This window comes from Hibiscus syriacus, unplaced genomic scaffold (genome assembly GCF_006381635.1).
Source record: "Hibiscus syriacus cultivar Baekdansim isolate YM2019G1 unplaced genomic scaffold, ASM638163v2 tig00002317_pilon, whole genome shotgun sequence".
NCBI lineage: Eukaryota > Viridiplantae > Streptophyta > Magnoliopsida > Malvales > Malvaceae > Hibiscus > Hibiscus syriacus.
Window position 1 is genome coordinate 1,487,646 of NW_024061925.1, and position 72,089 is coordinate 1,559,734.

At 35.5% G+C, this 72,089-nt stretch overlaps 1 protein-coding gene and 3 pseudogenes across 1 annotated transcript; 3 read left to right on the forward strand and 1 right to left on the reverse strand.

The window, feature by feature from the left end:
• The first annotated feature begins 26,157 nt into the window (after positions 1-26,157).
• On the forward strand, positions 26,158-29,754 carry LOC120144418 (annotated as a pseudogene).
• Positions 29,755-31,168: 1,414 nt separating this feature from the next.
• Positions 31,169-31,920, reverse strand: LOC120144428 (ethylene-responsive transcription factor ERF017-like). The gene has a single exon (XM_039158483.1). It carries the CDS (start codon positions 31,868-31,870, stop codon positions 31,169-31,171), a length of 702 nt encoding a protein of 233 aa, XP_039014414.1. The 5' UTR covers positions 31,871-31,920.
• Positions 31,921-34,225: 2,305 nt separating this feature from the next.
• Positions 34,226-35,758, forward strand: LOC120144788 (annotated as a pseudogene).
• A 6,659-nt stretch (positions 35,759-42,417) lies between these two features.
• On the forward strand, positions 42,418-44,318 carry LOC120144797 (annotated as a pseudogene).
• The last annotated feature ends 27,771 nt before the right edge of the window (positions 44,319-72,089 follow it).

Sequence of the window (72,089 nt, forward strand, 5' to 3'; positions counted from 1 at the left end):
TATTGATAAATATTAATGTAAATTAAATAATATTTTTAAAAAATTAATTATTAAATTTTAAAATACCAGAATAGGACATCCAGTTATATTAAGACTGTCCTTTTCTTCGATATTGAAAAATAAATATTAAAATAATTTATTTAAAAAAAATTAATTATTATTTATTATATATATATTTATGAATACATAAAAATATTTAAAAATATAAACAAGTAAAATTAAAACAATAAAAATACAACTAGAAGGATATATTTAAAAGCAGTAAAATAAATGAAAACATTTAAAATAAATGACTAAATTATAGTAAAAGTAAAATTAAAAACCTAATTCATAATTAATCAAAATTATAGGGATTAAACATGCTATTTCTTTATTTTATTTATTTAGTGACTAAAATAAAATTATCTAAAATTTGGATATTAGAATAAAATAAATTAAAAATAGAAACTAGGGATTAAAATATTATTTATTAAAATTAAGGGATTAAATCTGTTATTTATCCTAAATATATTATTTTAATATAAAGGACTAAAATAAATAAAATTAAAATTAAAGATCTGAATTAAAGGATTATAACTCGATTTAGTGACTAAAATGTAAAGTTTACAAATCTTGATGACTGCGGACGGGATTTAACAATTTAAATTTACGCATATAGTCCTTCCTGAAACGACGTCGTTCAGGAAGGCCTATATAAGGTCCAAAACGGCTGGCCCGAAGGGCCAGCCTTCATTTCATTTTTTTTCTCTCTCAAGCAGAGAGAGAGCCAGAATTCTCTCTGGCCTCTCTCTATATTCCCTCGCCGGAGGGAATCCGGCAGCCGTCTGCCGCCGTAAATTCCCCCGCCGACCACCGCCTCCGGTGGTCGAAAATTCCCCAAATTCACCTAAAATGTAGATCTAAACACCCTAAAACCGAATCCGGCCTTTGTTTCCCCAAAAAGACTCCTAATCGGAGTAAATCTATGAAAATACCTTCGGTATTTTCTGTTCTCCGGCGATGTTTAATGCTTCCAGTGATGGTCAAGGCTTCTTTGGTAAGCTTCTTTCCTCTCTTCTTTTCTTTTTTTTTTCTTTGCTGTGTTGTTGTTGACTGGGATCGTTGGTAGTTTTTGTATCTCTCTATGTCTCTGTTATTTTTCTCGACTCTCCCCGTTCTTCTCTGTTTTTGCTCGCAGATGGGGTGATGGCTTTATAGCCATCACCGGCGTGGCCATCGGACCGGGTAAAAGAATGCCCTTCGGTGAGTCACCGGACTCCCAGTGGTGACTCACCCCATAGCCATGGCGTGGACGGCTGGCGTTGGAGCTTCTGGAGCCTTCGGTTGGGACGTGGCAGCGGTGGAGACGGCGAGAGCAGCTGCGGCGGCCGCGTGGCCCTAGGGTATCATACCCTAGGGTTTGCATCTGGAGGTTCTTGGACCGTTGGATCATGCCAGATCCAACGGTGGATGAATGATGGCGGCTAGGGTTTAGGGTTACATATTTGGGTTAAATGGTTGGGCCATTGTATTTGGGTTAACTGGTTGGGCCAGTTACTGCTGAATTTGGGCTTGTAATAATATTTAATAATAATATTAATAATAAATAATAATATTAGTAATAATAATAATAATAATAATAATAATAATAATAATAATAATAATAATAATATAAATATTTAAATGAAAAAAAAATGAGTATCTTCAGCTGCCCTTCTTTGCTTTTTTCTTGTGTTAACAAGAATAGAGCAAAGATGAAAAGATAATAAATTTTTTCATTTGACTTCACTTGATTAATATGTAAATGTTGAATAAATTCTTCTCTTTCTTCAAATGAGTTCTTCTCATTATGAACTTTCCGCTGGGGATGATAATCCATCAAGTGATAAATTTGAGCAAAAGGTTGAACAAATTCTTCTCATTATGAACTTCTTCATCCTTCTTCAGATGAGTTCTTCTCATTATGAACTTCCTCTGGAAAAGCGGATCTATCAAGTGATGGATTTAAGCAAAAAGTTGAACAAATTCTTCTTCAGATGACGAGTTCTTCTCATTATGAACTCTACCTGGCAATGTTAATCCATCATATGATGAATTTAAAAATAAGGTTGAACAAATTCTTCTCATTATGAACTTATTCTTCCTTCTTCAGATGAGTTCTTCTCATTATGAACTTTCTCTGGAAAAGCTGATCCATCAAATGATGGATTTGAGCAAAAGATTGAACAAATTCTTCTCATTATGAATTTCTTCTTCTTTCTTCAGATGAGTTATTCTCATTATGAACTCGACCTGGCAATGTTAATCCATCATATGATGAATTTAAACAAAAGGTTGAACAAATTCTTCTCATTATGAACTTATTCTTCCTTCTTCAGATGAGTTCTTCTTATTATGAACTTTCCCTGGAAAAGCTGATCTATCAAATGATGGATTTGAGCAAAAGATTGAACAAATTCTTCTTCAGATGACGAGTTCTTCTCATTATGAACTCTACCTGGCAATGTTAATCCATCATATGATGAATTTAAAAATAAGGTTGAACAAATTCTTCTCATTGTGAACTTATTCTTCCTTCTTCAGATGAGTTATTCTTATTTTGAACTCGACCTGGCAATGTTGATCCATCGAATGATGGATTTGAATCTTTGCTAAAATCTTTGAATTTCCTGTCAATATTCAACATGGATGAAAATGAATGAAAATGCACCTATTTTTGCAAACACCTAAATATGATGCATGAATGTTTAGTTTATTTGATTTCAAATTGGTGAATTGAGTATTTCTTCAATTGTAAAAACCCAATAGATCTTTCTTCTTCAAAACAGAGAAACTGTCATCTTTGACAAATGTAGATGTAGATACAAAACTTCTTGAGAATAAAACTCAATAGTATAGGCTCTTGAAAAGCTTGCCTTCATGTGACATGTTGATTCTGATAACAACTCATCTGATTATGAAATGTCTTTTCAAGATGATTTCACAGATATCGATAGTTCTTTTAATACCAAGAAATCTTGAATTCTGATTCTGATGAGGAGAATAAACTGTTATACTTGACAAAAATGGGATTCTCAGAGGCTGAAGCTTCAAATAGCCATGGAAAGATGTGATCCAGATTCATCAATTGCAGAATTGACAAATTTTATATGTACTGCTCAAATGGCTAAGGCTGCCGACACATTTCTTCCGGTAAAAGATGGGAAGCCATTAAGCAAAGGCGAAACTTGTGCTATGATTTGTGGAAAAGGAAAAAGCAGAGGAAGCTTGAAAAGAAGCTTATTAATGAAGATGATCATGCAGTTCATCTTTCAATTCCAAAGATCGGTTCTGGGGTTCCTACTGAATCAGATCAGATAACTCAAAGAACACTTCCAGAAGATGCTATTGGGTCTCCTTATTTATACTATGAGCAAATCCATCTTTTAAATCTAATGATTGGTTTTGGGGTTCATACCAAACCAGATCAGATAACTCAAAGAACACTTCCAGAAGATGCTATTGGGCACATTCATCTTTCCAAATTCAATAACTAGTTTTACCAAACCAGATCAGATAATTCAAAGAACACTTCCAGAAGATGCTATTGGGCACATTCATCTTTCCAAATTCAATAACTAGTTTTACCAAACCAGATCAGATAATTCAAAGAACACTTCCAGAAGATGCTATTGGGCACATTCATCTTTCCAAATTCAATAATTGGTTTTACCAAACCAGATCAGATAACTCAAAGAACACTTCCAGAAGATGCTATGAGCATATTCATCTATTCAAATTCAATAATTGGTTTTACCAAACCAGATCAGATAACTCAAAGAACACTTCCAGAAGATGCTATGAGCACATTCATCTTTCCAGCTAATGTTTGGACTGGGATATCACAGTACTTATTCGATGTAAAGCCAGAATTTGTAGATTCGAAGCATTTTCATGCTACTACACTGAAAAGGGCTATATTCATAATTCTGTCAATTAAGAACAGATTTTCTCTTATTATGTTTCCTCCATGTGCTGATGCTTTTCCATTGACAAAGAAATGATGGCCTTCTTGGAATCCAAAAACAAAGTTGAACTGTTTATAAACATGTACAGGAAGTGAAAAATTGACAGAAAGGATCTGTAAGGCTCTTGAAGCTTATGACAAAGAGCCACTTTCGCGTGTCCAGAAGTATGTTCTTGATGAGTGCTGAAAATGGAATCTAGTATGGATTGGAAGGAATAAAGTTGCTCCACTTGAACCTAATGAGGTGGAAATGCTTCTAGGTTTCATTAAAAACCGTATACTAGGATCTGTATAGAGACATGTTTCCAGTGATATCAATGTATTGTTTCTTTTTACTGGAATCAGTGCTGCAAAGGTCGCCTTCTACTGTCTTAGTATATCTTTGAAAACAGATGTGCAAGAACTGAATGGTGACCGGTTGGAGCAATTGATGAGTAGAGTTGTCGAATTCGACCTTGTTGTTGGTTGTATTCAGCATAACAACCCTATTGTTCATGGCTTTAAGATGGTGATGATTTGCTTTATGTGTATTCCATGTATTTAAAAGTATTAACATAAAGTGATATTCAGAAATCTTTAATTCATTTCAAAATTATGTTAATTCATAGAAGAATAAATTGAATTTCCAAAAATAAATTGAATCTCAAATAAATTGAACTTGAAATATATAGAATTGTATTCAAAGTTATGACAAACATAAGATTGATAAAAATTCAAATGTCTCAACAAATTATTAGCATAAGTATTTCTAAATTAATCAGGTTGACACAATTTAGAGAAATGATGTAAGCTTTTGTCTGGAAGATCTCAACCGTTGTCAAAATGCTTGTAGATGTGAAGTTTCTCCCAAACTGTCAAAATCTTAAAAGGGTTCAATTGCCAGATGCCTAATATCAACCTGCATTTGAGCCGCCTTTTCAGGTTTTCAACTCAAATCCTTCTTTTGGTTACAAGATGCCCTTTGCGAGTTTTCACCTTGACCCCCTCTTTTTCTTTTTCTTTTCTCTCTTTTTTTTTCAAGCATAATATTTCTTGACAGAATCCGAGTTTATTGGATTTCTCATAATTTTTCCATCCATTTCTGCCAAGATTAATGCTCCTCCGGAAAAGGCCTTTTTTACAACGTATGACCCTTCCCAATTAGGCATCCATTTCCCACGGAAATCTTTATGTATAGGCAAGATTTTTTTAGTACTAGATCACCCTCTTGGAACTCTCTTGGATGTACTTTTTTGTCATGAGACTTCATCATCCGTTTCTGATACATCTGTCCATGGCAAATAGCTTTCAATCTTTTCTCCTCAATAAGGTTCAATTGATCAAATCTAGCTTGGATCCATTCAGATTCATCCAATTTTATTTCTCTCAATATTCGAAGCGATGGAATTTCAACTTCAATTGGTAAGACTGCTTCCATCCCGTAGACTAAAGAAAACGGTGTTGCCCCAGTAGATGTTCGAACAGTAGTTCGGTATGCGTATAGAGCAAAAGGTAACTTCTCGTGCCAATCTTTGTAAGTTTCAGTGGTCTTTGTAATGATTCTCTTGATGTTCTTATTTGCTGCTTCAACTGCCCCATTCATCTTTGGACGATACGCCACTGAATTTGCATGTTTGATCTTAAACTGTGCACAAAGTTCGGTCATCATTTTGTTGTTCAGGTTCAGGGCATTATCTGTAATGATCCTTTCTGGTAGGCCATACCGGCAAACTATCTCTTTCTTTATGAATTTACAGACTGTGGACCTCTTAATATTGGCATATGAAGCAGCTTCAACCCATTTGGTAAAATAATCAATTGCCACAAGAATGAAACAATGTCCATTCGATGCTTTTGGTGTGATTGCACCAATGACATCTATTCCCCACATAGAAAATGGCCAGGGTGCTGTCATTACATGTAAAGGAGATGGGGGTACATGAATCTTGTCTGCATATATCTAGCATTTATGACATTTCCTTGCATAATCAATGCAATCTGTGTGCATGGTAGCCCAATAGTATCCATATCTCATTATTTTTCTGGCCATGGAAAGACCATTTGCATGTGTTCCACACATTCCACCGTGTACTTCTTCAATGATGCTTCGAGCTTCGCTGGTATTTAAACATCTCAATAGCATTTGATCATTGCTTCTTCTATACATAATCTCTCCATCAAGAAAATATCCAGCAGCCATTCTTCTTAAGGTTCTTTTATCAATTTCCGATGCATTTGGTGGATAACTTTGATTTTTGATATATTGCAGGATATCATGATACCATGGTTTACCATCTACCTCTTCTTCCACACTATAACAATGTGCAGGAATTTCATATACTTGCATTTTGATTGGCATCATATCAACTTTTTTAGTTGCCTGAAACATAGCAGCTAATGTAGCCAAAGCATCTGCCATTTGATTTTCTTCTCGAGGGAGATAATTGAAGGTAACTCTCTCAAATTCTTTCACTAATTCGAGGGTAAAATTTTGATATTCCAACAATTTGGGATCTTTTGTTTCCCATTCTCCTCGCAATTGATACACCACTAAAGATGAATCTCCATATATCTTGAGACGTTTGATTTTTCTTTCTATAGCTGCTTTCAATCCCATGACACAAGCTTCATATTCCGCCATGTTATTGGTGCAAAAGAACTCCAGTCTACTTGTAAAGGGATAATAAATATTTTCTGGAGAAATTAACATTGCCCCGATTCCTCGTCCCAAAGCATTGGATGCTCCGTCAAAGTAAAGCTTCCAAGTTGTAAATGAATCATTTGTTCTGACTTCTTCATTAACGGATATGCACAACAAATCTTCATCGGGAAAATTGAAACTCAAAGGCTGATAATCATTTGATACACGACTGGCCAGAAAATCAGCTATTTGCTTTCCTTTTATATACATATACAATATCAAACTCAGATAATAACATCTGCCATCTAGCCATTCTGCCTGTCAAAGCTGGTGATTCCATTAAGAATTTCAAAGGATCAAGTTTGGATATCAACCAAGTAGTATGGTATAACATATATTGTCTGAGTCTTCGAGTAGCCCACACCAAGGCACAACATAATTTTTGTATTGGTGGATATCGAATTTCACAATCAGTAAATTTCTTACTCAGATAATAAATAGCTTTTTCTTTTCTTCCAGATTCATCATGCTGTCCCAGTACACATCCCATCGAATTTTCGAAGACTGTCAAGTAGAGAATTAATGGTCTATCAGGCATTGGTGATACTAAAATTGGGGCATTAGATAAATATTTCTTAATAATATCCAAAGTTTCTTGACATTCTTCATTCCAGACTTCAGGATTGTTCTTTCGAAGTAATTTGAACACTGGATCACATTTGTCAGTTAATTGAGAAATGAACCGAGATATATAATTTAATCTTCCCAAAAAGCCTCGAACTTCTTTTTTTGTATTAGGTGGTGGAAGATATTGAATTGCTTTTACTTTATCGGGATCAATCTCGATTCCTTTTTTGCTGACCACAAATCCCAAAAGTTTTCCAGAAGTTACCCCAAAAGTGCATTTTGTGGGGTTGAGCTTTAATTGATATTTCCTCAATCTTTGGAAAAGCTTTCTCAGATTTTGAATATGTTCTTTTTCAGTTCGGGATTTGGCAATCATGTCATCCACGTATACTTCAATCTCTTTGTGCATCATGTCATGAAACAAAGTTACCATGGCTCTTTGATACGTTGCACCGGCATTTTTTAATCCAAATGGCATCACTTTATAACAGAATGTGCCCCACATGGTTACAAATGTTGTTTTTTCCATGTCTTCAGGATTCATTTTTATCTGATTATATCCTGAAAAACCATCCATGAATGAAAACCATGCGTGTCCTACAGTATTGTCTACCAATGTGTCTATGTGGGGTAATGGAAAGCTATCTTTTGGACTAGCTTTGTTGAGATCTCTGTAATCCACACACATTCGAACTTTCCCATTTTTCTTTGGTACGGGAACAATGTTGGCTACCCATTCTGGGTATTTAGATGCCTGTAGGAAACCTGCATTGATCTGTTTCATCACTTCTTCTTTGATTTGCAACAACATTTCTGGCCTCATTCGTCTGAGCTTTTGTTGGACCGGTTTATATTTTGGATTGATTGGAAGCTTGTGTATCACTATATCTGTGCTTAAACCAGGCATATCTTGATAAGACCAAGCAAAGATATCTTTGAACTCTTGAAGGAGATTTATCAATTCTTGTTTTATCTGGATTGTCAGAGTAGTACCAATTTTCACCTCTTTTATTTCTTCATATGTTCCCAAATTCACAGTCTCAATCTCTTCTTTGTGGGGTAGAATTTGTTTGTCTTCTTTTTCTACCAATCTTAATAGTTCAGTAGGAACATCACATTCCGTTTCATACTCACACCCATTGATTTCTTCCAGACATATAGGCTGCTCTAAATTTATCACTTGATTAAATTTAGGAATAAACATGCTATTAACATGGTGACACCTGCAAATTTAAGTCGGACATATTTCCGAAAGAATATAGTAAATTTATGAAATAAATAAATGTAAAAATGTAAGAAAATGTAAAAAATGATTGCCATCTGAAAATTTTAAAGAAAATTTCTTATATTTAACATAATTTCTTTTACAAGATAACAAAAAGTTTTCATATTTTTGAGCTAAACATAAAGATTAGTTCTGAATATTACTCTGCGTTAATATTAAAAACTATAGGAAGATCTTCAGTGGTCCAATTGTTGAGTGTTTCTCCAGGAAAACATGGGCGAATCCTATCCAAGTATTTGCCAGTCTTGTTGTCATTCATGATCATGTTGATAAATAATCCATTCATAGCTTCTTCAACTATGTTTTGATCTTTCGTCAACTTTTCTTCTTTAAAGGCTTCAACAAGCTGCTGTTCTACATTAATCGTTCCCCCTGATCTGAATGTGGTCTTCAACTGTGGGAAAAACATGTGTTCCCAAAGGATTTCTCCCCCTTTTAATTTTGCCTTTCTGTCTTCACATCTTCTTTTCATCTCTTTGTTCTTTTGCTGAAAATTGGGCTTAAATCCAAGCCCAAAACGATCTTTCTTCATCTTTATACTGACAGGAACTGAAATCCCTTGAAGATTCTTTCCTAAACCTTTCCCAGCTTTAGCTCCGATGCCTAAAGTTTGTTGTACCGTCATTTTGGTGCAATCAGATAATCTGGGATATGGAATTTTGCTTCCTTCTGCAATAAAGGTTGCATTTACAAATTCAAGAGCTCGGAAAGAGCATTCAAGAGCATCATCATTGGTGTCGATATATGGAACATCACTTGTTACCGACGCAATGATTTCTTCTTCAGCTCCTACGCATATTAGTTGTCCATCAATAACAAATTTCAATTTCTGATGTAATGAAGAAGGAACGACTCCTGCTGAATGAATCCATGGCCTTCCTAAAAGACAATTATATGTAGGGTGGATGTCCATCACCACAAAGTCAATACTGTACACGACTGGTCCAATTAACAACGGTATTTCCATTTTCCCAAGCACTTCTTTTTGAGTACCATCAAATGCTCGCACTACATTCTGATAACTCTTCATGTGTGATTGATCCACAGGCATTCTTTGAAGTGTGACTAGAGGCATCAAGTTAAGAGCGGATCCATTGTCAATCAATACTCCTGGCAACACATGACCATGACAATGTGTCGTGATATTCAAAGCTTTTACTGACCCCATTCCGCCTTCCGGTATTTCATCATCCGTGAACGTTATGTAATTGTCAGTGGCTATATGTCCCACAATTCTGTCAAGTTTATTGAGGGATATATCTTCAGGGATAAATGTTTGATTGAGAATTTTCATCAAAGTATTTCTATGTGCTTCTGAATTCATCAATAAATCAAGAATAGAAATTCTCGCTTGTTGTTTGTGTAGTTGTTCAACCACACTATACTCACTATGTTTCAAGAATTTCAAAAATTCTTGAGCTTGTTTTTCTATCACAGGCTCATTGAATGCTAGAGGGGATTCATCATCAAATACCTTCTGAGGTATTGACATGGCTTTTCCTTTTGCTTTCACTTGTTCTGAAGCATTGGATGTTTCGGGAGAGTAACATCTCCCACTTCTTATAAAGAAACCGACTTCGCTCACTGCTTCAAACTTCGATGTTGTACCCAAACTCTGTTTTTTCTCTTCTGTTTTTTCTAGAGAAACAGATCCTCTTACCATTGAAACATTGGTAGTATAATTCCAAGGTACCCTGCGGGTATCTTTGTATGGAAATGGTAGAGGAGTGGTGATAACTACTTTCGGCTTTATTGGTGCAGGAATTGCCGTAGATGATTTCACATTAATGATCACAGGATCATTTATTCTTTGATTAGGTTTAGAATCCTCTGATGAGCAAACATCATCTTCTTTTTTCCCTGGTTTTTCTTCAAAGAATTCTATTTCTCTGTTGTTCATCAATTTTTGCACCAAATCCCTAAACTCAGGACATAGTTGAATTTTATGCCCCTTCTCTTGATGATATTCACAATAATTCTTGCCTTCATTCTGTTTTGGCCTGAATTGTTGTGGAATTATACCGGCTAAAGAGAGTTGTGGAATTATACCGGCTAAAGAGAGTTGTTGGAATACCCAAACAAAAGGAGATTTAATTTCAGAAATGTCAGTTTTTGCTTTCTTTCTGTTCTCTTCCTGAATTGCATTCACGTTTTTATCTCCATGATTTGGCAATGGATGATTTGATGCAGATGGTGTATTGAATTCCAACTTTCCAGTGTTGATCAAATTTTGAACCACCCTTTTGAATGCCAAACAGTTTTCAATAGAATGACCCGTAATTCCTTCATGGTAAACACAGTGTGCCTTTGTATTATACCAAGGAGGGAATGGTGGTTGCATGGGAACCAAAGGATAGGGCCGTATGACATCTGCTTTTAACAACGAATCATAGATCTCCGCATATGGTACTGGTAAAGATGTAAAAGACAACCTTTCATTTTCCTTTCGAGATCCTCTGGACTCTGCTCGATTAGTGTTTGTTTCCTCTTTCTTAACCCTTGGCTGGGTTATTATAACACTTTTCGATGAATCCTTGTTGTAAGAATTTGCATTGTTGACTTCATTCTCTTTTTTCCGGTACATAGGTCTTTTGAAACTAGACCCCTCATTTGATTCAATTTTGCCACTTTTCAAGACATTTTCAATGAGTTCTCCAGAAATGACCAAATCTGCAAAATTTCTGGTTGCATTCCCCATTAGATGATTTAAATAAGGAGCTTTCAATGTATGGACAAATATTACTGTGGCTTCTTTTTCTGACAAAGGTGGTTGAACTTGGGCTGCCGTGTCACGCCATCTCTGGGCATACTGTCTGAATGTTTCATTATTCTTTTTCTCCAAGTTTTGGAGAGTCCATCTATCAGGGACCATATCTGTTACGTGGCGGTACTGCTCTAAGAATGCTTTAGCCAGATCTTTCCAAGATCTAATGTTGGCTTTGGTCAATTGAGTATACCATTTTAAAGCCGGTCCTGTCAAACTATCCTGAGTATACCATTTTTCCAATGATAGCCTGTCTTTTAAACATGTCCTCTATTTTCTGCATCATACTGTCTTGTGAATTTGCAATATTGGCTTCAATTTTCTCCAGCTTCATTCTCATTTCTGCTTGTTCTTTATTATGTTGTTCATCAATACGTTGTATTTTATCCTCCATAATTCTCTTAGTAGCTTGTCTAGTACCGTAGTGATGTTGTATTTCTCTTTTGGCCAGAATAACTGCGATTGAAAAATCTTTTAATATTATTTTTTCCAAATTTTAATTAAGGAATTTTATCTTAATAAATAAAAAAATATTCATAAAGAAATTTATGAAATGAATGATGAATGTATGCAAAATGTATGTATGCAAAAAAAATATTGATCCCAAAAAGTTAACTGTCATAGAACAACTTTCATCGGTATACAAAAGTTTCTTTATAATAATTCATAACTACAGATAAGGCATAGCTTTCCTATTAAGCTCTATAATTTCTTTCATTAACCATGACACCTTCTTTCCGCACTTAGAAACTGGATCAACGTGATGCTCAATTATTTTGGCTTCAACAGCTAGTTCCCTAACATATCTAGCAACTTCGTTCATTTGTACCATGGCCTCGAACACCATATTACTTCTTTCTTCACTTCTTTCAACATAGAAATTAGTTGACTTTTTCCATTGTTCATTCGTTCCTTCAAGAGTTTGCTCTAACTCAGTGATTCTGACTTGACAATTGTGCATAATGTTTTCAAGATCTCTAATGCGTCTTCGTAGTGAAGCACTTTCTTCATTACTTTCTTTGAGATCATTAGGTCCTAGACGAACCTTTTCTTGAAACAACGATTCTTCAAGTTGCAAAATGTAAGCATTAAACTCTGAGTTTTTGTTTCTAGACTGATCCAGATCTTCTTCAAGTTTTGTTCGTGCTTCTTGCGTTCTTTGATTAAGCTTCTGGATTTGAACATCCTTGTTTCTGCATCTTTGAATCCAATTGCTAGCCACTTCCTGCTCTACTTCAAGTCTGGTGTTGAAGTTTTTTCTTTCTAGCTCCCATTTTTCTTTTTCAATATTGTATTCTTCCATCTTTTGGCCTCTGACTTCAAGCTCAGCAATCAACTGGTTCATTTCAGATTCAAATCCCTTGAACATGATATTTTTCTCACCTTCAAATTTATCAAAGATGTCATTCTTCATCTCTTCTAAATCTTTGGCTCGATCCCTTTCTCTTTGCATTTCATTCATGATCTCGCGGTGTTCAGCCTTATTTTTTATAATTCGCTCTCTTCTGTCAATCTCAAAATCTTCCATTTTTTGCTTTCCTTTCTCAAGGCTTTTGAGTAAATGGCTATTCTTTCCTTTCAGATCTTTAACTCGTCTTTTCTCGATGTTCAATTCTCTGGTCATCTGTATTGTTGCCTGGCTTAATCCTGATGCTTTCTGGGATTTATATAACTCCTGGTAATTTTTCTGTAATGCTCTGAATTCATCATCAACTTTTTCTTTATCTTTTCTCAACATTGCACATTGTGATGAATGAAAGTCAATGTCAACACCCAACATAGCTTTATCTTGTCTCATTTGCTTTAATTCTTTCGACCAACCTTCTCTTTCTGCTTCAAACTCAGCTCTAAGGATTTCAATCTCTGATGGAACCACCTTAATGCGATCTTCCATAGAAATGTCCTCATTTTGATCTGGTAGAGGAATATTTTCATTTTTTCTGGCTGATCTCCATTCTTCATAATCAGGAGTTAGCATTTCTTTTGCTGCTTTAGCTCGGATACAAAAAGTTGTTTTCCAAGCTGTAACGGCTTCCATGATATTTCTTTTATAATTTTTGCTGTGGAATGCGAACTCAGACGACTGTAATCCAGCAGTGACAGGTACAAATTGACGACCTTCATATTGTCTTATGACCAGAAGCGGTGCATATCCAATTCCTCCCCATAATCCGAGCAGCATTATCCAGTTGTAATCTCCACATTTGTAACAGAATTCTCTTTGGATTTGCCATGGGGCTCGCCAAACAATGTCATTGCTTTGCAGATTTCGAAAGGCATTAATCCACATATCTTTCTTAATTTCTTTCGGCCATTCCTGCTCCAGAAATTCTTTTAATGGTGAATAATCCGTATTAAAGCGTCCGTATGAAACCTTTTCTGTCCTCCAGAAATGACTACGGATCCAAACATATAACAACTGGGTACACCCTGAGAATCGTCCACCTCCTAGCTTTCTACAAGCATTTAACGATCTGAAGGTCTCTGCTAGGATTGCAGAAGCATGATTAATCTTTTTCGGTAGCTGTTCAAACAAATCTACCACTGCAGCTTCAACATATCCCAATACTTTTGGGAAGATGACCATACCATACATACCCAGAGCAAATAAATCAAATCGTACTTTAATATCTGGATGACTCTGAATAAGTTCTTTAATATTGGTCCAAGCAATGCCTTCGCTTTCGCCTTTTTGTTTTGTACGGGATGCCACCCATTCTTCTCGTACCCCGGCAATCTTTGCTAATTTAACTCGAAAGGGTTGAGTTTTAATTGACTTTGAATAGATTCGATTCTCCAAAGCCCCTTCGATATGTAACAAAGTAGTGTACTCTTCAATAGTAGGGACCAAGTCCTCTTTATTGAGGGTGAAACAATTGTACCCTGGATTCCAGAATTGAATTAGGGCTCTGAGTAATTCATCATCAACTTCGACATAGAGCAAATATGGGATGTCTCTGTAAGTCTGATAAAACTGCAATTTTTTGTTTGAATCCCAACTTTCCCAAATACTTCGCAAATCCTGCATATCATTTCTTTTTAGCGAAACTGGAGCATAACTGGCCAAGTCAGATACATAATCATCCTGCAGACTGTCTCCTTCTTGTCTTTGTAAGTCCTCAGCCCACTGTCTTACTTCTGAGTTTAGAATTACTTGATTTGAACACTTTTTATCCATGGATGAAGGCTTTCCAATGAGACAATTAACACAAGGATCAATGCCTTTTATCCTGCATGATGCTATGCAAACAGAAAAATAAAGAACACATAAAAAGAAATGAATTAGTTTACATAATAAAGAAATTTAATAATAACATTTACCTAAATATTTTTATTTAACATGCTTTTTCATAATTTAAATAATTTAAATGTACATGTAATTTAATCAGTAAAGAAAATAAATAAATTAACAGGAAAGTTAGAATTCATTTCTCCTGTGTGTACACCTATTTTGGACAAAATTTCGGCATGACTTTGGATCGGAAGAGTTTCTAGGGTTTATTATATGCAGGGTTTCAGATCTAAGAATAAAGGTACCCGAATTGTCCTTGTTAGTACCCCATTGGGTTGCTAACCCTCAATCCTAGTTCATCACAGACTAAAATGGATCGAGTTCAATTCGAGGGGATACATTTCTCTATGCCTGACACAGAGAATAAATTCTCACGAAGACATAGAGCATATGAACCCCGAAAGTTACTTGCTAGGTCTGACACGGAGAATAAATTCTCACGAAGACGTCGCTTTCACTCCCACTTAAAAAGGACAACTCAATTATAGAGCTTTATGTTATGCAATGCAAGTGTTGTGTGTGAGGAGAAATGTTCAAACCTTTGACAGAAAAATAAATAATGAAATAAAATACTTGCAAATAAAACATATAAATATTATGAAAATAATAAGTAAATATAAAAATTTTGAAAAGAAAGAATTAAAAATTAAATATATGAACTTTTAATTTTTAATTAATAGAAACAATTTATAATTGATTTTAAAGTTTGACCAGTTCCCCAGCGGAGTCGCCAAGCTGTCGTAACCGGTTTTCGTCCGGGCACGAAATTTTAAATTTGGCGGGAAAATTGATGTGAATAAAAGGTTTTGAAAATAATTTGAGAGTCGCCATCGGCCTTTTGGGTCAGGTAGGTCGAATACCTAAAATTTTTTTTTTAAAAGAGTTTTAAGAAAACACTAATAAAAAAAATAAACTGATATGCGTTTATAACCAAAAATTCGTTCTTTTTAATAATAAAGAGGGATTCGTGGTCGGTTACGTTTAGGGAAGGATTAGCACCCCTACAACGCCCAAAATTGGTACTTTTTAATTATAAATTGTCTCTATTATTAAAAATATTAAAAATTCAAAATATATTTAATTTATAATCCTATTATTTCAAAATTATAAAAAATATTTAAAAATATCGGAAAAAGACTTCTAGGTGCCTTAAGACAGCTCTTTTCTTTGATATTGATAAATATTAATGTAAATTAAATAATATTTTTTAAAAATTAATTATTAAATTTTAAAATACCAGAATAGGACATCCAGTTATATTAAGACTGTCCTTTTCTTCGATATTGAAAAATAAATATTAAAATAATTTATTTAAAAAAATTAATTATTATTTATTATTTATTATATATATATTTATGAATACATAAAAATATTTAAAAATATAAACAAGTAAAATTAAAACAATAAAAATACAACTAGAATGATATATTTAAAAGTAGTAAAAAAATGAAAACATTTAAAATAAATGACTAAATTATAGTAAAAGTAAAATTAAAAACCTAATTCATAATTAATCAAAATTATAGGGATTAAACATGCTATTTCTTTATTTTATTTATTTAGTGACTAAAATAAAATTATCTAAAATTCATATATTAGAATAAAATAAATTAAAAATAGAAACTAGGGATTAAAATATTATTTATTAAAATTAAGGGATTAAATCTGTTATTTATCCTAAATATATTATTTTAATATAAAGGACTAAAATAAATAAAATTAAAATTAAAGATCTGAATTAAAAGGATTATAAACTCGATTTAGTGACTAAAATGTAAAGTTTACAAATCTTGATGACTGCGGACGGGATTTAACAATTTAAATTTACGCATATAGTCCTTCCTGAAACGACGTCGTTCAGGAAGGCCTATATAAGGTCCAAAACGGCTGGCCCGAAGGGCCAGCCTTCATTTCATTTTTTTTTCTCTCTCAAGCAGAGAGAGAGCCAGAATTCTCTCTGGCCTCTCTCTATATTCCCTCGCTGGAGGGAATCCGGCAGCCGTTTGCCGCCGTAAATTCCCCCGCCGACCACCGCCTCCGGTGGTCGGAAATTCCCCAAATTCACCTAAAATGTAGATCTAAACACCCTAAAACCGAATCCGGCCTTTGTTTCCCCAAAAAGACTCCTAATCGGAGTAAATCTATGAAAATACCTTCGGTATTTTCTGTTCTCCGGCGATGTTTAATGCTTCCAGTGATGGTCAAGGCTTCTTTGGTAAGCTTCTTTCCTCTCTTCTTTTTTTTTTTTTTTCTTTGCTGTGTTGTTGTTGACTGGGATCGTTGGTAGTTTTTGTATCTCTCTATGTCTCTGTTATTTTTCTCGTTTTGCTCGCAGATGGGGTGATGGCTTTATAGCCATCACCGGTGTGGCCATCGGACCGGGTAAAAGAATGCCCTTCGGTGAGTCACCGAACTCCCAGTGGTGACTCACCCCATAGCCATGGCGTGGACGGCTGGCGTTGGAGCTTCTGGAGCCTTCGGTTGGGACGTGGCAGCGGTGGAGACGGCGAGAGCAGCTGCGGCGGCCGCGTGGCCCTAGGGTATCATACCCTAGGGTTTGCATCTGGAGGTTCTTGGACCGTTGGATCATGCCAGATCCAATGGTGGATGGATGATGGCGGCTAGGGTTTAGGGTTACATATTTGGGTTAAATGGTTGGGCCATTGTATTTAGGTTAACTGGTTGGGCTAGTTACTGTTGAATTTGGGCTTGTAATAATATTTAATAATAATATTAATAATAAATAATAATATTAGTAATTATAATAATAATAATAATAATAATTATAATAATAATAATATAAATATTTAAATGAAAAAAATGAGTATCTTCACTAGTAATATATGAATATGTAGACCCCAGATCAATCAATACAATAACACCTTTGTCAAACAATAGAAAGGTACATGTTATAATATCTGGGTCATCACAATCCTCATTGGTCTTGAGGTTGTACACTCGAGCAGTGGAGTGTATCTCCTGTTGAGCAGAGGACTCTGACTGACTTCTTCCTCTGCCTCTACCTCTTCCCCTCTGGGCTACAGAAACAGACCTCTCTGGCTGTACAGATTCACTAGTTGACATTGAACAATCTCGAACGAAATGTCCAGCATCTCCACATCTAAAGTAGACTCCAGAAATCATCCGGCATACCCCTAAATGATTCTTTCCACAATGCAGGCATTGTCTGGCTTGACTCTGATTAGTTCTCCCAGCTCCAGATTCCACTGACTGAGTTTGTCTACCTCTCATTTGATTTGATCCTCTAGCGGAGGAAGCCACTGATTCTGATCTAACCTGGGGTCAAAAACCAGCATCTCTGCCCTTTTTTGATGGTGCGGAACTCGAAGAAACACCCGTTCTTTTGACTGTCTGAGCTCTTGAATTTTCAAACCTCTCGTTCTGAGCTCTTTCCAAAGCCTTGGCACGGTTAACTACTTCTTGAAATGATGATAAATTCAAGACAATCAACATTTCCTTTAACCGAGGACGTAAACCCTCTATGAACCACTCACAAGCTTCCTTTTCAGTAGGAACTAGCTCGGCAGCAAAGCGGCTCAACTTATTGAATTCACACTCGTACTTATATACAGTGTGATTCCATTGCTTCAAATTCATGAACTCTTGCTTCATTTGACGAACAAATTGATCTCCAATGTACTTATGCTTGAATTCTTCTAAAAATAATGACCAAGTTACTTGGGCATTAGATATCCTCAATGTAACATTGGTCCACTAGATCCTTGCTTGTCCTCTCAACAAGGAAATTACTCCATCCAGCTTCTCAGCATCAAAACAATGAAGTCCCGTAAGCATGACTTTCATGTCATTAAGCCAAAGGTCCGCAATAACAGGACCTTCATTGGCTTCCCCTTTAAACTCTGGAGCTCCTAATCCCTTCAACTCTTTCGCAACATTCATTTTTGGAGTTGAAGTAACAGGAGGTTGGAAACGCGTTAATACCGCTTCTAACGTTCTAAAGAATATATCTTGATCATTGACAGGCATTCCAGAGGATGTCTGTTCTTCACTCTGCCTGACCAGGGCAGGTGAATTACTGCTTTCAGCAAGTCTAACACCTCCCGCTTCATTTCTAGATCTACTTTGTCCGGACATCTATAAAAATACAACCATATAGTTCTATTAGCAAAATAACATACTTACTATTCCATCAGATCAGAAGTTTCCACTATTTTGTTGGCATGTATACCTTATAAGACACTCTAGACTTCCGTTTATGCTGAGAATCGACTAAACCTGGCTCTGATACCATTAAATAAAACACCCTTAACTCATATCCGACCCAAATACAAGTCTGAGGTGTCACATTGACTTTTCAAAACCTTGACTCTTATAGAAAATCCTGGGATTTTTTTAAAACTTTCATTAAAACGAAATACTTTAATTTACATAAGACCATAAAATACAAAATCGATCAGAGTATTCGTAATTAACACTTATTACATACCAACATTCTATACATAACCAAGTACATACTTTGTCAATTACTTATGATCTGATCTCCTAGTAGTATTGATGTCCGTGCTACTTCTATTTTCACTTTTCCTGATTCTTGGTACCTACGTGTAAATCACTTCCACGCTAAGTCATAGACTTAGTGAGGCAATAAATGAATATGCAACAATAAACGTATGAATGTTCATACTTACCATTGGATCATGACATTTCAATATGCATGTATCTATCGCACGATAACATATAATGCACATACGAAACTTACCTTCTTGTATCATTTTCACTGTAAATCTGCATTTCAATTGTATAGCCCATGTATATTATTGAGAATAGAGGTATGTGAGTACATTGAGGTTGTGCACTAACGCTGTCACCACAGCTTGTATCAATTCCCTCATGGGGCACCGAACCTTAGTTCAGTATTCGTCCCATAGGACTATTATCTATGTCCCGTAGGACCCCTACATCCCGAAGGACTATATCCCGAAGGACTATTATACCCTCGACTCTTGGCATGCCAATTACACCTATAGTTCTCATATCGTATACTATGGGCATTATTGTTATATTTCATATGTTCATTTACTCATATCATTTCTCTTGTGATCATGTATCTCATATCACTTCATATCATGTTCTCATATCACATGTCATATCACATATCATATCACATGAACATACATATGTCTTATGCATGTATCATAATAATTATCATGTATGCATGTTCACCACTGCTATATTATAAAAATCAATTTAGGGATTAGACTTATCACAAGTCTTATTCCATTATAATATACATATAGTTTGCACTCACCTTAGTTTTTCTTTGATTCGATTCTAATCCTTTGATCGTTCCGAAATAAGCTTACTTTTAGTATCTACATAATCACACATGGATTTATATCAGTATTATAACTAATATACTCTAATGGTTCACTCTTTAGACTAAGAGAAAAGTCAATTTCATCTTTTAATGAAGGTATGCATCGATGCACTACTGATGCATCGGTGCATAAAAGGTATTCGATGTATTATTATTGCTGGGATGCATCGATGCACTCCTTATGCATCAATGCACCAATTGCATTCGATGTTTCATTATTAATTGGATGCATCGATGCACTACTTATGCATCGATGCATGAATTGCATTCGATGTTTTTATTTTAAAAGAGTGCATCGATGCACTACTAATGCATCGATACACCTTCAAACAATTTCTGGGTTTTAACCTTAATGCATCGATGTACTATGAATGTGCATCGATGCACTCTGCCCATAATCCTCTTTTTGAACCCGAAAATTCATTCATTTTGGATTAAATCCTTCATGTTTAATCCTCTTTTTCATTATTAACTCTAGTACATATCCTTAAACCAATTTATACTAATTTATTTCATCTTAAACCTTCAAATCCTATCATTCATATGTAATTCAAGAATTACATTAATAAATCAACATGTTTGAATTCCACTTTTAACACTTCGTATATCTTAACTAGATTGATGACAAGTCAAATATAACTTTCAATTCTAGTTATGAACTCTATTCCAAGATTTCATTTAAGAACTTCAAATCTTAAATCTCTCCTAACTCAACCATCCTTTGATGTTAAGATAACTTAAGCTTTCCTCAAGCTTAGTTATCATCCAATAATCAAAAACCAATATTAAATTTAACAAGAAACTCAATAATCAGAAATCTTACCTTTGCTTTGGTTCATACGCACAAGGAAGAAAGAAGAAGAAGAAGAGAACTCTGGAAGCCTTTGTTGTTCTCTCCTTTTCAACCCACTTGTACTCATATATATCCTTATCCCTTCTTTAATTAATTTTCCTTGCAAATGACTCTTTGGCCCTTTCATTCCTTCTTCCTTTCAATTAAATTATACACAATCATTTACATATAAATCTTTATACTATTCATTCATTCTATTTTAATCACCAAAATCTGAAACTTTCCAATTTAGTCACTAACCCGGTATTGAGGATGTTACAACATTAGTGACTAATTTATTTCTTTTGGAATTTTAGTGGGTAAAACAAAAATTACTCAAGCATTAGTGATCATTTTTGTAGTTTACCCTTAAATTAACCCATTTTTTACTGGGTAAACTACACATTTAGTACCTAAACTATCAATTTTGGTCCATTTTAGTACCTAAACTTTCAATTTTTTCAAAATCATACCTAATGTTTAGTTTCCATTTCATTTTAGTACATTGCCATTAAAAACTTAAATCGTTTTGTACCTAAACTATCAGTTTTGACCCGTTTTAATACCTAAACTTTCAATTTCTTCAAAACTTAATGTTAAATTTTGAACGATATACTAAAATAAAACAAAAACTAAACTGTAGGCATAGTTTAAAAAAATAAAAGTTTATATACTAAAATGGATCAAAACTAATAGTTTAGATACTAAATGTATGATTTACCATTTTATATTTTGTTCACAGTTGAACTCTAATTATGAGTCCAAAATTTTGATTATTCAATACCAACACGCGTTGTTAACGGGTTGGGTTTGGTTTGGCTTTAAAAGAAAGTAGAGTATGCCATTTTCCCTTTAAATTGTCCCCCGGAAAAATTTCAAATTTAAAGTCCAGATTCTGAAACACAAAAGCAATGCTCTCAATTTCCTCGACATCCCATCTTATAAACCACACCGTCACGGGCGTCGTTGACGACGAGGACGATTTTAAGCTCCTCCCAACTCAAACCCTTTCAGTTTCCTTAAAATCTACATCAGGCAAAGGTCAACCGAATTCTGGTCGAAGACTATTAGGAAAGATTGTAAACAACGGTATTGAACAAGCAAAATGATTACTTAATTGAATTACACACGCTTATATACACTGGTGCAACTTACATTCCTCATAACTGCAGCTTAACAGACTCTAACAGTCTAGCTTAGCTGCTTAACAAACTAACCAACTTTAACACCTTAACCACTAGTATACACACACGTCTCTAATTATAACAGTCTAATATTCCCCCTACTTGTTTCAGCTTCCTTGTTTGTTCTTACAAACAGGCACAACACATATTCTGCTGCGAAACTCTTCAAAGGCAGTTATGGTCAGAGGTTTGGTGAACCCATCAACAATCTCATGTACAGCTGGAACATAGTTAACCTGAATCTGCTTGGCATCTACCTTCTCTCGAACAAAGTGCACGTCCAAGTCTATGTGTTTTGACTGAGTGTGATAAACCGAATTGTCACTCATTGCCACTGCACCAGTGTTATCATACCAAACTACTGGTTCTTGTAGTTTCTGTAGCCCTAGATCAGCAAGTAAGGCATTCACCCATGTTACTTCAGCAGCAGTGTCATCAACACATTTGTACTCAGCTTCCATCATTGATATTGAGACTGATTTCTGCTTCTTGGAGCTCCAGCAACAAGACATCGACCAACAAATACTCCATAGCCAAGATAGATCTCCTATCATTAACACTAGTTCCCCAATCCACATCAGCAAACGCTGAAATTGTCAACATTGCATCAATCGACTGAAATAATAGTCTATAGTCCACAGTTCCATCCAAATACCTCAATATTCTCTTAACTACAAGCATATGCGTTTCTCGTGGAGCATGCATATACTGTGCTACCGTCCCAACATTGTGACCTAAGTCTGGTCGCGTGTGACTATATTCACTAGGGTTCATCAATAATTCACCCTCGTCCCCCAAAAGCTTAGAGGACACTACCATTGGTGTCGTGCACGCAGCAGCTCTTTTCATTCCAGACTTTTCAAGTAATTCAGTACAAACTTCCTCTGACTCAACATAACTGAGCCATGTACCCTATGCACTTCAATTCCCAAGAAGAAACTAAGTAAGCTAAGGTCTTTTAACGAGAACATGTTGCTGAGTAGCTGAACCACCTCTTGAATTGCAATCAATGACTGCCCAGTTATGACAATGTCATCAACATATACCAATAGAAATAACTCTCCATTATCCCTTTTGCTGATGAACAACGAGGGATCAACTCGTGAGGTTGCAAAGCCAATCTGAACCAGACTATCTCGAAGTTCGGTGTGCCAATTTCTTGGGGCTTGCCTAAGACCATAAAGAGCCTTTTTAAGTTTACAGAAAAGAGGAGTTCCATCTACATAATTTTTATCGAATCCTCGCGGTTACTACATATAGACATCTTCATCAAGATCCCCATTAAGGAATGCATTGTTGATGTCTACATGTCTCAATTCCCAACTGTTAGCCACATCTAAAGTTAACACAACATTAAAGGAAGAAAACCTTACAAATGGGCTAAAGATGTCAGTAAAATCATGTCCAGGTACTTGTGAGAAACCTTTTACAACCAATCGTGTCTTATGTCATTGTATAGAACTGTCAGGATTGCGTTTGATTTTAAACAACCACTTGCAGCCAACTGGAGCACAACCTGCTGGCAACTTATCCAACACCCACATGTTGTTCTTCTGAAGAGCATCATACTCAGCTTGAATTGCTTCTCTCTAACTAGCAGACTGTAATGCTTACTGAATCGTAAAGGGCACTTCATTCTCAAAATAACTGGTGTAGAATTTAGGTTTAAACACTCCACACTTGCTACATGTTAGCATGGGATAAAAATTTGTAGCAATGTGTTACTCAACAGCCGACTGCATGCTGCTGTGTCTATCCCTCCACCTGATTCAGCATGATCATCTACACCAGCCATGCTCAGAGGCATAGTTGAATTTACATCATCGTTCACAATGGTATCTGTGATTGCTTCTGTTGTGACTTCCTCAGCCACATGCGATGTATCTCCATGCTGAGCAAGGACGTCCAACCGAGTTTGACCCGTAGCCTCATTATCATGACCACAGTCAACTACCTCGTCTGGAGTAGTGCTGCGTGGCCAGCTTCTCACAACAGTAACAATAGGGATGTCCCGAAACTACACTCCTGAACAATGATGTTTTAAACAAAGCACTACTTTATTTGTAAAGGGAAAACCCATTTTGTTAAATACGACATGGCGTGATATATACACCCTACCATCACTCGCAAGGCACTGATATCCTTTCTGCTGAGGACTGAAGGCAAGGTAAGTGCATGGTTGTGATCGAAAATCTAACTTGTGATTCTAAAAGGGTCTTAGATGTAGAAAACATTGGCGCCCGAAAACTTTTAACGAATCATACTCTGGTTTGTTTTGAAATAACTTTTCAAATGGTGTCATTCCATCAAGAATCACTGTAGACAGTCGATTAATAAGGTGAATTAAAGCTACAACTGCATATGACCAGTATTGAATAGGCAGGGATGCTTGAGCCAGAAGAACGAGCCCGAGTTCAACTATATGCCGGTGTTTACGCTCCACAACACCATTCTATTTATATGTGTGGGAAGGATAACCGATGAGTGATCCCTGATTTTGCCAGAATCATTGAGAGCGGTCGAAACTTAACACCCCAGTCTGACTGGACTGCCTTGATTATCAGCCCAAACTGATTTTCTATAAGTTTATGAAACAATTGAAAAGTTGTACAAGCTTATGCTTTACTTTTGAGGGGATAAACCCATGTGTAACGTGTGCATGCATCAACAAATGAGATTTAGTAATGGAAGCCATTAGATGCGACATGGGGAGGTCCCCACAAATCAAAGAACACAAGTTCAAATGGAGTAGTATACTGACTCTTCGAGGAAGAAAATGGCAGTTTATGGCTTTTTCCCATAAAGCAAGCCACACACGTTTTATTAACATTCAAATCAAGTTTTACATCAATTACTTTAGCTATTTTATTCATAGCATAGCTGGCTGGATACCCTAATCGATGGTGCCACAGTTTAGATTGTGACATGCTGGCAGAAACGAGATGAGCTGGAGTATTATGGCTCTCTACGCGCTTACAGCCAAACGAAAAGATGTACAACCCTTCTTTCTCTTCACCTTGCAGAAGAATTTCCTTAGTAGCCTCATCACGAACATAGCACTTTTCTGCATGAAATTTAAGGAAGACAAAATTGTCCCTAGCAAGCTTCGAGACCGAAAGTAAATTCTTGGTTATCCGAGGCACATGTAATAATTCATTTAACAGCAAAGTTCTTGAAGAAGAAGAAACAACAACAATATTACCGATGTTATGTATATTAAGGGAAACTCCATTTCCCACAGTGAGCTTACCTGGACCTCTAAACTCAGCCAAATTTAAAACATTTGTTGCATCAGGTGTAATGTGATGTGTTGCACCCGAGTCGATAACCCAGTGATCAGCAGTTTTGGAGATCATATTAGCTTGAGCTTGACCAGTCCCTTTACAGCACTCACAGCTCATATTAGGGGTCTCTGACACTGAATAATATGCATTAGCAGGCTGGTCTTTGTGAGATCGTGAATAAGAGTTTACACACATATATTCCTCATCGAAATGATGCCAACACCAGTCAACTAGGTGACCAAGTTTCCCACATAGTTGACATTGAATCTTAGCTCTTCCCCGACCTCAACTCCTAGGTCTGTGCATTGAAGACAATCGAGTAACCTTGCACTCGTGTCGATCACCTTTACTAGAATTGTAATCTTCCTGATGCTGAGCTAAATTGGCACTCATGGGAAGTAAGTCTAACTTCTCATCAAAGCCAGCTAACTGTGCTTCAGCATATAAAAGGACTGTATAAAGACTGTCCAACAAGATTGTCTCATTCATCGTAGTAATAACAACCATAAATGGTTGGTACTCCTTGAGCAACCCTTTCAAGACGTTGGCAACATGACAAACATGTGAAACCGCACTGCCACACGAGGCAACTGCATCGCAAACCTCTTTAACTTTGGTAAGATAAGTACGCATGCTGTCATTACCTTTCTTGAGTGACTGCAGTTTACAATGCAAGCTCATCGCAGTCGTTGTAGACCTATTGGCAAAGAGCTGTTGTATCGTAGCCCATACTGTAGCAGCCGATTCAGCACCAACAAAACTGGGGAAGAAGATTGGAGCTGATGGTGGAGAGAAGCCGCGACGCAAGCGCACTATCTTGTGCCACGAAATCCTCAAAAGCATCATTAACGCTCACTTCTCCATTGTTGCCAATAATCGTCTCAGGTGGTGGCTTTAGAGCACCGATCAACAACCGTTCTAGACTATGGCTACGGACAGTGAACAGGATTTGCTGCTTCCATAGCAAGTAGTTCGTCTCATCGAGAACAACGTTAACTTTCTTATGCGAGAAGCCTTTGGACGACTTCATTTCCAGGCGAGAACGAGCAGCAGCAGCGGAGGTTTAACAAGAAACCCCAAGATCTTCGGTGAAAGATACCATATTAGGAAAGATTGTAAACAACAGTATTTAACAAGCAAGATGATTACTTCATTGAATTACACACGCTTATATACACTGGTGCAACTTACATTCCTCATAACTGCAGCTTAACAGACTCTAATAGTCTAGCTTAGCTGCTTAACAAACTAACCGACTCTAACACCTCAGCCACTAGTATACACACACATGTCTCTAATTATAACAGTCTAATAAAGGCCAGTGCAGAAAAATCGTGTTAAAAATGGGAAACTTAAAAATATTCCTTCATGGTGTTGCATTCCTGGGACACAATTTCGAGTGGTAATGGTCCCTATCTGTTAATAATCGTAATTTTCAGCTAATATATTTTTCATAAGAAACAATTCTACTGCAGAAACGAGTTTTTCTTTCTTTGTATCACACTATTTTGCGGACACCCTATAACATGCATGGTTTATTATGTATTGGGACAAGCTACTAGTTAAGTACAGCGGTGCATATATATTGTCTTTTATGGAGCTATTTGATAGCTAACTGAATCAGGCTTTAGATATTTTTCTTTTTTCGGTGGTTCTTAAGTTTGTCATAATTTGAATTTTCAGGATGCTTTCAGATACCTCAGAGGAGATTGTTCCCACTGGTTTCTAACACACTTCTATATGGACCGTAATGACAATTTTCTTATTCAGTATATTCTCAAATACATAGCAGGAAGCTACTTTTATATATATAATAGCCAGCTTTGTTTTTACATATAAGTTCCCATCAGAGGGGTGGTCACTAAAATTGAATTTCTAATAGTTGCAGACTCGCTGCAAGGAGAACTGTATTCTTATATTCTCTGATTATGCCTATTCTTTTTACAGCCATTCTATAGGAGATACCCAACTAAACCGTTAGGGTGGACTGACCTGCTACGGTGTATATATTTACTTAAATCGATTTCATTACTGATGCGAAAGAGAATTGAATAGAATCTTTTCGATCATGCCTTTACCTTTCAATGTCTTATATTGACTTTAATGTGCAGACAAATCCATGCTCATTCTATTTTGCCTTTATATTTGATAGTGCAGCAACTCCATTACCCTGAACACTGTTACATTGCAAGACTTTATCCTTAAACCCATGGACAATAATCTGTTTTATCCTCTTCTTTGGTTTTCCTTGGCAGATTATCAAGGTTTAACCAAGTCTTTTCGTCATGGTAAAATTTACTGCTCCTCAATCACAGCACGGCTTGTAAATCTGAAGCTTGGAATCCCATGGGCAATGTTGCCAGTTTTATCTCTCAATCAAAAGATCAATATTTCTGGTATTTACATAACATGTCTGGACGCAAATCACTGTCTAGGATCCATCATGATACTCTTTGAACCACCAAACGGTAAGGTGTGGTCTTCACCGAATTCTTGAGACATTTTGTAATCATTTTGCAAATTGCAATTAATTTGCCTTTTTTCCCCTCTTAAACATATCTGCATTTGTTTATGTATCCAGGCTGTTCTACACACAGCAGATTTTCGCAACAGTGAGGAAATGGCAAGCATGTCTCTTTGGAATGCCTGTCCCATAAATACCCTAATCCTTGACACAACTCACTGTAATCCTCAGGTTAGGCTTTGTATCAATAATACCATTGCCTTAGACAATAATTGGTTGCTCACTTGCTCTTCAATTGTATGCTTGGTATTTTTGAACTGGCTGCGGCTCTAATATTGATGATTGTTTCATGATTATTTTTGTTTGAGATTTGCTTCTGTGCCGTAGATCAACTAATGTACGTATTAACTTATGGCAATCTCCTCTCTTTTCATTTAGTTCTTTATGCCAACATAAGACAAAATTTTATGTCTATGGTCCACATGTTTACACGTACAACCTTCGAATACAAGATTTTATATTTTATGTAGTTTTCTTTAACTTTCCATAAGATAGATTTCTCATCGATAACTAAATCAAATTTATTTTTCATGCCATAATGTCCATCAGTATGACTTCCCAAAGCAAGAGGATGTAATACAATTTGTCATCGAGGCAATCCAAGCAGAGACTCAACCCAAAGATGCTCTTTCTAATCGGCAGCTATACAATTGGTAGAGTTTCACTGCCTTTTTTTTGACTTGCACAAATACATGCTTTCACCTATGGTGGATATATATTGAATAAGGCCTGCACTTATTAAGAAAACAGGAAAGGAAAGGCTATTCTTGGAGGTCGCGCGTGTCCTTCGTAGAAAGGTTTACTGCTGCAAAGCTCCGTCTATTGGAATGCTTGGGATTCTCCGAGGAAGACATGCAGTGGTTCACATCTAATGATCAGAAAAGCCAGATCCATGTTGTCCCTATGTGGACACTTGCAATCTTCAAACGACTGAAACACGTATCTAATCACTCTGCGGTGTGGAACATCTAGTATTTTACCTTAATTCTTTTCTTTCATGAGATAAATATACGTAATGAGAAATGAGTTTGCTATAACATGAGAAATAATTTGTTTAGTTTCTCATTGTCAGTCTTCTTCTCAGCGTCGATTCAGTCTAGTGGTTGCTTTCTTTCCTACGGGTTGGTCCGTTGGTAAGGGCAAAAAGAAGTCTCCTGGGAGAAGGTGGCAGCAGGGTACCATCAGAAGGTATTTCTCTCATCCATATCTGTTCGTGAACAAAATCTAATTCAACTAATAATATGAAGCTGCACTGCACTGGAATACATATAATGTAGGCATAAGGGTACCAAAAGCATCAAACTTTTAAGAAAAAAAATTAAGTTCCTGGTTAATTTTTTCTTTTTACTTCAAAATAACATTAATTCATTCATTTGATGACCACTAAACCTAACAGTTTTTTTTTTTTTGAACCCGTTAGTGCTACTTGTCATGTCATAGTGTTGTCAAATTTCAATATATTTTTAGGATCTTTTTTTAAAAATTTTGTAAATTCTGCTTGGTGGAACCATAGTGTATCATGTCACAGTAATAACTTAGGAAAAACTGTTAAGACTTAACGATCAAAACTGGTTAAATTTGATTTAATTTCTCGGTTTGAGGACATAATTAATTTAATTTATTGATTTGAGAGTTCAACTGAGGGCAAAAAAAATTCAGGGACTTAATAGGTTCTTTTCACAAGTTTGAGGGCTTTATACGCCCTTAAGACAAAAATATATAGTATCAAACCTTTCTACTCATGTGACCACATCCAAATATGGTGCCCATCACAAGCATCAAACACAGATACTTTAGAGAAAAGGAGTATAAGCAATATAGGGTCTGATTGATCACAATTGATGCTATTTTGCAGGTATGAAGTACCTTACAGTGAACACAGCAACTTCTCAGAGCTGAGAGACTTTGTGAAACTTGTATCTCCAGAAAACATAACCAAGTGTAAATAACGATGGACCAGATTCTGCTAAAGCCATGATATCCCAGTTGCTCTCTTGATTTGTTCTCTCAAGCTGCAGCATTTTGTCTTCTGCAAGGTAAAACCAATCTATACTTTTATCAATTGTAAACTATATAACCATGTCTTATGTAGCTCGTTGTTGGAATAAGAACCATAAGTTTTGCCTGTTTTCGTACAATTAACCATAAGAATATTGCTTTGGCATTATCTGCTACATCATTAGAGACTACCGAGCAAACCAATAATTATTAGAGAATTTATAAATAAATATTCAAACCTAATTTAAAATTAATGATATATAACTACTATTGCAATAATTTATAATTCTGTTTAAATACAATTATAGTACTTATTATAGGTGTTTAATTTTTTTCCAATAATAACAACAATAGTATATGAATATATTTTTTGGGTAAATTACGCATTTAGTATCTAAACTATCGGTTTTGATCCGATTTAATACTTAAACTATCGGTTTTAATCCGATTTAGTACCTAAACTTTTAATTTATACAAAATCACACCTATTGTTTAGTTTTCATTTCATTTTTACCCGCTGTTAAAATTTAATGTGTACACAAAGTTAAATTTTGAATGGGGTACAAAAATGAAACAACAATTAAAGTTTTTAACGTTGTGGTACTAAAATAAAATAAAAACTAAACTTTAAGTATAATTTAAAAAAAATAAAAGTTTAGATATTGAAATGAACCAAATTAATAATTTATTTAATTTATCCTATTATTTTAAGGTGCGTGACATCAAATATAACCCCATAACAAATATTGGTTTTGAGCACGTGTTAAAATTAGAGGTTTCGTTTTGTTGCTTTATAAAATATCCACAATATTGAAATGTCCAAGTATCAGTGCGGCACTAAAAATCTGATGCTCACTTTTAAGGAATGTTTTTGAATAAAATACAATGATTCCACGTGCTTGATGCTCACGTTAAAGAAAAATTTTAGAGATATAATACACCGTTAATAGGAAATTTTTTTTTTATAAATGAGTCGAATATTTTCAAATTTATTAAAAGTAACTTTAATTTTAATTTAAATCATTATAAAAATTAAGTAATTTTATATTTCATAAAATTTAGTTGTTTTGGATATATTATTTAAATTTTTTATTCATTATCGTACAACTTGTTGAATTTAACTAAGAAACGGCTTTAAATTGGTTTATTAGAATTGAATATGCGCTCTTGATCCGTAGATTAATGAGTATACATTAGACAATTAAATTAACCCAGGAACCATGAGTATATATGAATACAGTACAAAAAGAAACTTGACCTATGTCAATGGAATATCATAATCTTACTGTATATCTGGGGGGAACCAGTGACTTTAGCAGCTAAAATTCGCCAAAATTATGATTATCCCAGTGAATAATGACCAAAAAATGAAACACGAGATCAAGATGGAATAAATATACTGTGGCGTTTATCTTCAAAAGTTCCATAGAAACGATGACTGTGAAAAAGCGTCGCAAGCGTTTCCGTCATCAAAGTCGACGTCAACCGGCGGAGGAGGTAACATTTGCGGCGGCGTTGGAGTGTAGAGTTGATCGACGCTAGGCAAATAAAAGCTATAATCGGACATCCCTTGATAATTGGTATTATCCAACATGCTCAAAAACGACCAATCCATCATCTCTTCATCGTCATGATGACCACTATCCTCTACTTGTGCTGTCACCGCTGTCACATCCGACACTGACATCGATGAAGATGTCGTATACTGTTCTGTCCCTACACTGTTGTTGTTATTATTATTATGGATATCGTCCCCGCCGGTTTCCACCTCTCTGGCGAACCTAGCCGCTACCACCTGAATCTCCTGTGGACTAAGCGACCTCCCGCCGGCGATATCTGGTGGGTTTTCTGGGAAATTGAACTTAGCATCGCGGCCACGTAAACAATAAAGCGCCGCGTCGAACGCCCTCGCCGCTTTCTCCGCCGACTCGTAAGAACCTAACCAAATACGCTCGCGGCTGTTGGGAAGTCTGATTTCGGACACCCATCTCCCCCATTTCCTCTTCCGGACACCCTTATACTTTGAACTGTTACTACTATTACTACCATTTATGTCAACATACTCCGACGTCGGTGATGCTGAAGATGATTGTTCGCAGATTGTCGGCTTCACCATCAATTGAAAAGCTTGAAAATTTATTTTGCAAAACGGTCCCTTCGGTTGTTAATTTTTGCTTTAAAAAAAGGGTTGGCTTTGAAATCTTTGAAGGCTGAGCTTTGGATAATGAAAATGGCGGCTCTTTGGGGATGAATATATATTGGTGGGGGAGGGTTGACAAGTGAAGAGTGAAGACCGCAGTAGCAGCAATTTATTAACGTTTTCGTTGAAGATCGAAGCGTGTTGAATTGAAGTAAAGGGAACGGATACTTGGCGGTCTAAACACAGCTAGAAAACGCGGTGGGGGCCGGAGACGAAAACCACGTGCATGAATTTTGTAGCCTTGTGTTTTAATTGGTCTAATTTTGCTTCCTGTCCCTCTACTCTTCAATCCCTTTAAAATTTAGTTTCTCAATTTATTTTTCTGAACTGTCCGAGGTGATTAAAAGGATTAAAGGCTACACTATTTATTCATAATTTTTTAATCTATTGGCAACACTCATACATCTTACAGAAATAGCTGCTCGAACTCGAGTCTTCAAAAGAAAACAAAACAACATTTATTTTTATTATTGAAGCCACTCAATAGATTCTAGTTTCATAACCTAAAGTTATTGGAAGTTAATCAATTAAATATTAAAATGCCACATATTTGATTTTAATGGAGTTCTGTTAATTATATTATCTGATAGATTTTAATTTTCAAATCATACCGCTGGAGAGGTTAGATTCTCAAAAATAAAAGTAAAAGGACTAAATTTTAAAAGCTCAAAGAGTATAGGGATCGAAATGAAATTAAGTTTTTTTTAATAATTCCCAGAGAGTAAATTCGCCCAAGTTAATTCCTTTGAATATTAAAACAAAATTTTAATAGAAATTCATTATTGGTATCATCAATTGAACTTAAAATTTTAAATTAGGAAATCAAACAGACTAAATTCTTGGAAGTGAAAATAAAAGCACTAAATTCGCAGTTCACATTACTCGGTCGGTTGCCCTCCAGACGATGCTAATTAGTTTGGCGGCTGAGTATTCATTTTGGATTTTCTGTTTAATCGATTAGATCCCGCGATTCAGTTATTTAAAAAAAAATCAAAATATTATTTTTTTTCCGTTGTGAAAAGGTGAGACATAAAACAGAAATAAATAAATGTAAGTATTTTTGTTTATTAACTTTTCTAATAGGTCTTAATCGGGAAAAAAAAATTTGTAATAAGTCAAAAGTGTGACAATTTTAAAAATCAAAAGGATAAACTACACATTTAGTATCTAAACTATAAGTTTTGATATGTTTTAGTACCTAAACTTTCGATATTTTAAAAATCACACGTAATGTTTAGTTTTCATATGATTTATTACTCGCCGTAAAAAGATTAACGTATTTAGTACTTAAACTATCAGTTTTGGTCCACTATAATACCTAAATTTTTAATCTTTTCAAAACTTAACGTTAAATTTTGAACGAGGGTACTAAAATGAAAAAAAACTAAAGTTTTTAACGACATAGTACTAAAATTAAATTAAAAAACTAAACTTTAGGTATGCTTTTGGAAAAATTGAAATTTTAGATATTAAAACGAACAAAAAAAATTAATGATAGTTTAGATAACGATCATCCTTTAATCACTGAGGTCGATTGGTTGTTGCTATTAATTGTAGAATTAAAAAGCAATATATGAATATATTAATATAAAGGAAAGTGTGTATCTCAACTAAGGGGAAAGGAAGAATGTTGAGTAGTAGATGAAGTGGAGTGAGAGGTGAGAACGTAACGCGTTTGTCAAGTAAGACTGGTAATCGTGGGGAAAAGTTTGGCCTATATATTCCATAAATTAACAAGCATTGTTTGCTCGGTTAAAACATGTTGAAAGACAAAAGTCTTCGTTTAGATAATTCAAGATTTGTTTTTGGTCAAAATTTTAATATATTTCTATCATTCGATTTATATATATATTTCTCGGTTGATATATGACTTGAAACTATTTGAAAAAATTATCACTTCAAATATAATTGTTTGTTAAGTAGTTTTAAAAATACATCTTTAATATAATTTTCAGTTTTTAGATTAAAATAGGATAAAATAATATAAAATAAATAAATTTTTAATTTTCATAAAATAAGGGATGTAATCCATAATTAGACAGAGAAAATACGTACATAAAGTACAAATAAATAAATAAATTAAAAATCTTTCACGCCATTTCTTCGGACAAATTAATGATAGCCGCTGCTGCCTCCGCAGCGTTCTCATCGCCGTCCATTTTCCCTTCCAACCCCCAGTGCTCTGCCTTAACCGCCGTCGTTCTTCTCTGGCTTCACTTGTTCTTTTCCCTTTCTATTTTTTCACTCAGAAAACGAGGTAAAAAAATTAAAATCCCCCCACCAATTCCTGATTGACTTGTTTTGAACCTAAACCATTCTTTCCAGGAAGCTTGAAAAAGCAAAAAAGCAAAAAAGCTTAAGCAACGGCCACGCAGTTTATTATAGACCAAGTTTTATTGAACAAATCAGTACATAACCGGCGGCTACATTCAAACTCTCACCAAATGTTTGATCTTTTGTCTCTGAGAAGAAACTGTTACCAACAACCCTTATTTGGGTGGTTTCAAATTAGACCAATGACTTCCAGTAGACGTGTACAAGACCGTAGCAAGAGCAAACGAATTCACCATCTCGAAATTGTAAAAGAGAAATGGAAAATATTATCAAAGGTGGTGTTTTTTATGGAAGTTATGAAGAGAGAAAACGAGATGGTTATACCCGTGAGGTCATTGTATCAATAAAGGAAGCAAATCAATTTACTGAAACCCCATAAAACAACCGATTTCATCGAGAATTGTCCCAAGTTGTTCGAATTATATAAGGATCGAAGGGGAACCTTATGGTGTGGGATGACTAAAGAAGCTGAGGATTTGTTGGAAGAAGAGGAAAGGTTGATTGAGGAACAATCAACCAAAGCTGTCGAGTATGTTACTAGGATTCTGATGATGTCGGTCGATAAATGGATTCAGTTAGATAAGAATAAGATTGCTAATTTCAGGAGATATTTTGGTTTGCCAGTTGAGTTCAGGACCAAGTGGGTGAATCAGTATCCACAACATTTTAGGGTGGTAAAATCTAAAGATGGGGTGGAGTTTTTTGAGGTTGTAAATTGGAATCCTGCTTGGGCTGTTACGGACGTGGAGAAGAAAACATTGGGTTTGAACAATGGGATTGGACGTCAACCAGCTGTACTTTCGTTGCCTTTTCCTTTGAAGTTCCCTCCTAACTACAAGAAGGTGTATAGGCATGGAGAGAAGATCGAGCATTTCCAGAAAAGGTCTTATTTGTCTCCCTATGCGGATGCTAGGGAGCTGAAAGCGGGTTCATTGGAATTTGATAAGAGACCAGTTGCTGTTATGCACTCATTTCCAACCATCACACTCATTTCCAACGGGAGCTTGAGATGCCGCAGAAGTTGACGAGGCTACTTTTGAAGCATTTTGGCATCTTTTATGTTTCTGAAAGGGGGAAGAGATTTAGTGTTTTCTTGACTGAAGCTTATGAAGGTTGTGAGCTGATTGAGAAATGCCCGTTGGTGTTATGGAAGGAAAAGGTCCTGAGCTTTGTTGGTTATAGAGGAAAGAAGAAAAAGATTCTTACTTTCAGTGACCTGTCAGAGATGGAGGAAAGGGATATAATTGAGGGTGATACCGAGATGGAAAGCATATGTGCGAATTTTGAGGAAGAGGAAATCATGGATGATTTATAGGCTGTTTCACTAACTAATGATGATGAGTTGGAGATTCCTCATGTTAGCAATGCATATAAAGGCACAAATAAAACTTGAGGTTATTTTCTTTTGCACATTTAGTTTGTGTCGCTTCAGTTGAGTTTGAAAGTTCAAATATGCCAGTACTTAAAATGGATTTTTTAAGCAAAGCTTATTGCCTCCTTGTTATTTGTTTGTAAGTGTTTTACTCTGTATTTTTAGTTGTTCTCTTGTTAATATAAATTACATGTCAGAAATGAGCTAACAACATAATATGCATTGGATGTAATAAATGTAAAGATATTCAAAGTTTGAGTAGGCTCTTGAAGCACTCCTCTAAACTCATGAGTTGTGAACTTCCTGTATCTGAAACTGATTGGTGGTTCTTGGTATGAATTTGCCTATTATCTCCCAACAAGTTTTGACTGCTACATTGAGGTGTATGGATTCAATCTGGGCTCTCAATTATATATGCATGAATTCCTTGGTAATTTCTGTCCAACATGGATGAATAGTAATCAGTATCACATACCACATATTTCTTGCTTTTGATGCTCTGATATTCAGATTCTATTTGCAGATTTGAAATTTGGAAGATAGCCTCTCCGTTAATTTGGGACTCAATGGAAGCCATTTGAAACTTCTAACCAATTCTTGTTATGACTTGTTAGTGCTATAGGCTATGAATTTCATTTTGGATTGTGATCTTTCTCTTTTCATATGAAAATATGGAATCTGATTGAAACTCACTTATGATAGAGTTTCTCTGTTGTGCTTGTCTTAGTTGACCTTATCAGATGTGAGCTTTTCTTTTAAAGTGAACACTGTAATAGTCAAACCTTTATGCATGAATTGTTCAACTCTTCAAATATGTTTCTAATTTTTTGTCTCATTCTTGTTCTGTTTAAGCAATCACTGTTTCACATTTTCCCCTCTATTCAGATTTATGTTTAGCAACCAGATGGATTTATATATTTAACTACTTCATGTTGGATATTGGCAAATCTAATTTGCAATCAGTGATAGCATGAATTCTTCATTCGAAAGCTTTCCTTCAACCAGGGATCTGTCTTGTTTTTTACAGTGAGTAATTTATTTTTCTGTCTTTCTTTCTAGTTTACAGAAAGTTCAAATAGTTGTTACCGGTATGAGTTTTCTTGTTTACATAAACTGCGATTTGATTTTCCTTTCAGATTGAACAAGAAAACTCATTCAACAATAGAAAATATTTGCAGTGAAGTGAAAACAGAAAATCTCATACTGGAAGGTGATGGCACAACGGCAAGAAATTCAGCCAATAACTTGGCCATGTTTCCTTTTCATACTGGTAACTTGCACGCAATTCCTTAGACCAAAGTAGAACATTTTTTACGGTTTATAGATGCCTAAAGCATTAGTGCTTCTATAATGATGAACTAAGTCTACCTAGCTTAGAAATTAAATTTGAAAGCTACTGTTATCTAGTTGCTGCCTTTTTCATAATGATCTTTCCAACCAGGAAAGAAATTGAAATTTCATCCAACTACATGGCAGAGTTTTTATATTGCCACATTTTAGATCTTGAAAAGACTGCACTGGTTTGTTTGAAAGCTATCTACTGACTATATAGTCTAAACGAACTTACCCTAGCTAAGTCATGTCGAGGAAAGGCCCCCATAGTCTACTTCTCACCGAACTTTTTTAAATGTACATGGAGTTCTTAACTACACCTTTAATGGTTTCGCATTGTCAAACAGCAGGGGCAAGAGTGAGAGAGACTTACTGTACACAAATAATGATGATGGATAGAGATAACCCAATTTTCTTTAACAATTAAGCTCTAGATAAAGTTATATAATATATAATTAGTTATAATTATTAATGTTTTGATACAGTGTAAGTAGGTTATCCCTCATGTTATTTGTAGATATATCTGCATGCAAAATGTATTGAAGATTAATGATATATAGGAAACGAAGTTATAGAAAAGGAGCATTGAGCAATCTCTATATGTAGTGTTACGATTTCGAATTCGTTATTATATGTTTGCTCTAGTTTTTTTTTATGTTGAAACCTTTTATTTTCTTCTAAATGCTTGGACAATGGATTTTGATGTGTTGGGTATTCGTATTCATGAAGCTTCAATTTCCATTACTTTTTTGCTTCATTTATTTATTAATTGAAAACCATGTCAATTAAGATATCCAATAAACTAGTAAACTTTGTAGTAGTAGTAGCAGTAGTATTTATTCCAAGTAAAGATGGTAGCTAGACAATGCACAGGGCTAAACAGCTAATGACAGGTCTGGAAACCTTAAGGCAGTTGGAAACCTTACAACTAGATCACCAAGTTGGTTCCTACATTAACTATACTCTACCCACCACTTTACAACTAACATTATTACATATATATATATATATTTATGCATGTATGTATATAAGCCTGGATCTTTATCATCCTAGCATTAATCCTGGCTGTAACATGGCTAGAAATGAGCAAGTTCTCTTGTCAGCGGAGATCATAAACTGTGGGATCGAGTCCTCCAGGCCTAACATGTTGAAAGTATTGTTAAAAGTTCAAAGATTGGCAACCAACTTTGAAAAAATGGTTTTCAAAGTTTGGTAAATGTTTTTTTGAAAAATTGTTTTTCAAAGTTTGGTAGATGTCTATTGAAAATGATAATGGGATAATTACAAATAGTCACTGCACTTCAGGGTATTTACAAGATTAGTCCTTAAGCTTCAACTATAAATACCCTTGCTCATTTAGCTTCAAAATCATCCCAAATTATTTCTTTCTCCCAATACTAGAGAGTTTTCTTGTGAGTAGTGAGTGTTTTGTAAACACCTGTAAATTTTCTCTCTTTAGTGAAAGATCTGCAGTAGTCCGGAGACGTAGGCATAATTGGCTGAACTCCGTTATCAATTTCGGGTATTATTTTTTCGCTTTTATTTCGTATTCTCACTAATCTGGTTATAGGGAAATTACTTGTTCTCGTTTTATTTCCTAACAACTGGCATCAGAGCTTTTGGATGTGAATTTTGTAAATTTTTTTGCGATGTTAGTATTCATTACTATTCATTTGAATAGTGAATTTCGTGAATAGTAAAATTTTGTCGGGGATACGAATTTGTCGACGGAGGTGTTCTAATACATGGTGGTTTGCAAGAAATTGTCAGAAACGATCCAAACGAAGCCAGATTCGAGTAGGAGCGATGGCTGCAGACGAAGGGACGGTGAAAATTGAAAAGTTCGATGGTGCGGACTTTGGCTTTTGGATGATGCAAATTAAAGATTTTTTGTACCAGAAAAATCTATATCAACCTCTCTCAGGAAAACAACCAAAGGGCATGAAGAATGAAGACTGGGCTCTTCTCGACAGACAAGCTCTCGGAGTTATCCGACTGACATTATCCCGCAATGTTGCTTTCAACATAGCAAAGGAAAAGACCACGGCAGGTCTTATGGCGGCTCTCTCTAGTATGTATGAGAAGCCATCAACCTCAAACAAAGTTCACTTGATGAGGCGATTATTCAATTTGCGGATGGCGGAAGGGGCATCAGTAGCTCAACGCTTAAATGAACTCAACATAATTACAACCCAGTTGAGTTCCGTGGAAATTGAATTCGATGATGATGTTCGAGCTTTAATTATCTTATCATCTCTACCAAACAGTTGGAATGCTACTGTTACAACAGTCAGCAGCTCGTCGGGAAACAGCAAATTAAAATTTGACGATGTTCGGGATCTGGTATTGAGTGAAGAAATTCGACGGAGAGAATCGGGTGAAGCATCAAGCTCCTCAGCCTTGCACACGGAGTCTAGAGGGAGAACTTCATAAAGAAATTCAAATCGTGGCAGATCGAAATCTAGAAAGGGAAAATCAAGAACGAGAAAGAAAAATTTTATCTGTTATAATTGTGGCAAGAAGGGATCACTTTAAAAGAGATTGTCGAACACTGAAGAAAGATACCGACGCACAGGAAACCAACATGACAGAGGAGATAGGTGATGCCATGATTCTAAGCGTCAACAGTCCGATTGAATCATGGATCTTTGATTCAGGGGCATCTTTCCACTCCACCCCATGCCAAGAAAAACATGGAGATCTATGTCAGTGTTGATTTTGAGAAGGTTAATCTAGCTGATGATGAAACCTTGAAGATCGTCGGAAAAGGAGACATCCGACTAAAGTTGTCAAACCAGACCACCTGGAAGCTGACAGGAGTGAGACATATTCCTGGCTTCAAAAGAAATTTGATTTATGTGAGACAGCTTGATGGAGAATGATATAGTACAACCTTTTCAGGCTGTGAATGGAAGATTAACAAAGGAGCACTCGTCATTGCTCTATGTAACCTCAAATTTAGAGAATATCATTGCAGTAGCAGATGCTGATGGAAAATCAAACTTATGACACCCAAGGCTTGGCCATATGAGCGAGAAAGGGAAGACACTTTTGTCAAAAGGAAAGCTGTCGGATCTAAAGAATATAGATGTCGGACTATGTGAGGATTGCATCTTTGGCAAACAAAAGAAAGTCAGTTTTGCAAAGATTGACAAAACACCCAAGGCTGAAAGTTAGAGTTGGTTCATACTGATGTATGATGACCATCTCCAGTTCCATCTCTTGCGGGCTCACTATATTATGTCACCTTCATCGATGATTCTACAAGGAATGTGTGAGTTTATTTTCTTAAGAAGAAATCATAAGTCTTTGATACCTTCAGAAAATAGAAGGTCATGGTGGAAAATGAGACTGGTTTGAAAGTCAAGCGATTGAGGTTTGATAATGGAGGAGAGTACAAAAATAGTAGATTCAGAGATTTCTGCACAAACAATGGGATCAAGATGAGGACAACAGTTCCCATGACACCGCAGCAGAATGGCGTAGCAGAGCGCATGAACAGAACTCTGAATGAACGTGCCAGAAGCATGAGGATACATGCCGGCTTACCCAAATTACTATGGGCTGAAGCTATCAACACTGCAGCTTACTTGATCAACCGTGGGCCCTCAGTTCTTTTGGATGGTAGAATATCAGAGGAAGTTTGGAGCAAGAAAGAAATAAATCTTTCCAACTTAAGAGTGTTTGGTTGTATTTCTTATGTACACGTAAATTCTGCTGAAAGAAGTAAACTTGATGTCAAATCAATAAATGCGTCTTTGTTGGATATGGTGGTGATGAGTTCGGTTACCGGTTTTGGGATTACAAAAATCAAAAGATCATCAGAAGCAGAGATGTCATTTTCAATGAGAATGTGATGTACAAAGACAGGTCAACCATAGAATCAAGTAGCTCCAATACCGAAGCTGAAACAAAGGAATTTGTTGAGTTCAAGGAGATTTCTGGAAATGATGTTCAAATTAGTCCTAAAGCAGTTCAAGAAGAACCAGACACACCGGAATTAAGACGCTCCTCTAGAATTCCTAAATCAACACAGCGTTATTCGCATTCTTTGCACTATTTGTTGCTGACTCACAATGGTGAACCAGAGTGCTATGATGAAGCAATGCAGGTGGAAGATTCAGTCAAGTGGGAGTCTTCTATGAAAGATGAGATGGACTAACTTATGTTAAATCAGACGTGGGAATTAGTTGAATTACTACCAGGCAAGAAAGCGCTCCATAACAAGTGGATTTACAGGAACAAAGAAGAGCACGATGGAAGGAAACACTACAAAGCAAGATTGATTGTCAAAGGTTTTCAGCAAAAAGAAGGTATTGACTACAATGAAATTTTCTCTCCAGTCGTGAAACTATCTACAATCAGATTGGTGTTGAAAATTGTAACTGCAGAAAATCTACATCTTGAGCAGTTAGATGTAAAGACAGTTTTCCTTCATGGTGATTTGGAGAAAGAAATCTATATGAGACAACCAGAAGTCTTCATAAAGGCAGACAAGAAAAACCTGGTATGCAGATTGAAGAAGAGCTTGTATGGTTTAAAACAAGCACCTAGACAGTGGTACAAGAAGTTCGATAGTTTCATGGGTAGCAATTGTTTTACCAAATGCCAAGCAGATCATTGTTGCTACATCAAGAGGTTCGACAACTTCATTATTTTATTATTGTACGTTGATGACATGCTCGTTGCATGCTCAGACATGCAAGAGATTATAAACTTGAAGCAAAAATTGTCGAAGCAGTTTGCTATGAAAGATCGGTGCGCTGCAAAGTAGATTCTTGGGATGAGGATCAAGAGAGACACAAGTCGGGGACTCTGATGTTATCACAGGCTGAGTACATCAACAAAGTACTCTCCAGGTTCAACATACAAGATGCTAAACCAGTAAGTACACCTTTAGGTGTTCATTTTAGACTTTCCAAAGAACAGTCACCAAAGACGGAGGAAGAACGTGTACACATGGTGAAGGTGTCGTATGCCTCAGCAATTGGAAGTCTGATGTATGCCATAGTTTGTACTAGACCAGATATTGCTCATGTAGTGGGAGCTGTTAGCAGGTACATGAATAATCCAGGCAAGGTACACTGGGAAGCTGTCAAATGGATCCTCAGATATCTGCGGGGTACTACAAACAAAGCACTTTGTTTCAAAGGTGGAGAAATGATACTGACAGGCTATGTAGATGCTGACTTAGCTGGAAATATTGTCATCAGAAGGAGCACTACGGGGTATGTCTATACTCTAGGAGGTACTACAGTGAGTTGGGTTTCTCAACTACAGAAGATAGTTGCTCTCTCCACAACTGAAGCAGAATATGTCGCTATTGCAGAAGCCAGCAAGTAGATGGTTTGACTCCATTTATCTGATCGATTTTGAATGTTTTCAACCAAGTGATGACTTAAAGAGTCTCCATTTCATTGTGTTCTCCATTTCTTTCTACTTCATGTCAAGGCCCCAATCCATTTATCTGATTGATTTTGCATGTTTTCGACCAAGTGATGACTTAAAGGTTTAACTGTTCTTGCATGAATGAAAATATACTTGCATTTCTTGCTATACAAGAAACAAGGTCTAATTTCTCTGAATTTCATCCCTCTACTTTGTGAAAACTGAGAAGTTAGTCCCTCTAATGTTAGAATTTGATCATATACTTTATGAAAACTGAAAGTCAGTGCAGTTGTTAGACATGTGAACCTAACCTGCTGGTTTTTTGGATAATTTATTGCATATAAATTGCTTAGTTGCTGATTTTTGCTAATTCTTTATGTTTAAATTACTAACATGTTGACTTCTAAGTCAGCCAACTAATGGTAAGATTTAACAGTGTAATCCAATTGGATTGGATTCTACTTGGCTCTATTCCGGACTTAGTCAGGGCCCTTGTGGCTACTAGATAACAGAGAGTCTCATATCAAAATTTTAAAAAATAGAGGGATAAAATTCTTAAATATACCTGAGAAACAATTAATTTACGTTTATCCTAATTGCTATTACATTTTCAGGTGACAAAGGAGCAGTTCATTGAAATGGCAAGAACATCAGGCAAGTTTGACGTATCTAGTCTTGAATTCCAGAACAGGATTGTGAAATCATCAGGAGTTGGTGATGCAACTTACGTCCCTAAAACTATAATGTCCAATGAGATCTGTGCAACCATGAAACAAGGTCGCATGGAAGCCTCGACAGTGATGTTTGGTGCACTCGATGAGCTATTCAAGAAGACCAGGGTTCCACCCAAGGATGTCAGTGTCCTTGTCGTGAACTGCAGCATCTTCAATCCGACACCATCGCTCTCTGCAATGATCATCAACCACTATAATATGAGAGGCAACATTTTGAGCTACAATCTTGGTGGGTTGGGGTGCAGTGCCGGGATCATAGCTGTGGACTTGGCTCGAGACATGTTGCAAGCAAGCCCGAACAACTATGCTGTTGTGGTGAGCACTGAAATGGTGGGTTACAATTGGTACCCTGGTCCGGAACGGCCTATGCTTGTTTCAAATTGCTTTTTCAGAATGGGATGCTCGGCAGTTCTTTTGTCGAATCATCGTCGTGACTAACACCGTGCCAAGTACCGTCTCGAACACCTTGTACGGACACGTAAAGGTGCTGATGAACGTAGCTTCAGGTTTGTTTTCTTTTCCTTTTGGAACCAAATCATGGAATTTATGATATCTATCCAAATTTGAGTATGTGGCTTTTTGCATTGTGGTTATACGAAGTACTTTATGTTAATATTTTCTCGATTATAAATTACGGATCAGGTCTATCTACCAAGAGGAAGATGAACAAGGTTTTAAAGGGCTTAAGGTAAGCAAAGATCTAATGGAAGTAGGTGGATATGCACTGAAAACCAACATCACCACATTGGGGCCATTGCTACCCTTCTCCGAGCAACTTTTCTTCTTTGCTAAGTTAATTTGGTGACACTTTTTCGGCGGCGATAACACCAAAGCATCATTGTCACCATCCTCAAAGCCTTACATCCCCGACTATAAACTTGCATTCAAGCACTTTTGTGTGCATGCTGTGAGCAAGTCCGTGCTCGACGAGCTCCAGAAGAATCTCGGACTCACCGACAACAACATGGAAGCCTCGAGGATGACCTTGCATCGCTTCAGGAACACTTCGAGTAGCAGCATATGGTATGAACTGGCATATTTGGAAGCTAAAGAAAGGGTTAAAAGAGGAGATAGGGTTTGGCAGATTGCTTTCGGTTCGGGTTTTAAGTGCAACAGTGTTTGGCGTTCGATGCGTCGTGTTAGTAAGCCGTCGAGGGATAATCCTTGGCTTGACTGCATTGATAGATACCCTTTGGCACCTTAAAACTGCCATGGCTGGTTAATAATAATGGGGTTTGAATGAGTATTTGAGATATTTATATAATACATTTAGTTTTAAAACTTTATGATAATATGTCGTTATTTGATTCGTCCACAATACATAAAATAAAATTATACATTTTGAATGCATCAAATATCAATCCATCATTTAGTTACATGAAAAAGATTTGATGAATGTTAAAAGACTAAGAGAGCCATATATTATTTGTAATTATAATAATATTATATTAGAACCGTAAATATTAATGTTAAAATCTCGAATCTTATGTTATAAAATCATATATATTACAATTGAATCACGCTCATAATTTCGGCATATATTACTTTAGTATTTGTTTAATACATGTATATAGAACATGGTCATATATATATATATATATGATTTATTATAATCATTTTTTTATCAATATGTGGTAAATACAAGATAATATTTATTCAAAGATAAATCTTAATATTTTGGATATTAAATGCTTATGCTTTTAACATTCATAGTGTTTGAACTTAGGTTCTCAGAATAACAATAATTCTTTTATCACAGAAGCAAGATGTCACTTGGTTTGTGTTATTATTATTATTATATATATTATTATTAAAAATTAAATTTGATTTTTAGAATGTTGGCAAACATCGAGATGACAAATTGCAAATACTTGGCAAACTATATAAAAATGTGGTAATATGGGGAGTCGGCAAATCTTGGATTAAAGGAGCAACAAATCATCACCTGGAGGATGAAGTAGCAGCAGCTTAAAATTCAAGTATGGCAAGTAATTTGTGCTTAATTATTAAGAAGACTTCAAAGCGGTGGTGACTTGGCAGCAAACTGATGGATTACAAAATTAAAGACAAGCACGTCATTGAATCTTGAAGCTTCACGAGACGGTTTGGATCTTTTATATATGTGTGTGTGTGTGTTCCATTAGGCTTAGGAATGTAATGTAATGTGTGCGTAATACATGTACGAGTGAGAGAAACACGAGAGTAAGAGTGAAAGCTTAGCAAAGTTATATCGGTAAACTAACCACATACGGTTAGTGTTGTATGTAATATCGTTATATCGAATTTTGTTTCATATCAATATTATTTAGGTTATTAAAATATATTGAATGTCCACTATGCTTCCAATATTTATATATTATAAATTAATAAATTAAAAAAAGAGAAAATACAGAATGGGACAAACATTGTCGTATTTGGTTGTACACATCTACTTCAATCAGAAATGGTAAATGTGAATTTAATAGAACAACACGGCTTTTAGATGAGACCGCCAAAACTTATGCTCTTTGAAAGAAAGACCGTCAAATCTGGATCAGTGTTGAATCTGGAACCAAGAATTTAACGCCCAATTTCTTCGCAACTTCCTACGTAGCTTCAGCTTCACTTACACCGTTTGATCGATTCTGAGGAGTTGGGACTACAACACCACGATTAGATTCTATTTGACCGATAAATTTCTGATTCTTCTTGTTGCGCTGTTGTCCTGCTTTGTTCCTTTTCCCTTTGTTTGGTCTCTTCTTCTTTGGTGTTTTCCCCACATGAGAATCTGATCCTACTGATTGGATTTGATCACACTGGCCAGCCTGCTGCAATGCCATACACAGCTTATTTGGGTTGAGAAAGTTCGAAAGTGGGCCCTCTGAAGACGCTACCACATTGGACTCTGGGTTGGTAACAACTCCGATGGAGACATTGAGGAATCTTGACCCATGTGAAATAAAGGACCCAACAGTAAAGTCCTCATTTTCCATACTATCATTAGCTTACCCAAAAGCAACCCTCTCAGCTTCAAATATCGACCCATTATCAGAACGCACTAGGACATCAAACAACCCTTTATTGACCGGAACCGAAACGATCTGTAAACCCATGGATATTACTTTCCTCGAAGCATGAGGAGACGTTCGCTACGAACCCAACACCTGCAACAATACATACAACTGCAATACCAACTTTTACAACATTCACCTCGAGACCCTCTTCTACATTTAAAACAGCATCATTGTTGAACAGATCTTCCGACTCAAACTGATTCTCGCCCCCAAACCTATTGAATGACGACCACCTCTCATGAACGTCCGATCACTCTCAAATTCCTCGACTCTAGTCTCAATCTGGAAAACACTACCATTAATGATAATCCCGACTCTATTCGAGATACAAGATGATGTTTGAACGGAAACTAATACCCTTGCTTCATCGAACCTATTACGTTTCACAGTGTCCCCATCTTGTGTAGGGACATTTTGGAGAACCACCTAAACCTTCACATTCCTCTTGCTGTCGTAGCATACCAGTCTTTCCAGCTCCACAAACCATAAGCGAGTAAACTCTTCCCTCCTGCTCCAGCATCTTTCTAATTCCTCCACACTCAAGAATTGGATAATCGTTAATAGCCTATACCAAGGACAAACGTTAACGTCAAACCCATCTGATCTTAACGCATCTTGAACAATCTCGAGATTATACATCCTAACAATCTGGTGATACACGCACCACAATCCTAAAAGCTAAGGAAAATGGGCTCATTCTACAATTAGATCCAATCACAAGATTGTTGAAAGTTTGACTATGCACCCAAAGTGCACAATTAATGCACCGAAAAGTAGCTGGAAATTGGCACCTGTAGCAGGAAATTGTTGAATTTTTAGCATGGTAAAATCACACATTTAGTCTCTGGACTTTAGGATATTTATAAGATTAGTCATTAAGCTTCAACTATAAATACCCTAACACATTTAGTTTCAAAACCATCTCAAATCATTCTAGTTTTCTCCTAATACTAGAAAATTTAGAGAGTTTTATTGAGAGTTGTTTTCTCCTTTTTATTAAGAGATAAATGTTATTATTTTCTCCTTGTTAGATCGAGAGAAGTTGTAATTCCTATTTTCTCATAGTGATATTCTTCTACCTTTGCCCGTGGTTTTTACCCTATATTATTTAGGGGTTTTCCATGTAAAATTTGTGTCTTCTTTATCTTCATTTTTTATTTTCACAAATTATCAATTGTGATTTTTTCTATCCAATAGTCGTATTCCGCAACAAAGATGACAGGCCAAGCTACTCAAAGACAAACTCCATACTGCAGTCTATGCCTTTATCAGCAAGGCCCTACACGCCCACATGAGATTGAAGAGTTCAAGGAAGGAAACTCACTTATCCTTCCTCCCACATCAATTTGGATCACCACAACCCAAGTTACTTCCGAATCCAATTGCAAGACTCATGAAGATATGCCCGAAAATTAGTTTAAACCACCTTAAGTCAAGGACCTTGTAAAGTTACCCAATGCTAAAACTGTAAAGCTTAGGATAACTCATTATTGTCGTAACCGATTTTCGTCCGGGCACGAATTTATTTGTTTGGCGGGAAAAGTGATATGAATAAATGGTTTTGAAAATAATTTGGGAGTCGCCATCGGCCTTTTGGATCAGGTAGGTCGAATACCTAAAAAATATCTTTTAAAAGAGTTTTTAAGAAAACATCAATTAAAAGATAAATTGATCTGCGTTTTAACCAAAAATTCGTTCTTTTTAATAATAAAAAGGGATTCGTGGTCGGTTACGTTTAGGGAAGGATTAGCACCCCTATAACGCCCAAAATTGGTACTTTATTAACTATAAATTGTCTCTATTATTAAAATTTTAAAAATTCAAAAATATATTTAATTTATAATTCTACTATTTCAAAATTTTAAAGAAAATATATTAATATACATAAATAATATAATATATTTACTTATTTAGAAATATCAGAAAAGTGCTTCTAGGTGCTTTAAGACAGCTCTTTTATTTAATATTTAAAAATAAATAAAAAAAACATTTTATTTTAATATAGTAAGATATTTATTTATTCAAAAAAATATCAGAAAAAAGCTTCTAGGTACCTTAAGACAACTTTTTTCTTTGATATTAAAAATAAATAAATATCAAAATATAATTATTTTTCTTAAAAGTAATTTATAAAATTAAATTTATAAATAGGAAAATAGAATAAATAAATATTATATATATTTATAAGACTATATATATTGACATAATTAATAAAGAATAATAATAATAATAGTAATGATAATTAAATATGTATGAACATAAAAAAAAGGTAACATATGATTGAATAATATTTAAAATACAATAAAAAAAAGTAATAAAGCTCGTAAAATAAATGAAAACATTTAACTTAGGGACTAAATTATAATCTAATAAAAATTAAATACCTAATTTATAATTAATTATTTAAAATTATAGGGATTAAAAATGCTATTTTCCTTATTTATTAATTTGATGACTAAAAAAAAAAAAAAATCAATATCAGATTTAAAATAAATTAAAAATATATACTCGGGATTAAAATATTATTTATTAAAACTAAAGGACTAAATACGTATTTATCCTAAATATATTATTTAATAGAAAGGACTAAAATAAATAAATCTAAAATTAAAGGACCAAATTAAAAGGATTATAAATTTGATTTAGTGACTAGAATGTAAGAGTTACAAGTTTAGATGGCTACTGAAAGGGTTTAACCTTTAGTTAATTACACAGATACCCCTCCCCCTTAAACGACGTCGTATGTAAGAGGGTTTATAAACCCTAAACCGGTTGGCCCTTCGGGCCAACCATTCATTTCTTCATTTCTCTTCTTCTCTCTAACAGAGAGAAGAAGATTTCTCTCTGGCTTCTCTCTAAAATTAGAGAGAAGCCGACCCGGTCAGCCACTGCTGTCGGGCTCCGATTGCTGCCGCCGGCCACCGTTAGCGGTGGCCGGAAATTACAAAACCCACCCCAAATCAAAGCCTCTGTTTTTCTATATCTAGATCTAAGGTTATTTTAGCTTAAAACCTTACCAATCGTCGTAGATCTAGGATATTTCTCTTCGACGTTTTGGTTCTCTGATGATTTGTGGAGGCTCTCACGACGGTGATTTTCTCGGTAAGTCTCTTTTTCTCTTCTTTTGGTTTGTATTTCCTGGGATCGTTGGTGTAGTTCTTGCTTTGTTGGTTGCTGTGTTCTCTTTCTCTGTTTTTTTCTTTTCTGTTTTTTTTTTCTTGTCGTTCTCTGCCGTCTGTGGCTGTCTTTCTTCTTTCTTGCAGGTGGGGTGGCTTTTATAGCCACCACCGAGGCTCTCGTTGGACCGGTTCCAGAGATGAAAGGCCCGGTGAGTCACCATAGCTATGGTGGTGACTCACCATAGGGCTCAACGTGGGTAGCTTCTCGACGTTATGGAGTGTCGGCAATGGCGGTGGAGGCGTCGGCAGTGGGGCATTGGACCACCTGGCAGTGAGGCGGCGGCTGGGATTCTTGAAGTATCAGAGGCGGCTGGGATTCTGGAAGCATCAGAGGCGGCTGGGGGTGGCTAGGGTTTAGAAACCCTAGCTGAAACCTTACGAATCGTTTAGGGTTTCTGGTTGTCTGGACCGGTTCTGGTTGGTTTGTAACTTGGCCGGTCCAGTTGTAATTATTTATTAAATAATAATAATATATAATATTGATAATAATAATAATAATGATAATAATAATAATAATTATAATAATAATAATACTAATAATAATAATAATTTTAATAATAATAATAATAAATTTAAATGAAAAAAATGATGTCTACAGCTGCCCCTCTTTGCTCATCCTTGTGTTAACAAGAATAGAGCAAAGACGAAAAAGACAATAATTTTTTCATTTGGCTTCTTTCGAGCAGGATAGAAATGTTTGAAAACATCATGCACTGAAGGACTTACAGATGACCCGAAGGTTTTGAAAACATTAAAAAGCTCCTGAAGGCTTTTTGGAAACATCATGCACTGAAGGACTTACAGATGTGGGAAATAGTTTACTAAGTAAGAAAATATGGAAATTGTTTTCTTACTATTCAACGATTTCATTTTCAGAAAAGATTGAATGAGAAACTATGGAAATCGTTTTCTCATTATGTTTTTGAAATAACATGTTGATTGGGTAACATGGCCTAATCTCAAGATAATTTTCATTCTTGTGGATTGTATCCATCTCTTCTTCACTTGATTAATATGGAGATGTTGAATAAATTCTTCTCTTTCTTCAGAAGAGTTCTTCTCATTATGAACTTTCCGTTGGGGATGATGTTGACCTATTTCCTGTGATAGAGTCATTCAAAAAGTTGAATAAGCTCTTGATGAGTTCTTCTCATTATGAACTTTCTCTAGAAAGGCTGATGCTAATCTATCTCCTTCTGTGATAGAATTATGCAAAAAGTTGAACAAATTCTTCTTATTATGAACTTTTTCTTCCTTCTTCAGATGAGTTCTTCTCATTATGAACTTCTCTGGAAAAGCTGCTCCATCAAGTGATGGATTTGAGCAAAAGGTTGAACAAATTCTTCTTATTATGAACTTCTTCTTCCTTCTTCAGATGAGTTCTTCTTATTATGAACCTTTTCTGGCAAAAATAATCCATCAAGTGATGAATTCAGACAAAAGGTTGAACAAATTCTTCTCATTATGAACTTCTTCTTCCTTCTTCAGATGAGTTCTTCTCATTATGGACTTCTCTGGCAAAAATAATCCATCTGGCAAAAATAATCCATCAAGTGATGAATTCAGAAAAAAGGTTGAACAAATTCTTCTCATTATGAACTTCTTCTTCCTTCTTCAGATGAGTTCTTCTCATTATGAACTTCTCTGGAAAAGTTGATTCATCAAGTGATGGATTTGAGCAAAAGGTTGAACAAGTTCTTCTCATTATGAACTTCTTCTTCCTTCTTCAGATGACGAGTTCTTCTCATTATGAACTCTACCTCTGGCAACAATAATCCATCAAGTGATGAATTCAAACAAAAAGGTTGAACAAATTCTTCTCATTATGAATTTCTTCTTCCTTCTTCAGATGAGTTCTTCTCATTATGAACTCTACCTGGAAAGGCTGATCCAGCAAATGATGGATTCAAGTAAAAGGTTGAACAAATTCTTCTCATTATGAACTTCTTCTTCCTTCTTCAAATGACGAGTTCTTCTCATTATGAACTCTACCTCTGGAAATACTGAATCATCGAATGATGAATTCAAGCGAAAAGTTGAACAAGTTCTTCTTATTATGAACTTCTTCTTCCTTCTTCAGATGACGAGTTCTTCTCATTATGAACTCTACCTCTGGAAATACTGAATCATCGAATGATGAATTCAAGCGAAAAGTTGAACAAGTTCTTCTCATTATGAACTTCTTCTTCCTTCTTCAGATGAGTTCTTCTCATTATGAACTCGAACTGGAAATACTGAATCATCGAATGATGAATTCAAGCGAAAAGTTGATCCATCATATGATGGATTTGAATCTTTGCTAAAATTTTGAAATTCCTGTCAAATATTCAACATGGATAAAATGAATGAAAATGCTCCTATTTTGCAAATGTCTAAATATGATGCATGAATGTTAATGCAATCTTCATTTGACTTCAAAATGGTGAACTCGGTTTTCCTCCACTTCATCATTTATTGCCAGGGTCACCTCTGGATATCAGTGTAGCAACTTATGCTATCAAGCTTGCATTTCTGAAGAACTATCTGATCAACTTGTATCTTTATGTATTCTTTGCTTCATGAAAGTCTCAGAAGAATTGTTTTATTTGTGGAACTCTTGTCGTAGTCAGAATTATGACCTTAATGCCCCATTTTGTCTTGGATAAAACCAACTTTATTTGTTTGGACTTGTGTAGAAATACCATAAAGTTTTCATCTTTGAAAAGAGAATCTGTCATCTTTAAAAAGAGAATCTATCATCTTTGAAGAGTGTAGATGTAGATATGCCTGACTCAGCAGGGATTAATTAAGAGAGTAGAGTATGTTCTGATTTGACTCTTGAAACATATCACAAGGAGGATTATTCCAATTCCTTTCATGTCTCCACATCTAATTGGATCTCGAACAAAGCAATTCAAACCATATCATGTAAAGATGTTTAACAACAACCTATTATTTGATCTTAGTTGGCTCCAATAGTTTCTTGTTGTTAAAATTTCAGCTCTCCTTCTGTGGAAAGAAATCTTCATCATATCTCAACTTCTAATCTTGGGGTTGAAGAAGACAGACTTCATCTTGGATCAAAAATGGAAACCATATGATCACAACATTGGTTCAGCACTATAATCACTGGTTCATAAAACATTTGACAATACATTCATCTTTTCCTGTGGTTTCTGTCGAGATGTAAAACACTTGACAACACATTCATCCTTTTCTGTGGCTTCTGCTCAGATGTTTGTAAAACATTTGACAACACATTCATCCTTTCTTGTGGTTTTTGCTCAGATGTTCATAAAGCGTTTGACAACACATTCATCCTTTTCTGTGGCTTCTGCCAAGATTTCTTAATCATTGAAGCTCTTTGCCTAGTGTTCAAAGCTTTTGAATGATGTCATAAGACCATTTGAGAGCAAAACTCAGTGGAGATTCAAGTGTGATATTAGTATGACCAAAAAGTTGGTCAAATTCACAAAATGTACTAGTGTCGAATTGAATAGGAGATATCAACTGATCACGTTTTCATATCGGGCAAAGGCAAATATAATACTGATCACGTTTTCTTCTGTAATGAGCGTTGTAAGAATTAGAAACATATCAGCTATAGAGGCCATGTACAAGAAGAGGTTCATGGAATTCTTGCCGCTGGGGATGAAACACCCATGATAAAACCAAAATAGATGAAAACTCAGTTCATCCTGGCTAGCAATGATGATCCCAATAACAACGGGAATAACAGTAATATAAGGGAGAGTCGAGTCTCCCTTTTCAATGTCATCAAGTAAGCAAAAAACTGATGTGAAAAACAGCTTCATAATCTCAACATTATGGTTGAAACTAACTGCCAGGAACCTCAAAGAAATATTTTCAATTATCACTGACACACAAAAGGCCAAATTCAGATTTCGAGGCCTCGAGGAACTGATCCTTGGATCGAATGGTCTACAAAGGGACCATCTTTATTCATGCGATTGTGATGTAGCTTAATAAGGAACACGCTATCATGTGACACATGGTTAAGAAGATTGGGTATTTGAAAACATATTTGCTGAGTAGATATTTTTCAACAACATGATCATAATGTAACTGCCTGATGAACGAAGCAATTATGTATAGTCAGCTTCATTGTCATTGTTTCACAATTTTCATTCTTCATACCTTTCTGTCTCATTGGAAATATCTGTTCAAGTCAATGATCTTGACAAATGATGATGTGGGCCTTCAGCATGCCCCAACAATTGCTGATACGATCGTTCAAAAATGCATCAACAGTCCTAATTCTGATTGAAATGGGCTTTCAACATGCCCCGATATTTGCTTCTTGTTAATCTGAGCCTTCAAAATGCCCACATGGATCTGTCTGAAGGAACCTTTAAAATGCCCTAACATTTGCTGATACAGATGTTAAAGTGTGCTCAACATTACTTCTTGTTGAGATGAGCCTCCAAAAATGCCCAAATATTCATATTGCTGTGAGCCTTCAAAATGCCCCAATATTCTATTTCTGGTAGAAATTGGCCTTCAATATGTCCCTCTAGATCTGTCTAAATTGGGCTTTCTAGATGCCTCAATTTTCAATTTCTGGTTTACTCTCGACGTCTGTTTGACTTGAATATCATGATCCCTACAAGGTTCAATTTTGACAATACACTGTGGTGGATACTTGTGGCTTTATTCGTGCTCCAAATATGTTTATCCTGAATACTCTCATTCTGGTGTCACTAAACAATAATTGTCAAGTAACTGGAGAAATTCTCTTGATATTATTACAAACTTAAGAAGTACTCAATCATTCTGACAGAAACGTCTGAGATATGTGTCTTCTGAATGAGGTGACCATTTTCTGTATCTGGAGGGATTTAGTCGGACAGAGTAGTAAAAATAGCTTGGTAATCCGTTCCAGGCTGACACAGTGGCTTATCATCTTTAGTGAAGGCCATCTCTGAAATATACTTTCTGTGGGAGAGAAACCAATTTATGCAAACAGTAATCTGATACAATGGCAAGACTACATATACAATGGTACAAGCTCATCAAAAATCCGCACCCATGCAACATGTTGATCCTGATAACAACTCATCTGATTATGAAGCGATCTTTCAGGATGATTTCACAGATATTGATAGTTCTTCTGATATCTAGGAAATCATGAATTCTGATTCTGATGAGGAGAGTAAACTGTTATACTTGACAAAATGGGATTCTCAGAGGTTGAGGCTTCAATAACCATGGAGAGATGTGGTTCAGATTCATCAATTGCAGAATTGACAGATTTTATATGTGCTGATCAAATGGCTAAGGTTACTGATGCACTTCTTATGGTAGAAGATAGGAAGCCATTATGCAATGATCCCAATTACAAGCAAAGGCGAAACTTGGGCTATGATTTGTGGAAAAGGAAGAAGCAGAGGAAGCTTGAAAATAAGCTTCTTAATGAAGATGATAATGCAGTTCATCTTTCAATTTCAATGATTGGTTATGGGATTCCTACCGAACCAGATCAGATAACTCAAAGAACATTTCCAAAAGATGCTATTGAACACATTATTCTTCCAAATTCAATGATTAGTCTTGTTCAACCAGATCAGATAACTCAAAGAACACTTCCAGAAGATGCTATTGAGCACATTATTCTTCCAAATTCAATGATTAGTTCTGTCCAACCAGATCAGATAACTCAAAGAACACTTCCAGAAGATGCTATTGAGCACATTATTCTTCCAAATTCAATGATTAGTTCTGTCCAACCAGATCAGATAACTCAAAGAACACTTCCAGAAGATGCTATTGAGCACATTATTCTTCCAAATTCAATGATTGGTCTTGTCCAACCAGATCAGATAACTCAAAGAACACTTCCAGAAGATGCTATTGAGCACATTATTCTTCCAAATTCAATGATTGGTTCTGTCCAACCAGATCAGATAACTCAAAGAACACTTCCAGAAGATGCTATTGAGCACATTATTCTTCCAAATTCAATGATTGGTTCTGTCCAACCAGATCAGATAACTCAAAGAACACTTCCAGAAGATGCTATTGAGCACATTATATTCAATTCAATGATTGGTTCTGTCCAACCAGATCAGATAACTCAAAGAACACTTCCAGAAGATGCTATTGAGCACATTATATTTGTTCCAGTTAATGTTTGGACTAGGATATCCCAGTGCTTATTCGATGTAGAGCCAGAATTTGTAGATTCGAAGCATTTCCATGCTACTACACTGAAAAGGGCTATATTCATAATTCTGCCAATTAAGAACAGATTTTCTCTTATTCTGCTTCCTCCATGTGCTGTACATGATGCTTTTCCATTGACAACAAACTGGTGACCTTCCTGGGATAAAGTTGAACTGTTTACAAACATGTACATGAATCCAAATTGACAGAAAGGATCCGTAAGATTTTTGAAGTTTATGACGATGAGTCATCTTCGAGTGTCCAAAAGTATGTTCTTGATGAGTGCCGAAAATGGAATCCAATATGAGTTGGAAGGCATAAAGTTGTTCCGCTTAAATATGATGAAGTGGAAATGTTTCTAGGTTTCCCTAAAAACCATACACAAGGAAGAGAATCTGCTAGAGACATGTTCCTTGGTGGTATCAATGTCCTGTCTCTTTTCTCTGAGATCAGTGATGCAGAGGTTGCCTTCTACTGTCTTGGAATACCTTTGAAAACAGATGAGCAAGAACTGAATGGTGATCAGTTGGAGCAATTGATGAGTAGATTTGTCGAATTCGACCTTGTTATCGGTGGCATCCAGCGTAACAACCTTACTGGAAGAAATAAACATCATCAGGATGAGCTAGACGATTTTGTTAGTGCATTTCCTTGCATTGATTGCTACAATGACTGTCTCTTCTGCTGTTTCAATATATTCCACTCTTTTTGAATCATGGAACAGTTTAGTTAACAGTAAAACTGGTCATCTTCAACTTTTGGAATCCTGTAACCAATGTTATCCTATATAAAAGGCCTATAAGGGTAGATTCTGTTCCAATGTCTTATTTTGTGCCATAAGTCCTCAAATTCAAATTCAACAATCTTCTGAAGGACATAATGGATATCATCTTGACAAAGAAAATGATCGACATAGAAGAAGTAGCAATGATGTATCAAGACTTGAGTCAGCATCACGGTATAACCAGAGTGCAGGTAGTGACTTGTTCATATCTCTATGATATAATCTTCTAGAGAACATGAATTAATGGTTGGGGAAAATAATCTGTCTGGTGATGCTTATCGCCTTCAGCATAAGATAAACGATAATCTTTCTTGATGAGCTGCTAATAATGTCATAGGAGAATATCACAAGTTCAATTCTCCAGACTTTCTGGCTTCTTGGACCACTTGCTTTCAAAAATGTGAAGTGCTTCATTATTCTGGCTTCGTTCATTCTTTTTCTACAACAGAGGTAGAATAAGCAACAATTGCTTTAAGGACCTTCCTCATTTGAGACTGTACTGTTTGAAAATGTTTTTCTCCTTTCTTTATTGAAGAATGAAAGAATTTGCAAAGTATTACCCTTTCAGGTTCACAATATAATCGAATCATAAACAATGAGTTTAATGAATATCAAATAAATCAACTACACTTTTAAATCATTCAAAAATCATAGTTCTATGGCAAGTGTCAAAATTATTGACTGATTTGAGATGTAGGTTGATTTTGGTAAAGTAGGTTCTTTCAAGTTGGTTCAGTATGTCGTTTCGGGCTTCCACTAACTTGAAGAAATGGTTGTTATGCTCATCTTGTAGAGATGCTTCTCGTTTCCAGAATTTCAGGAACGTTTTTGATATGTGTGGTGCTTCATTAAGAGCTTAAGATCGTCTCTTATGTCGTTGTTGCACCATTCAATATTCGAGCCGCCTTTTCAGGTTTTCAACTCGATCCTCCTTTGGTTTCTAAGATGTTATTTACAAATTTACATCTTGAACCCCCCTTTTTATCATTTTTCATATCATGCATTAAATATTTTAAAAACCCATTTTTTACAAATAAAAATCAATCTTGAGAGGCGGAATGAATTCTGAAGATATTCTCTTTTACTTAGAAATCCATGTACGATTAAATGGACTTTTCAGGTACGTAACGTAGGCCATGGCTTATGGTTATGAAAAAAATGGATAAAAAGGCCCAAATAAGTGTTTAAGGATCATCAAACCAAGGATCCATTAATTCTGATGCAATCACCTTGCCTTGCTTAACTTGGATCTGCTTTGTTGGGGATTTTTCCATTAACTGGATCCCTCTAGACTGCCAAATTTTGGATTCATTTCCATTTTCTCATATCTCCAGCATTTCTTGCTCTTCTTGTTTGTATTTGATCAACCTTGTAACTTGAGGCTCAATAAATCACCCATCTTTATTCGATTTCCTTTTTCTTTTTTTTTCTTTTTCTTCTTCTTCTTTCTTTGCTGGATGAGTATAATACTTCAATTGCTTTGAGCACCTCTTTTTCCTTTTGCATTTTGGAGGTTTTCCATTATTCTTGATTGGATTGATCTTCAAGCACTCTGTATTTGACATACTTTGTAGTTCAAAACTTTCATGACTTCATGGAAACTTGTCTTCGTAATAAAACTGTATTGACAATCTTTATTCTTGTGAGCCAATATCCTTTACCTTGCCCCTAATGTAGAGGGTGATCCTTGGTTAGGGTTGAATTAGAAGAAACATTATTCAGGCTCAAATGGGGACAACAAAGGATATATATATATATTAAAGGATAAATGAAACAATGCCGTTCATCATCTCATACACAGAAACCTTTGTAAAAAGAGGTATCCACAGGGGATGAATATTCAAGATTAACTTTATTTACATGAAAAAATGTAATTAATGCATGATATATTTATTTCAATCAATCACTTTCCCCTTCTTCTTTGAGTATGCCCTAATCACTCGAAATTATCATCAATGAGTTGGTCCATGATGCCTCATCTAGTCTCTTCTTGCAGTAAAATTCACGGATAATTGAAAGTTTGGTTCTTTTGAGGTCTTTTGGTTTATGATGGTTTGTGTTCGAAAAGACAAATGTGTGACTTTTGAAGTCATGTATATGGTGGAATGTAGTATCATCAATCAACTATACCCGAAAAGGTAAACATCTAGAGTTTGTGTCTCAAAAACAGGTAGAGACATTTCTTCAGAATCTCAGATAAATGTAGTGTCAGGATTTGGTTTTGGTAAAGGTCGAGTAATTGGTGTTGGATGGATATGGAAGATATAATTTTATCACTTGCCAATAGATCTATAACTCTTGCAAATTTAAAAGAATATTTAATCTACTTGATACTCAATAATCTCAAGATTAAAACTTGATTCTTTGTTCATAACCATAAAAGAAACACATATTTATTTATTGCACAAAAGGCGGAGAAAGAAACAAAAAAACAAGTTCAAACAAGATGCTGAAAATAAAAAAGTACTATAGTGGTAGATAACACTTCCACTTATTTATTTATCATGACTCATCACTCCTCTATTGTTGGGTATGTACTTGGCCCAGGATTTTTATCCTTATTTGCTCCCCATTTCTTGATCGTTTCTTGTGTCAAGACTCCCTTGTCAACGAGCGTCTCTATTTCCTTTAACAGTGACCAACAATTCCATGTTGAATGTCCAGATACTCCCAAGTGAAAATTACAGAAGCTATTTTGATCATAGCAATGGGCATAAGGCTTTGGTGACACCTTCACCAATCTTGTTGTAATGTAGTGACCTTTAACCAAATGAGGGTACAAGTCTGAGATAGATTCTTGAAACACCTTTAGAGTTTTTTTTTTGCTCGCGAGGCTATCACTTTCTTTGATCGTTCTGAACGAATGAATGCTCTCATGTTATGAGGGGGTTCTGAATGCTCATTTCAGCTATAACTGGGGTAGTATTAACCAGACTCCTTAAGTTTCCCCTTGCCTTACTGGTTTTCGGAAAATCTGATATAGGTATCTGAGATGTCTTCTGGGTTATATCTGCCTCATTCTTTCTTAGACCTATAAGCCAATCTCGAATTACATCCATGGGAGCCTTTTGATTTCTTTTCCCATTTTCTTGTGCCCAATATTCTTCATAGGATTTGGTTATATTAGTTTCTGTTGAAGAAACAATTTCTGAATATTGAACTTCACCCCTTCTTTTACCTTATATTTTTGAATTGCTTGCTCTAAAGGGTCTTGGAAATTTCTCTTAAGGTTACCAGGAACCTTAACTGAACAATTTGGAATTCCAGTCTGATTTATCCAAGGAACTTCCTTATAGGTCCAATTATCATTTGGAGGCCACTGTGATTGATCAAGTTGTGGAGTAATTGATCTGGCTGAGAGCATTTTTGGATGCAACTTTTCACTCGAACAATGGAAGGGAGGAAATTGAAATCCCTGCACATTCTTTTTTTTCTTGATCACTCTATAAGATTTGGCACCATGTTTAACTGAATAAGACTTCACTGTATTAACCCCAACTTCTTTCTTGACTTTAGTATTGTCAGAGCCTCTTATCTTGCCATTCTTGATAGCCATTTTGATGATTTCTCCAATTATGATGATGTCAGAGAAATTAGGGACAACCCCTATCATGTGATTAACATAAGGAAATTTTAATGTGCTGATGAACAAAGTAATGAACTCTTTTTCAGTCAATGGTGGATGTACTTGAGAAGCAACGTCTTTCCATCGTTGTGAATATTGTCGAAAGCTTTCATTACACTTCATATTCATGCTTTACAACATTATTCGATCAGGGGCCATATCAGTCATGTGCTTGTATTGACCCAAAAAAGCTTGAGCTAAATCCCTCCAAGAACGTATTTGAGTACGTTTTAACTGATTATACCATTTGGATACAGACCCGGATAAACTGTCTTGGAAACAGTGGATCAACAATTTTTCATTCTCTACATAGCCAGTCATACGACAACAGTACATAGTGATATGATATTCAGGATATGTGGTCCCATTATACTTCTCAAAATCTGGAATTTTAAAATTTGGTGGAAGAATTAAGTCGGGGACCAAGTTCAGTTCTTTGGCGTCAAACTCATAAAATGACTCAACCGTCTCTCTAGAAATAGTACAGAATTCATTTGGCTTTAACCCAGAAGCAGTAAGACAGTCAGTAGGGAACGAAACTCCTGCCTGATATTGTTGTTTCTTAACAGTGAAGTGAACTGGTGATTGGATTTCCTGACGTACAGAGGTGTGCTTAGGAATATGAGCAGGCGTAATACCCAGAGGATTTGTGGAGTTTTCAATAAGATTCTTTCTAGCAGTCAAATGCTTCTCAATCATTTCTTTCATATTGTTCAGTAGATCGACCTGAGAATTAGCTTCGATTTGTGCCAACTGACTCCTCAATTCCTCTTGTATTTTCTTTCTGCTTTATCTCAAATTTGGCTAGCCTATCTTCAGTTTCTTTAGACATTTTCCTTGTGTCGTGCTGAGCGTTCTTGCTTCAAGGAAAAACCAAGATCACTTCGTTTGAAATCCTTATTTTAATGAATGTTTTAATGTATTATGACAAAAAAAAAAAATGCAAAGATGTCAAATGCAAATGTAAATGTAAATATGTGACTGTAATAATAAGAATACAAATTGTGCAATACAAAAGCAAACATAACAGTATAAATGCAAAATGAAAAATGCAAGGATGTAAAATACAAATGTATGCATGAAAAGGTGTTACTCAAGAGTGATCATCTTAGAACAGATTTCATTGAACACAAAAGTTTCGGTACATCAAACAAAACTTTACATATAGGGATATATTTTATTCCTAATTTCTCCAAAGCCAAATTAGTTTATCAGCTTAAGGGACATATTGTTTGTCTGGACTGCAACTTCTTCCATGACATTCTCCTTAATCTTCTGTGTCACTTCTCGGAGTTGCTCATTTTCCCTTGTAAGAGATCTTTTCTGTCCAAGGAGTTCTTGAATAAGATCTTCATATATGTTGCAGTTCTTTTTCAGCTTGGTGACCCCTGTTATCCATTCTTCTGGGGTACTTCCTAGGCCAGCATTTTGAAAGGTTTGACTGATCTTCTGAAAATCTTCATGCATGGTTTTCATTTCTGTGCTCAATTTCTCATTTTGGTCGTTCAAGTCCTTCAAATAACATGCTTGAGCTTCATAAAAATCTCCATTACTCTGAATGTCCCGACTGATACTCTTACCATAGACTGCTTTTGGTATCAATCTGGCAGAATCTTTATGGATTACTTTTGGTATTAATATAACAGGATCTCTGTGTGCTTTGCTTGCTTCCATCCTTGGAGTTTCCTCAGGATGTCTTTCTTTGGCCGCATCATATTTTGTTTGATCATAAAACTTTTTGTCCATTTACGATTTCTTTCCAATATGATGAACAGTCTTTCCAGTAAACACCTTTTGGTTATGCCATGATCATGTAATGCAAACAAAAGAAATCAAATATAAACAAGTTAGAGCAATGTAATATACATGAAAAAAAAATAGAATAGTTAGTACCAACTAAAAAAAAACTGTATATCAATGTATAAATCTTAACCTCGTGCTTTCTAGTTCCATGCTTTGTTTGGAAAATTTAACTTAACCGCACGATTTCTAGTTCACATGCATTTATTCAGGAAAATGAAAAGGAAATAAAATAAATTAAAAGCTAGAGCTTATTTCTCCTTTGTGTATACCTATGAATAGAGGTTCAGTATTGTCTTAGATAAGAAGAATTTCTAGGGTTCATTATATGCAGAGTTTCAGTTCTAGGAGTAAAGGTACTCGAATTGTTCTTGTTGATGCCCCCTTGGGCTATCAAACCCTCGATCATAGTCCATTATAGACTTAAACGGATCGAGTTCAATTCGAGGGGATACATTTCTCTATGACTAACACGGAGAATAAATTCTCACGAAGACATAGAGCATATGAACCCCAAAAGTTACTTGCTAGGTCTGACACGGAGAATAAATTCTCACGAAGACGTCGCTTTCACTCCCACTTAAAAGGGACAACTCAATTATAGAGCTTTATGTTATGCAATGCAAGTGTTGTGTGTGAGGAGAAATGCTCAAACCTCTAACAGATAAATAAAATAATTAATACCTGAATAAAAAAACAATATTAATATATAAATAATAAATAATAAAAAATTTGAAAGAAAAGAATTAAAAATTAAATAAATGAATTTTTAATTTCTAATTAATAGAGACAATTTATAATTAATTTTGAAGTTTGACAGTTCCCCAGCGGAGTCGCCAAGCTGTCGTAACCGATTTTCGTCCGGGCACGAATTTATTTGTTTGGCGGGAAAAGTGATATGAATAAATGGTTTTGAAAATAATTTGGGAGTCGCCATCGGCCTTTTGGATCAGGTAGGTCGAATACCTAAAAAATATCTTTTAAAAGAGTTTTTAAGAAAACATCAATTAAAAGATAAATTGATCTGCGTTTTAACCAAAAATTCGTTCTTTTTAATAATAAAAAGGGATTCGTGGTCGGTTACGTTTAGGGAAGGATTAGCACCCCCTATAACGCCCAAAATTGGTACTTTATTAACTATAAATTGTCTCTATTATTAAAATTTTAAAAATTCAAAAATATATTTAATTTATAATTCTACTATTTCAAAATTTTAAAGAAAATATATTAATATACATAAATAATATATTTACTTATTTAGAAATATCAGAAAAGTGCTTCTAGGTGCTTTAAGACAGCTCTTTTATTTAATATTTAAAAATAAATAAAAAAAACATTTTATTTTAATATAGTAAGATATTTATTTATTCAAAAAATATCAGAAAAAAGCTTCTAGGTACCTTAAGACAACTTTTTTCTTTGATATTAAAAATAAATAAATATCAAAATATAATTATTTTTCTTAAAAGTAATTTATAAAATTAAATTTATAAATAGGAAAATAGAATAAATAAATATTATATATTTATAAGACTATATATTGACATAATTAATAAAGAATAATAATAATAATAGTAATGATAATTAAATATGTATGAACATAAAAAAAAAGGTAACATATGATGAATAATATTTAAAATACAATAAAAAAAAGTAATAAAGCTCGTAAAATAAATGAAAACATTTAACTTAGGGACTAATTATAATCTAATAAAATTAAATACCTAATTTATAATTAATTATTTAAAATTATAGGGATTAAAAATGCTATTTTCCTTATTTATTAATTTGATGACTAAAATAAAATAAAAAAAAATCAATATCAGATTTAAAATAAATTAAAAATATATACTCGGGATTAAAATTATTATTAAACTAAAGGACTAAATACGTATTTATCCTAAATATATTATTTAATAGAAGGACTAAAATAAATAAATCTAAAATTAAAGGACCGAATTAAAAGGATTATAAATTTGATTTAGTGACTAGAATGTAAGAGTTACAAGTTTAGATGGCTACTGAAAGGGTTTAACCTTTAGTTAATTACACAGATACCCCTCCCCCTTAAACGACGTCGTATGTAAGAGGGTTTATAAACCCTAAACCGGTTGGCCCTTCGGGCCAACCATTCATTTCTTCATTTCTCTTCTTCTCTCTAACAGAGAGAAGAAGATTTCTCTCTGGCTTCTCTCTAAAATTAGAGAGAAGCCGACCCGGTCAGCCACCGCTGTCGGGCTCCGATTGCTGCCGCCGGCCACCGTTAGCGGTGGCCGGAAATTACAAAACCCACCCCAAATCAAAGCCTCTGTTTTTCTATATCTAGATCTAAGGTTATTTTAGCTTAAAACCTTACCAATCGTCGTAGATCTAGGATATTTCTCTTCGACGTTTTGGTTCTCTGATGATTTGTGGAGGCTCTCACGACGGCGATTTTCTCGGTAAGTCTCTTTTCTCTCTTCTTTTTGTATTTCCTGGGATCGTTGGTGTAGTTCTTGCTTTGTTGGTTGCTGTGTTCTCTTTCTCTGTTTTTTTCTTTTCTGTTTTTTTTTTCTTGTCGTTCTCTGCCGTCTGTGGCTGTCTTTCTTCTTTCTTGCAGGTGGGGTGGCCTTTATAGCCACCACCGAGGCTCTCGTTGGACCGGTTCCAGAGATGAAAGGCCCGGTGAGTCACCATAGCTATGGTGGTGACTCACCATAGGGCTCAACGTGGGTAGCTTCTCGACGTTATGGAGTGTCGGCAATGGCGGTGGAGGCGTCGGCAGTGGGGCATTGGACCACCTGGCAGTGAGGCGGCGGCTGGGATTCTTGAAGTATCAGAGGCGGCTGGGATTCTGGAAGCATCAGAGGCGGCTGGGGGTGGCTAGGGTTTAGAAACCCCTAGCTGAAACCTTACTAATCGTTTAGGGTTTCTGGTTGTCTGGACCGATTCTGGTTGGTTTGTAACTTGGCCGGTCCAGTTGTAATTATTTATTAAATAATAATAATATATAATATTGATAATAATAATAATAAATAATGATAATAATAATAATAATTATAATAATAATAATAATACTAATAATAATAATAATTTTAATAATAATAATAATAAATTTAAATGAAAAAAATGATGTCTACAGCTGCCCCTCTTTGCTCATCCTTGTGTTAACAAGAATAGAGCAAAGACGAAAAAGACAATAATTTTTTCATTTGGCTTCTTTCGAGCAGGATAGAAATGTTTGAAAACATCATGCACTGAAGGACTTACAGATGACCCGAAGGTTTTGAAAACATTAAAAAGCTCCTGAAGGCTTTTTGGAAACATCATGCACTGAAGGACTTACAGATGTGGGAAATAGTTTACTAAGTAAGAAAATATGGAAATTGTTTTCTTACTATTCAACGATTTCATTTTCAGAAAAGATTGAATGAGAAACTATGGAAATCGTTTTCTCATTATGTTTTGAATAACATGTTGATTGGGTAACATGGCCTAATCTCAAGATAATTTCATTCTTGTGGATTGTATCCATCTCTTCTTCACTTGATTAATATGGAGATGTTGAATAAATTCTTCTCTTTCTTCAGAAGAGTTCTTCTCATTATGAACTTTCCGTTGGGGATGATTGACCTATTTCCTGTGATAGAGTCATTCAAAAAGTTGAATAAGCTCTTGATGAGTTCTTCTCATTATGAACTTTCTCTAGAAAGGCTGATGCTAATCTATCTCCTTCTGTGATAGAATTATGCAAAAAGTTGAACAAATTCTTCTTATTATGAACTTCTTCTTCCTTCTTCAGATGAGTTCTTCTCATTATGAACTTCTCTGGAAAAGCTGCTCCATCAAGTGATGGATTTGAGCAAAAGGTTGAACAAATTCTTCTTATTATGAACTTCTTCTTCCTTCTTCAGATGATTCTTCTTATTATGAACCTTTTCTGGCAAAAATAATCCATCAAGTGATGAATTCAGACAAAAGGTTGAACAAATTCTTCTCATTATGAACTTCTTCTTCCTTCTTCAGATGAGTTCTTCTCATTATGGACTTCTCTGGCAAAAATAATCCATCTGGCAAAAATAATCCATCAGTGATGAATTCAGAAAAAAGGTTGAACAAATTCTTCTCATTATGAACTTCTTCTTCCTTCTTCAGATGAGTTCTTCTCATTATGAACTTCTCTGGAAAAGTTGATTCATCAAGTGATGGATTTGAGCAAAAGGTTGAACAAGTTCTTCTCATTATGAACTTCTTCTTCCTTCTTCAGATGACGAGTTCTTCTCATTATGAACTCTACCTCTGGCAACAATAATCCATCAAGTGATGAATTCAAACAAAAGGTTGAACAAATTCTTCTCATTATGAATTTCTTCTTCCTTCTTCAGATGAGTTCTTCTCATTATGAACTCTACCTGGAAAGGCTGATCCAGCAAATGATGGATTCAAGTAAAAGGTTGAACAAATTCTTCTCATTATGAACTTCTTCTTCCTTCTTCAAATGACGAGTTCTTCTCATTATGAACTCTACCTCTGGAAATACTGAATCATCGAATGATGAATTCAAGCGAAAAGTTGAACAAGTTCTTCTTATTATGAACTTCTTCTTCCTTCTTCAGATGACGAGTTCTTCTCATTATGAACTCTACCTCTGGAAATACTGAATCATCGAATGATGAATTCAAGCGAAAAGTTGAACAAGTTCTTCTCATTATGAACTTCTTCTTCCTTCTTCAGATGAGTTCTTCTCATTATGAACCGAACTGGAAATACTGAATCATCGAATGATGAATTCAAGCGAAAAGTTGATCCATCATATGATGGATTTGAATCTTTGCTAAAATTTTGAAATTCCTGTCAAATATTCAACATGGATAAAATGAATGAAAATGCTCCTATTTTGCAAATGTCTAAATATGATGCATGAATGTTAATGCAATCTTCATTTGACTTCAAAATGGTGAACTCGGTTTTCCTCCACTTCATCATTTATTGCCAGGGTCACCTCTGGATATCAGTGTAGCAACTTATGCTATCAAGCTTGCATTTCTGAAGAACTATCTGATCAACTTGTATCTTTATGTATTCTTTGCTTCATGAAAGTCTCAGAAGAATTGTTTTATTTGTGGAACTCTTGTCGTAGTCAGAATTATGACCTTAATGCCCCATTTTGTCTTGGATAAAACCAACTTTATTTGTTTGGACTTGTGTAGAAATCCCATAAAGTTTTCATCTTTGAAAAGAGAATCTGTCATCTTTAAAAAGAGAATCTATCATCTTTGAAGAGTGTAGATGTAGATATGCCTGACTCAGCAGGGATTAATTAAGAGAGTAGAGTATGTTCTGATTTGACTCTTGAAACATATCACAAGGAGGATTTATTCCAATTCCTTTCATGTCTCCACATCTAATTGGATCTCGAACAAAGCAATTCAAACCATATCATGTAAAGATGTTTAACAACAACCTATTATTTGATCTTAGTTGGCTCCAATAGTTTCTGTTGTTAAAATTTCAGCTCTCCTTCTGTGGAAAGAAATCTTCATCATATCTCAACTTCTAATCTTGGGGTTGAAGAAGACAGACTTCATCTTGGATCAAAAATGGAAACCATATGATCACAACATTGGTTCAGCACTATAATCACTGGTTCATAAACATTTGACAATACATTCATCTTTTCCTGTGGTTTCTGTCGAGATGTAAAACACTTGACAACACATTCATCCTTTTCTGTGGCTTCTGCTCAGATGTTTGTAAAACATTTGACAACACATTCATCCTTTCTTGTGGTTTTTGCTCAGATGTTCATAAAGCGTTTGACAACACATTCATCCTTTTCTGTGGCTTCTGCCAAGATTTCTTAATCATTGAAGCTCTTTGCCTAGTGTTCAAAGCTTTTGAATGATGTCATAAGACCATTTGAGAGCAAAACTCAGTGGAGATTCAAGTGTGATATTAGTATGACCAAAAAGTTGGTCAAATTCACAAAATGTACTAGTGTCGAATTGAATAGGAGATATCAACTGATCACGTTTTCATATCGGGCAAAGGCAAATATAATACTGATCACGTTTTCTTCTGTAATGAGCGTTGTAAGAATTAGAAACATATCAGCTATAGAGGCCATGTACAAGAAGAGGTTCATGGAATTCTTGCCGCTGGGATGAAACACCCATGATAAAACCAAAATAGATGAAAACTCAGTTCATCCTGGCTAGCAATGATGATCCCAATAACAACGGGAATAACAGTAATATAAGGGAGAGTCGAGTCTCCCTTTTCAATGTCATCAAGTAAGCAAAAAACTGATGTGAAAAACAGCTTCATAATCTCAACATTATGGTTGAAACTAACTGCCAGGAACCTCAAAGAAATATTTCAATTATCACTGACACAAAAGGCCAAATTCAGATTTCGAGGCCTCGAGGAACTGATCCTTGGATCGAATGGTCTACAAAGGGACCATCTTTATTCATGCGATTGTGATGTAGCTTAATAAGGAACACGCTATCATGTGACACATGGTTAAGAAGATTGGGTATTTGAAAACATATTTGCTGAGTAGATATTTTTTCAACAACATGATCATAATGTAACTGCCTGATGAACGAAGCAATTATGTATAGTCAGCTTCATTGTCATTGTTTCACAATTTTCATTCTTCATACCTTTCTGTCTCATTGGAAATATCTGTTCAAGTCAATGATCTTGACAAATGATGATGTGGGCCTTCAGCATGCCCCAACAATTGCTGATACGATCGTTCAAAAATGCATCAACAGTCCTAATTCTGATTGAAATGGGCTTTCAACATGCCCCGATATTTGCTTCTTGTTATCTGAGCCTTCAAAATGCCCACATGGATCTGTCTGAAGGAACCTTTAAAATGCCCTAACATTTGCTGATACAGATGTTAAAAGTGTGCTCAACATTACTTCTTGTTGAGATGAGCCTCCAAAATGCCCAAATATTCATATTGCTGTGAGCCTTCAAAATGCCCCAATATTCTATTTCTGGTAGAAATTGGCCTTCAATATGTCCCTCTAGATCTGTCTAAATTGGGCTTTCTAGATGCCTCAATTTTCAATTTCTGGTTTACTCTCGACGTCTGTTTGACTTGAATATCATGATCCCTACAAGGTTCAATTTTGACAATACACTGTGGTGGATACTGTGGCTTTATTCGTGCTCCAAATATGTTTATCCTGAATACTCTCATTCTGGTGTCACTAAACAATAATATTGTCAAGTAACTGGAGAATTCTCTTGATATTATTACAAACTTAAGAAGTACTCAATCATTCTGACAGAAACGTCTGAGATATGTGTCTTCTGAATGAGGTGACCATTTTCTGTATCTGGAGGGATTTAGTCGGACAGAGTATAAAATAGCTTGGTAATCCGTTCCAGGCTGACACAGTGGCTTATCATCTTTTAGTGAAGGCCATCTCTGAAATATACTTTCTGTGGGAGAGAAACCAATTTATGCAAACGTAATCTGATACAATGGCAACTACATACAATGGTACAAGCTCATCAAAAATCCGCACCCATGCAACATGTTGATCCTGATAACAACTCATCTGATTATGAAGCGATCTTCAGGATGATTTCACAGATATTGATAGTTCTTCTGATATCTAGGAAATCATGAATTCTGATTCTGATGAGGAGAGTAACTGTTATACTTGACAAAAATGGGATTCTCAGAGGTTGAGGCTTCAATAACCATGGAGAGATGTGGTTCAGATTCATCAATTGCAGATTGACAGATTTTATATGTGCTGATCAAATGGCTAAGGTTACTGATGCACTTCTTATGGTAGAAGATAGGAAGCCATTATGCAATGATCCCAATTACAGCAAAGGCGAAACTTGGGCTATGATTTGTGGAAAGGAAGAAGCAGAGGAAGCTTGAAAATAAGCTTCTTAATGAAGATGATAATGCAGTTCATCTTTCAATTTCAATGATTGGTTATGGGATTCCTACCGAACCAGATCAGATAACTCAAAGAACATTTCCAAAAGATGCTATTGAACACATTATTCTTCCAAATTCAATGATTAGTCTTGTTCAACCAGATCAGATAACTCAAAGAACACTTCCAGAAGATGCTATTGAGCACATTATTCTTCCAAATTCAATGATTAGTTCTGTCCAACCAGATCAGATAACTCAAAGAACACTTCCAGAGATGCTATTGAGCACATTATTCTTCCAAATTCAATGATTAGTTCTGTCCAACCAGATCAGATACTCAAAGAACACTTCCAGAAGATGCTATTGAGCACATTATTCTTCCAAATTCAATGATTGGTCTTGTCCAACCAGATCAGATAACTCAAAGAACACTTCCAGAATGCTATTGAGCACATTATCTTCCAAATTCAATGATTGGTTCTGTCCAACCAGATCAGATAACTCAAAGAACACTTCCAGAAGATGCTATTGAGCACATTATTCTTCCAATTCAATGATTGGTTCTGTCCAACCAGATCAGATAACTCAAAGAACACTTCCAGAAGATGCTATTGAGCACATTATATTCAATTCAATGATTGGTTCTGTCCAACCAGATCAGATAACTCAAAGAACACTTCCAGAAGATGCTATTGAGCACATTATATTTGTTCCAGTTAATGTTTGGACTAGGATATCCCAGTGCTTATTCGATGTAGAGCCAGAATTTGTAGATTCGAAGCATTTCCATGCTACTACACTGAAAAGGGCTATATTCATAATTCTGCCAATTAAGAACAGATTTTCTCTTATTCTGCTTCCTCCATGTGCTGTACATGATGCTTTTCCATTGACAACAACTGGTGACCTTCCTGGGATAAAGTTGAACTGTTTACAAACATGTACATGAATCCAAATTGACAGAAAGGATCCGTAAGATTTTTGAAGTTTATGACGATGAGTCATCTTCGAGTGTCCAAAATATGTTCTTGATGAGTGCCGAAAATGGAATCCAATATGAGTTGGAAGGCATAAAGTTGTTCCGCTAAATATGATGAAGTGGAAATGTTTCTAGGTTTCCCTAAAAACCATACACAAGGAAGAGAATCTGCTAGAGACATGTTCCTTGGTGGTATCAATGTCCTGTCTCTTTTCTCTGAGATCAGTGATGCAGAGGTTGCCTTCTACTGTCTTGGAATACCTTTGAAAACAGATGAGCAAGAACTGAATGGTGATCAGTTGGAGCAATTGATGAGTAGATTTGTCGAATTCGACCTTGTTATCGGTGGCATCCAGCGTAACAACCTTACTGGAAGAAATAATCATCAGATGAGCTAGACGATTTTTGTTAGCATTTCCTTGCATTGATTGCTACAATGACTGTCTCTTCTGCTGTTTCAATATATTCCACTCTTTTTGAATCATGGAACAGTTAGTTAACAGTAAAACTGGTCATCTTCAACTTTTGGAATCCTGTAACCAATGTTATCCTATATAAAAGGCCTATAAGGGTAGATTCTGTTCCAATGTCTTATTTTGTGCCATAAGTCCTCAAATTCAAATTCAACAATCTTCTGAAGGACATAATGGATATCATCTTGACAAAGAAAATGATCGACATAGAAGAGTAGCAATGATGTATCAAGACTTGAGTCAGCATCACGGTATAACCAGAGTGCAGGTAGTGACTTGTTCATATCTCTATGATATAATCTTCTAGAGAACATGAATTAATGGTGGGGAAAATAATCTGTCTGGTTGATGCTTATCGCCTTCAGCATAAGATAAACGATAATCTTTCTTGATGAGCTGCTAATAATGTCATAGGAATATCACAAGTTCAATTCTCCAGACTTTCTGGCTTCTTGGACCACTTGCTTTCAAAAATGTGAAGTGCTTCATTATTCTGGCTTCGTTCATCTTTTCTACAACAGAGGTAGAATAAGCAACAATTGCTTTAAGGACCTTCCTCATTTGAGACTGTACTGTTTGAAATGTTTTTTCTCCTTTCTTTATTGAAGAATGAAAGAATTTTGCAAAGTATTACCCCTTTCAGGTTCACAATATAATCGAATCATAAACAATGAGTTTAATGAATATCAAATAAATCAACTACACTTTTAAATCATTCAAAATCTAGTTCTATGGCAAGTGTCAAAATTATTGACTGATTTGAGATGTAGGTTGATTTTGGTAAAGTAGGTTCTTTCAGTTGGTCAGTATGTCGTTTCGGGCTTCCACTAACTTGAAGAAATGGTTGTTATGCTCATCTTGTAGAGATGCTTCTCGTTTCCAGAATTTCAGGAACGTTTTTGATATGTGTGGTGCTTCATTAAGAGCTTAAGATCGTCTCTTATGTCGTGTTGCACCATTCAATATCGAGCCGCCTTTTCAGGTTTTCAACTCGAATCCTCCTTTGGTTTCTAAGATGTT

Excerpts from the sequence above, each read along its gene's own strand:
- LOC120144428 (XM_039158483.1), bottom strand. The coding sequence starts at position 31,870 with ATGGTGAAGCCGACAATCTGCGAACAATCATCTTCAGCATCACCGACG.